Raw genomic sequence first — 72,089 nt, 5'->3', positions numbered from 1 at the left:
TTTTGCCCAGAGTAGGGGAATCGAGAACTAGAGAACATGGGTTCAAGATGAAGGGGAAAAGATTTAATAGGAATCTGAGGGGTAACTTTTTCACACAAAGGGTGGTGGGTGTATGGAATAAGCTGCCAGATGAGGTCGTTGAGGCTGGGACTATCCCAAAATTTAAGAAACAGTTGGACAGGTACATGGGTAGGACAGGTTTGGAGGGATATGGGCCAAGCGCAGGCAGGGTGGACTAGTGTAGCTGGGACATGTTGGCCGGTGTGGGTAAGTTAGGCTGAAGGGCCTGTTTCCACACTGTATCACTCTATGACTCTATAGAACATAGGAGAGTCCAGCAAAAGACATGTGGGTTTATAGGTTAATTGGCCTCTGTAAATTGCCCCTAATGTGTAAGGGAGTGGATGCAAAGGTGGAATAATGCAGAATTAGTGTGAACGGGTGATCGATGGTTGATGTGGACTCACTGGTCCGAAGGTCCTATTTCCATGCTGTATCTTTTAAACAGCCACTCAATCAAACTATTGCAGCATGAGTGTTACCGAATGACTATAACATCTCCTCAAAATAATTGACAGGCGCAAGTGGTGAATTCTAATGTTTAGAACAGAAAGACCTGCATATGAATACAAAAACCCTGTGCTATTTTTCTTCGACTGAATCATAGTTTTAGTCCTGTGTCTATCGAGACCAGCACGTCAGAAACTACTAAGTAATTTATCATAGATGAAGCTGCAATATTTTTGCCTCAGGAACTTCAGCACATGCATGAATTAAACACCGTTGGACTTGCAAAGGAAAATTCATTCATTATTAATCTTGCAATAGCTTCTCAAATGGATCCTTCTATTGATTTACGATGGAGAATATTTGAATCATTCCACCTCAACTCAAAACAGACAGCGACTTCCCGTTCCTTGCATGAGAAACTTTGTCGCTTGTAACATGTGCTTCAGTTCTCAGTAACAGTTTTAAAGTATGGACACACATGCAACTCTTTAATAAAATATTTAGTGCTGTGTTGTGAAGCATCTGGTTAACATGCACAAACTGCCAAATCACAAATGCTTTAAAACACATTACAATGGTACCTGGCCATTCATTAATTTAATTTAGTTCAGAGGTACAGCGCAGAAACAGACCCAGCGGCCCACCATGTCCGCGCCAACCAGCGATCCTCACACATTAACGGTATCCTACACACTAGGGACAATTTACATTTATACCCCGCCAATTACCGTAAAAACCTGTACGTCTTTGGAGTGTGGGAGGAAACCGAAGATCTCGGAGAAAACCCACGCTGGCCACGGGGAGAACGTACAAACTCCGTACAGACAGCAGCCGTAGTCAGGATCGAACCCGGGTCTCAGGCGCTGAAAGGCAGTAAATACCGCTGCGCCACCGTGCCGCCCCATGCACAGAATGGATGCTTTTCGGGAAAAAGCCACGAAAAACTCACTGTCAGCTTCAAGGAATTCCACAAAATGTTCAACAACATCTGATAAGATGCAAACTTATCTTCTCCCCTGGAGATTAAATAATATTTATTTCAGTCATTGACATGGTGAACTCTTTGAAGAAACTGACAGCAGTAAAAATAAAATTAATTTCTCGAATGCATAAGGAAACGCAGAAGTAGAAGATAGGAAAGGTTTGAAGGGATATGGACCAAACACAGGCAGGTGGGACGGGCTTGGATGGCGCATCTTCGTTGGCATGGACAAGTTGGGCTGAAGGGGCGTGTTTCCAGCTGTATGACTCTATGACTCAATAGGGCCAGACGGTGGTGCAGTTGGTAGAGACAGCGCCAGAGACACCGTTTCGATCCTGATCTCGGATGCTGCCTGTGGGGAGTTTTCATGTTCCTCCTATGTCTGCTGGGTTTTCTCTGGGTGATCGGGTTTCCTCCCACACCCCAAAGACTTGTGTTAATTGGCTGCAGTAAATAGCTTTGAGTGCGTGTTGAGTGGATGCGAATGTGGGTTAACTTAGAACTAGTGTGAACGGGTGATCGATGGTCGGCACGGCCTGAGTGGGCCGAAGGGCCTGTTTCCACGCTATATCTCCAAGTAATTAAGAGTCCATCTGTACCTATCTGCAGTCTGAAGTAGGGTTCTGACCCAAAACATCCAGTGATGCTGCCTGACTTGCTGAGTTACTCCAGCACTGTGTGCCTATCTTAAGAATCTATCAAGATCCCTTTGTGACTGGAAAAAATCACATGCACAATGGTGATGAAGTATTGCATGTTTCTTTATGCTGAACCAACTATCAGTATGGCACAAAACATATTAATCCTGGGAATTCCTCTGGAGACCACTCACATCTGGAGGGGGTGTGTAAATCTCCTTTCAGCTGTAATTGGGTATGTCGTTTATTTCCCACAGAGTGAACAGTGTTTGTGGAAGGCCACGGGTGTAATCGTTAGATCATCTATGCATGTGTGATCGTGGTACTGTCTTCTGAAACTGACTGAGCAACTGTGAGACGTCGTACTTTGGGAGGGGGAGGTATATGGTTGATGGCAAAATACTTAACAGGCCCAAGGGCTGGATAGAGTGGATGTGGAGAGGATGTTTCCAGTAGTCGGAGAGTCCAGACGGCACAGCCTCAGAATAAAAAGACGTACCCTTATGCCCCTGTCCCACTTAGGAAACCTGAATGGAAACCTCTGGAGACTTTGCGCCCCACCCAAGGTTTCCGTGCAGTTCCCGGAGGTTTTTGTCAGTCTCCCTAATGGTCGAAAGTGGTTTCCACTTCTTCTATGTTCCGGCGATTATTGTAAAAAATTCAGAACCAGCCGCGACTAAAAATAGGTTGCCGTTTTAAAAATCCGTAATTTTTCAGTCAAAGCCGGTTGTGATGCTAGTTGAAGGTGGTTGCCGGAGGTTGCAGGTAGTGGAAGGTCTCCAGACGTTTCCGTTCAGGTTTCCGAAGTGGGACAGGGGCATAGAATGGAGATGAAGAGGACTTTCTTGAACAAGACGGTAGTGAATCAGTGGAATTCATCGCCATAGAGAGTGGTAGTGGCCAAGTCATTGGGTATTATTAATATGGAGATGGATAGGTTCTTGATTAATAAGGGTATCAAAGGTTACAGGGAGAAGGCAGGAGAATGAGGTTGAGGTCATGATCGAATGATGGAGCAGGCTCGATGGGCCGAATGGTCTAATTCTGCTCATATGTCTTGTGAACTAATGAACACCATTAATGTACAGCGAGATCTTGAAGTCCATGCTCATACACAAGTAGATAGAGTTTACCAGATCTATTCCTCTCTTGACTTTTTACATCACTATAAGATCAGCCCTCACCCCCTTGCTCTCTAAATAATAGAGTCCTAGCTTGCTCAACCTCTCCCTATAGCTCAGGCCCTTTACGCCTGACAACATCCTCATGAATGCTCTCTGCACCTTTTCCAGCTTGACAACATCTTTCCTATCTCAAAGAGTAGTGGAAGGCAGAGCCTCCCGAACCACCCATCAAACATCACCTGTCCCACCTTAGCTAGTCCATATGTCCCACCACAGTGGTCTCATTCATCGCATCCAAACCCATTGAACCAGAGTCCAAGCACATCAACGTCAACCCTGAAGGGGAGAAGATAAGGCATGGTGGCATAACGATGGAGTACCAGAAATCCGGGTTCGAACCTGACTATGGGTGTTTGTCTGTAGGGAGTTTGTACGTTCTCCCCGTGACCTGCAAGGGTTTTCTCCGTTTTTCTGTAGTTTTCTCCCACACTCCCAATACATACAGGTTTGGAGGTTGGTTGCCTTAGTACAAAAATGTAAAAATTGTCCATAGTGTGTGTAGAATAGTGTTAACCTCCAATTAACCTCCAGACCTGCACGTCTTTGGATTGGGGGAGGAAACTGAAGATCTCGGAGAAGACCTATGCGGTCGCAGGGAGAACCTACAAACTCTGTACAGACAGTACCCAGAGTCGAGTTCGAAGCCGGGCCCCCGGCGCTACAAGTGCTGTAAGGCAGCAACTCTACCGCTGCTCCACTTAGCCGCTCACCATCGTGGGATCGTGCAATGCCTACACATAGCAGCTGAGGTTAAAACTCAGGGTCAAACCCGGGTCTCTGGTGCTGTGAGGGGAGGCAGCAGTTCTACCAGCTGCGCCACTGTGCTGCCCAATAACGCAGAAGGATTGAACACATTTCAAGTGCAACTTGCAGATAGAGTGAAGCAACATGGATGCCAACCAAGATGCCCTATCTAAGCTGGTATACACTTCCCACATTGGCCAATATCCACCTAAACCTCTCCTATCCATCGTCTCAAGGCCGACTCTTTAAATGGAGTAGGGAGATGGATTCAGAAGGTAGACTGGACAATTTGTGACCTCTCAATAACAATAAACTTCAGCTAACGGCACGATATGATCATTGCCTGAGGAGCAGCTTGGCTTTTCTTTTGCCAAAGAAAACAAGAAGTGAGTTCTGTGAATTCCTGTTCTGTTTTACAACTTAGCTTCAATGTGTGAAATGGAAATGGAAACCATTTAACGCACGTAATTTAATGAATGAAGTACTGGTGTCATGTAGACCATGGGCTGCTAGTACAGAAACCTCCCCGTGGTGTAGCCTGGGAAACACTGAATGGTATAATCTGATATTATTACCACCAGTAGGCCAATATCTGTATACTTACCCATGCAATCTACTAGATGCCGATGCCGAAGCGCCACAGACACTCGCCCTCCTCGGGGCCTGCACTGTCAATCGCCTCAATCAATATTGAAGGCTTCTCCAGATGCAAGGCAGACATACTAGCGACAGCGGCCAAACGCTTCGACATAGTGTGCATGCAGGAAACCCACACCGGCCCTACACAACACCGACCAGCCATCCCTGGAATGAAGCTGGTGGCCGAGATCCGACACAGACAGTATGGGTCAGCTGTATTCAGCAGACCAAACCTCGCGATCGAAGAGGTCTGCACCCACACCACCGAAGGGCAAATGGAAACCATCACAGTTGCCCTCCCAAACATCTCTGTCACATCAGTGTATAAACCCCCCCAAAGTCTGTTCCTCCACTCTGAACTGCCAGACAGATGCAAGAGGAAATACCACATTAGCATTGGGGACTTCAATGCCCACAGCTCATTGTGGGGCTATGAAGTGAACAATCAAGATGGAGATGAAGTCGAAACCTGGCTCGAGTCGAAACACCTGACCCTGATCCATGACGCCAAACTGCCAAAATCTTTCCACAGTGCCAGATGGAAACGAGGATATAACCCAGACCTTGTTTGTGTGAGCAGCGAACTATCATCCAGAGCTGTGAAAGAGGTCCTGGACCCTATCCCCCATACGCAACACCGGCCAATCACCATAACCATCCGATCCGCTCTCCAAGCAACAACCGTCCCCTTCCGCAGAAGGTTCAATCTGCGGAAGGCCGACTGGCTGTCATTCCAACAGGAGATCGAAGACTCCATCCCCAGCATTCCATCACACCCCAACAACTATACCATGTTCACAGAACTGCTGAAAAGGTCAGCCAGGCCACATATACCAAGAGGATGCCAGACCGAGTACATCCCCGGGCTGTCGGAAACATCCAGCGATCTACTGAAAGCCTACCACAGGGCATACCACGAGGACCCTTTCTCCTCCACCACCATGGAACTCGGAGAGATCCTGTTGAACACAGTCGGGGAGGACCGAAGGCAAGTCTGGAAGGAGTTGATAGAAAACGCCAACATGACCAATAACAGCAGGAAGGCATGGGCCACAATCCGCCGCCTCGGTGAAGACCATACCACACCGCCCACGCTCACAACAGTCACAGCAAACTCAGTTGCAGCACAGCTGGTGGCAAACGGTCGTAGCCAAAACCGGCGCAGACCCACAGGAGAATACCGCCGGACAGCGGTAACAGACCGCCTACAACCAGCCAGCGCTCTCACCAAGCCCTTCGACCTAGAAGAACTCGAAGCTGCAATGAGCATGCTGAAACCTGGGAAAGCAGCAGGAATCGATGATGTACTGACGGAAATGATACAGCACCTTGGACCTAAAGCAAAGACCTGGCTCCTAGCAATGCTGAACTCATGCATGGCACAGAAAACAACCCCACCTGTATGGAGAAAGGCCAAGACTGTCGCAATTCCCAAACCTGGAAAGGACCCATCATCCCCAAAGAGCAACAGACCCATTTCCCTCCTCTGCATCACCTACAAGCTCTACGAGAGGCTACTACTCCAACGCCTCATGCCACTTATAGACTCCAAGCTTACTAAAGATCAAGCTGGCTTCCGTCCTGGCCGCTCCTGTGCCGGGCAGCTACTGAACCTCACCCAACACATTGAGGACGGTTTTGAGTGCAAACTCATCACCGGAGCAGCTTTCATAGACCTCACCGCTGCCTACGACACTGTCCAGCACCGCACCATGATCAGGAAACTTTTTGACATGACTGGTGACCTCGACCTGTGCCAAGTCATCAAAAGCCTTCTCAACAACAGGCGCTTCTTCGTTCAACTAAACGACAAGAAGAGCAAATGGAAAGCCCAAAAGAATGGCCTACCACAAGGCAGCGTACTGGCCCCCCTCCTCTTCAACATCTACACCAACGACCAACCACTTCCCCCACAATGCCGCCGCTTCATCTATGCTGAAGACCTCTGCATCACCACCCAACAGGAGAACTTCCAGAAGATCGAGTCTGTCCTGGAAAGCGCCCTCCAAGAGATGACAACCTACTACAATAACAACCACCTGAAACCCAACCCATCAAAAACCCAACTATGCAGCTTCCATCTTAAAAATCGAGATGCAGGAAAACAACTGAGCGTCTCATGGGATGGCCACAAACTCTCCAACCACTTCCACCCCGTGTACCTCGGAGTCACACTCGACAGGACACTCTCTTTCAAAACCCACCTTCAGAACACCAAAGCCAAGGTCAACACTCGCAACAACATCCTGCGCAAACTGGTAAACTCAAAGTGGGGCGCTGATCCACCAACCATCCGTGGAACTGCCCTAGCCCTGTGCTTCTCCACAGTTGAATACGCGTGCTCAAGCTGGAGGCTCCCACCACACCAAACTGGTTGACACAGCCCTCAACGACACCTGCCGCATTATCACGGGATGCATAAAGACAACGCCAGTCCCGCGCCTCTACGCCCTAGCTGGTATTGCCCCCCCCATATCAGATGATCCATCGTCGCCCAAGACGAGCGGAGAGCACAGGAGATCGATACCAGGCACCCCCTGCACGGACACACAGCACCTCCACCCCGACTGAAATCCAGAGCCAGTTTCTTGCAGACAGTCCCACCTCTCCAGACAACCAAAGAAACAGCAAGGACCAACATCTGGAAAGATGAATGGAACCAGCTCAACACACGAGCCCACGACTGGATGGAGAGAGGAATCACTCCGACTGAATGCCTCGCCAGCGGGCACGACCTCCCATGGCCAACCTGGAAGACCCTCAACAGATTACGAGTGGAGCAGGGGAGGTGCAAAGCACTTGTGAAAGCATGGAACTACCAGGCAGAAGACACATGCAGCTGTGGAGCAGTACAGACAATGTCCCACCTACTGGAGTGTGACCCCCAGTGCAGCCCCCAAGACCTGGCTGAACCGACCCGACCAGCTGTGACCTGCGCCAGATACTGGCAGAACGACATCTGAGATTGCAACGGACTCGAAGAAGAAGATGTAGACCATTTAGATCAGGTTTTCATCACAGTAGCTCTGTTGTTATTGTTTTTGGACAGTGGCAAATATTTCAATAATAGTCAGAGACCCAATTGATTTCCCTCTACTAACACTCTCCCCCACCTGGCCTAAATACTCCTCACCCTCAACAAGTTTCTTTTTACAATACAATACAATACAATACAATACAATACAATACAATACAATACAATACAATACAATACAATACAATACAATACAATACAATACAATACCATTTATTTGTCATTTGAACCTCACATGAGGTTCAAACGAAATTTGGTTTCTGCAGCCATACAAGAAACAAACCAAGACACACACCAACACAATTTACACAAACATCCATCACAGTGAATCTCCTCCTCACTGTGATGGAAGGCAAAGTCTTGTCTCTCCCCTGCTCTCCATTCTTCTCCCGAAGTCAAAGTCAAAGTCTTTTTACTCCTCTGACTATGTCCGGTGATCGCTGGTCGGTGCGAACTCGATGGGCCGAAGGGCCGGTTTCCGCGCTGTATCTCTAAACTAAACAAAAGTTGTTTTTTTTTGGTTTTTTTAAAATTTTATTAGAAGTACGGTAAATTACAATAACACACAACACATATATCTTAATACATTTTTTGTACCGCTTCATTTTTTTTTTTTAAAGCTTTAAGAAAAAGATAGAAGTAAGGAAAGTAAAGAAGGTGCGCAAGCGTTGTGAAGTGCAGGAGAGTGTTGGGAAAAGAAAGCCCCTTAGAAAAGAAGTTAGAGAAGGAAGTAAAGTAAGAAGGTAGACCCTAGAAAAGAAAGGAAAAGAAAGTAAGGACAATCGCTCTATTATAACATTAAACTCCGCAGAAAGACTACCAACCAAGTCTGTTTTTGTTGTTTTATCTCCCAATGCCAGGTCCTGATACCATTTATTTATTTATTTATTTTTAAAATTACTATTGCACCTCATGCTTGTAATAGGTCCATAAACGTAGATCACGTCTTTTGGAATTGGTTTGCTTTATCTGCTAAGAGGAATCTCATCTCTTCCAGATGTAATGTTTCAAACATATTTGATATCCACATTTTTATTGTTGGTGTGGGCGCATTTTTCCAGAATTTAAGTATGAGCTTTTTTCCCATTATTAGCCCGTAATTGAGTAAATTCTTCTGATACACGTTTAATTCAGGGATACCTTCCGATATCCCAAAAATGATCCATTCTGGTTTTGGTACCAGTTTTATTTTAATTAATTTTGAAAAAATATCAAATATTCCATGCCAGAATTTTTGGATTTTTGTACAAAAAACAAAAGAGTGCGCTATGGTAGCTTCTTGACACAGACATTTATCACAGATTGGTGAAACATTGGGAAAGATTTTATTTAATTTAGTTTTTGAATAGTATAGTCTATGTAATGTTTTGAATTGGATAAGCGTATGTCGTACATTGATCGAGCATTTATGCACCTGTAGTAAATGTTTATCCCAGCTCTCTTTTGAAATTTTTATAGCTAATTCTTGTTCCCAGTCTCTTCTAATTCCATCTGTTGTGGGTATTTCTATGTTTAAAATGATATTATATAAGTACGATATTAAGTTAGCTGATTCCGCCTTTGTCTTCATTGCTTCATCCAGTAAGTCGGAAGGCATATTATGATAGTCTAACTAAACAAAAGTTAAAGGTGTAGCCAACCATGCCGACCTTTTGTTGGTGACGTCGAACAGCTCTTGTTCCAAACATACACTGGCACCATCCGCCAACTCTTTCTCTGATACATTAATGACTGCATTGGGGTTTACCCCAAAGATAGACACAAAATGCTGGAGTAACTCAGCAGGCCAGACAGCATCTCCGGAGAAGAGGAATAGGTGATAGGTACAGAACTCGTTGATTTTCATCAACTTTATCAGTAACTTACACCTTGCCCTCAAATTCATTTGATTGTCTCTGACACCTCCCTCCCCTTTCTTGATCTCTCTGTCCCCATCGCAGGGGACAGACCATCGACTGACATCTACTACAAACCCACCGACTCCCACTGTTATGTGGACTAGACCTCCTCCCACTCTGCCTCTTGCAATGATACTATCTCCTCTCGAAACTGGTTCTTTCTGCACAAAGTATGGGTTGAACCGGAGCCTAATTTTTATTCTGGGCCTCAGAGCTGAGACCCACCAGAAGTCAACGTTTAATAATAATAATAATACATTTTATTTGTATAGCGCTTTTCAAGGACTCAAAGTCGCTTTACATGGTGAGTCAAGAACAAAACAAAATAGAGCAGTAAGACAGAGATGCAAAGGGGAGGGGGACATGGGACTAAGGGTATGCAGAGGTGAAGAGATTGGTCTTGAGGCGGGACTGGAAGATGGTGAGGGATTCAGAAGTTCGGATCAATTGTGGGAGGGAGTTCCAGAACCTGGGAGCTGCCATGGAGAAGGCTTTGTCTCCAAAAGTGCAGAGGTTGGATTTCAGAATGGAGAGGAGACCGGCTGAAATGGATCTGAGGGACCGTGAGGGTTGGTAGGGGGAGAGGAGGTCAGTGAGATAAAGGGGGGCCAAGTGGTTGAGGGCTTTGTAGGTGAGGACCAGGATTTTGTAGATGATCCGGTGGGAAATGGGAAGCCAGTGAAGTTCTTTGAGGACTGGGGTGATGTGGTGCCAGGATTTGGTGTGGGTAATGAGTCGGGCGGCTGCATTCTGGACCAGTTGGAGTTGGTTGATGTTGCTGGAATTAATGCCAAAGAGAAGAGAGTTACAGTAGTCCAGTCGGGAGGAGATGAAGGCATGGATGAGTCTTTCAGCAGCGGGTGGTGTGAGAGAGGGTCTGATTTTGGCAATGTTGCGGAGGTGAAAAAATGATGTTTTGACAACATGGCGGATGTGAGGCTCAAGGGAGAGGGTTGAGTCAAAGATCATGCCAAGGTTGCGGGCCTGAGGAGATGGGGAGACAGTGGTGCCGTCAATAGTGAGAGTGGGGTTGTTAATTTTGGTAAGTGTTGATTTGGAGCCAATGAGGAGAAATTCTGTTTTGTTACTGTTTAATTTAAGGAAGTTGAGTTGCATCCAAGATTTGATGGCTGACAGGCAGGAGTTGATATGGGAGAGAGGGGGGCGGTGGGGGGACTTGGTGCTGAGATAGATCTGGGTGTCATCAGCATAGCAATGGAAGTCCAGTTTGAAGTGACGGAGTATATGACCAAGGGGGAGGATGTAGATGATGAAGAGGAGGGGACCGAGAACGCCTTGAGTGACAGTGGCTGTAGCAGAGGTGTGGTTATGGAGAGAGATGAAGTTTGATTGGGGCCATCTTGGGAAGCAAGTCATCAGACTCCTGGACTTTTCCAAAGGCAAAGAGCAGGAATGACAAATGCCCTCCATCACACTTTTGAATCTTTGGAGACCGCATTTTCTCCAGGTGATGCCTTTCCATAATTCATAGCCAGGTGCATTATACATTTCTGTTTACAAGTATGTGTATCTGCCTGTGTGCATGTGTATTTGTGCGCATCTGTGTGTATGTGTTAGGGGATCTTAAACTGTCTCAGAGAGTGGTTGGATTGGAGGCGATCATAGAGGTAGGCTTGGCTGATATCATGGAAGGATGTGAACTAAGGATACAAAGTTTGAAATGGAGGCATTATTATTAATCAGACGTTGGTGCAGAAACTTCTCAACGCCTTTTATCATTTTTTTTGATTTTCACTTTTTGGTCTTTTTGATCTTTGAACCTTCTGAAGAATTACGTTATTCTTTCTCCATTTATGCATCATTGAGAGGCATTCTATGATTCATGACCATTGTGCTGGGAATGCACATATCTGTTGAAGCTTGAGTATTCTTCACTTCAAAATCATCTCCACCTCCTCCAGCAGGATATAAATCTGCATTTCCCAACCTGAGGTGAATGATTGATTGTCAGGTATCATTCCAACAAAATAAAATTATATCACCCCCCCCCCCCCCCCCCCCCCCCCCGTTCATTAACAGGAGGATCCATTGTGCATTCCATTCCAAACCCAAAACTAAACATGAGACTCCACAGACTCACAAACGTCTAGGACAACTTTGACAAAACATCCCATATCTATATATTGATTTTTAGTTTAGTTTAGTTTAGTTTAGAAATATAGCACGGCCATTCCGGCCCACCGGGTCCACGCCGATCAGCGATCCCCACACATTAACACTATCCTATACCCACTAGGGACATTTTTTTTACATTTACCAAGCAAATTAACCTACATAACTGTATGCCTTTGGAGTGCGGGAGGAAACCGAAGATCTCGGAGAAAACCCATGCAGGTCACGGGGAGAACGTACAAACTACGTACAGACAGCACCTGTAGTCAGGATCGAACCAGGGTCTCCGGCGCTGTATTCGCTGCAAGGCTGCAACTCTACCGCTGCGCCACCATGCGGGCCAGTGTGCCCAATGTCTTCTTCATCACTATATCTACCTGTGGCATCTCCTATGTGTATGTGACGAATAAACTTGACTTGACTTGACTTGGCATCACTTTCAGGGAACTTTGTACTCCTGTATCCCTCTGCTCAGCAACATTTTGCAAGGTCCTTCCGTTCACCGTGAAGGGTTGACCTTCCATATTGCAGCACCTCATGCTTATCTGAATTAAACTCAATTTGACATTCCTTGACCCATGTGGCCAGCTGATCAAAGTCCTGCTGTAATTCTTCATCACCAACTTCAGCATCTACAATACCACCTATTTTAATGTCACCTGCAATCCTATTAATCATGAGTTGAACATTCTCAGCCAAATTTTTGCTATCAACAACAAACAGCAATAGGGCCAGCACTGAACCCTGAGGAACACCACTAGTTGTAGGCCTGTAGTCCGAAAGACAGCCTTCCACCATCTGGAGTAACTTAGCGGGTCAGGCAGCATCTCTGGAGAGAAGGAATGGGTGACATTTCATGATGGGACTGTAGAAGCTTTTGTGTCTATCTTCAGTTTAAACCAGCAACCGCACATAAGAAAGAAAGGGTCACTAGGGACAACAATATCTTTGAGTCATACACGCAGAAACAGGCCATTCAGCCCAACCCGCCTGTGCTGCCCCATCTAAGCTACTTCCATTTGCCTGTGTTTTGCCTTTATCCCTCTTAATCCATGTACCTGTCCAAATATATTTAAATGATGTATAGTAACTGCTTTAACTGCCTTTGCTTGTAGCTCGTATCATATACTCACCATGCTCCGAGTAAAAAGTTACCCCTCAGGTTCCTTTTAAATCTTTCCCCTCTCCCCTTAAACATGTGTCATTCGGGTCAGTCTGAAGAAGGGTTTCAACCCAAAACGTCACCCGTTCCTTCTCTCCAGTGATGCTGTCTGTACCACTGAGTTACTCCAGCTTTTTATATCAATCTTCGGTTTCAACCAGCATCTGCAGTTCCTTCACACACCTTCCACCATCACCCTCTGCTTCCTTCTATGAAGCCAATTCTGTATCCAGTTCGCTAGCTGTGCCTGGTTCTCTTGTAATCAAAATATTAAGTATACAAGCCTGAAGGCTTTCTATCTCAACACATTCACAATATGATGGGCAACCTAGCTGCACAGATGGATGTACACGGACATGATAAAGCTCTGATTGAGGAGAGAAGGCTGCAGGGTGTCTTGGAATGGGAACTGAATTTGAATGATCAACAATGACCATACTGAATAATGGAGCAAGCTCAAAGGTCTACTCCTGCTCCAGTTTCTCTGAGCTTCTATGAGCCTTGTACCTTAGACAGGCACTCGTCTCTGCCTATCTCAATGATGTATACCCCTGTCAATCGCAGCCCAGAATGCCTTCTCCTACACCCCCCCCCCCCCCCCCCACCCCCATCTGCTCACCCCCTCCTGCCCATGACACACAACCACCATTGGGTAGGGCAGGTTCAGAGGGATTTGGGCCAAATGCAGGCAGGTGGGACTACTGTAGGGGACATATTAGTCAGCATGGGCTAGTTGGGCTGGTGGACCTGTTTCCATGCTGTATGGCTCGATGACTCTATGATAGGGGAAGCCATATCCAATACATATATATAATTTATTTTTACTTCTTTTTTTGTTTGGTTGCATATCTCAGAAATAGAATGCTGTGTGTTCCTGCAATGGAGGATGAAGCACTCTTTCACCGGAGATTGGGCACTGACTGTGGATGGGGTAGAGAGAGGGAAGATCAGTTCCTCTGTTCCCTAATGACAATGGGCGTTCTGTGTCCAGTATTGCTCAGAAGCCTCCGGTTGAAAACTTCAGCAGAACAAATCAGTATGGGATGCTGATAGCTTCTGAACTTCATGCACTATTCAAAGAATATAGAACATAGAACAGTGTGGCACAGGATCAGACACTTTGGCCCACAATGTCTGTACTGAAACATCATGGCAAGACCAACTTATCTGCCTGCACATGATCCATACCCTTCCATTCCCTGCATATCCATGTGTCTATCCAAAAGTCTCTTAAACACCATTAATATATCTGCCTCAACCACCACTTTGGTAGCTCATTCTGGACACACACCAGGCTCTGTGTAAAAAAAAACTTGGTCCACACACCTCGTTTAAGCTTTGCCCCTCTCACCTTTATCATGTAAAACCCCAGATCTGGAGTGCTGGAGGAACTCAACAGGTCAGGGAGCATCCGTGAAGAGAATGGACCGATGAGGATTCTCATCATCACATTTTTTAATATGAAAGGCCCACATCAATAACCCAGAGTTTGGTTTCGGGTCTATTTTATATTCATTAAATCATTAAAGCTTTAACCATTCTCTATACAAGTTGTAGCAGACAAAATTGCTAAAATACATATTAAAGTATTTGAGTTGAGTATTTAGAGATATTTCTCACATTCTCCACATCAGCATCCCATTTAGTTTGCGATTCTATAAAATTCTTGTCTGGCAAAGGGTATTATTCTCAATGATTTCCAGCAAGTGTCGACTCCTTTCACAGCCCAATGTTCGTTGTTGCCAGGACTTGAGGGTCAGAGCTATAGGTGGGGGTTGGCTAGGTTACTCCTTGGAGTCCAGAGGACATAAGTTTAAGATGAGTTGGGAAAGATTTAATATGAATCTGAGGGGCAACTTTTTCAAGTTCAAGTTCAAGTTCAAGTTAGTTTATTGTCATGTGTCCCTGTATAGGACAATGAAATTCTTGCTTTGCTTAAGCACACAGAAAAATAGTAGGCATTTACTACAAAACAGATAAATGTGTCCATATACCATGATATAAATATATACACACATGAATAAATAAACTGATAGTGCTCAAGCAGTTTGTCCGAAACGGCACCGATATCTGCCGTTTTTCTGATCCAGGTAAGTTGTTGGAAGTTGTAGTTGAGCCTTTTATTTTCCGGAGCTCCGCAAAAGTCGCCGCAGGTAGGCGCCATCTTGCATCACACAGAGGATGGTGGGTGTATGGAGTGAGCTGCCTGAGGAGGTATTTGAGGCAGGTTCTATGAGAACATTTAAAAGATATTTGGACAGGTACATAGTCAGGAAAGGTTTAGAGGGATATGGGTCAAGAGTCAAGAGTGTTTTATTGTCATATGTCCCAGGAACATGGGCAGATGGGACTAACGTAGATGAGGCATCTTGGTCGGCATGGATAAGTTGGGCAGAAGGGCCTGTTTCTGTGATGTATGACTCAATGACTATGACTCTAACTTGATATCTTCCACAATCCTGAAAGCACCGGTGAACAAATAAATACTCAGGATTAAACCAATTCCACCTAGTGTGTAAAATTGGATGTTCACTCTCTCCGAGGTAGAGTCATTCATTCATCAACTCCTAGTAACAAATAATTTCAGATGTAACGTAACGGGAAAATTAACTTTCCTGTTGGATTTACATGGTGTTAAATTAATCAATTTTGAATTTGCACAAGATTACTTTTCAAATGAAGTAAATGCCAGATTTCCATCATTTGATAGAGGGGATTTAGGCACATGTGGTCAGTCACACAGCATATCACTGCTGCGTTTGTCTAAAATACGTCACGACTGTTAATACCACAACCAAAATAATGGATCTAAGAATTCAGACAATTTGATTAAATGATCGATTATGCCAGGAATCTAATTTTAAAACCTTAAAGTGAAGTGTTCTGAGTACTTTTCAGAAGTACTTTTCAGAGGTACAGTGAAAAGCTTTTGTTGCGTGCCAACCAGTCAGCGGAAAGACAATACAAGACAAATCTGAAGGACTACTTGGAATTAGTGCTCCATTGAAAAGTACAGACACCTTAGAATTAGTGCTCCATTGAAACTCGAATCTTTCAGTTTAATTAGTTTGGTTTATTTATTGCCGTGTGTCCAGAGATGCAGTGAAAAGCTTGTTCTCCTCGCTATCCAGTCACATCGTGACATTAAGGAGCACAATAGATGCTTTTCTGGAACAGCACGCCATCTTGCAACTTCCAAGTCTGATCTTGGCCCAAGGGGATCTGCAGTTTCTTATTTCCTCGCTTTAAGGCCCGGTGTCCTGGATTGGTGAAGTCGGGGTCAGCCTGGCCCAGCGCGATGCCGTCAGCTCCTTCCACCGCCGCTCCGTGCAGCAATTGTTGAGATGATCTCCCAACGTGGTTTAATGCAGCGAGACCACTGGATAAACAATCAGATGGCTGAGTGTGCTTTATGGGCTGCATTGTGTTCAGTTTGTTGCAGGTTGGAGAGAGAAGCCGTCAAGTATTCCGCCATATCACACGCTGCAAAATCCAATCCCTCTATGCAGAGTGCCTCCGATCAGGACCTTTAAATGATTCTGAAATGTCTGGCCCGTCTGAGTATCTGTGTGTACGGAATGCCCGCGCTGCCCTTTCCCTGTTGCCAAAACCAGCGTATGTATAACCCAGCCTTCCGTACTATCTAGGGAACAGATAATAGCTTGTACTCTTTGGAAATGTGTGAAGCAAATTAACAAAGACAACAGTGGCAGGTGGCTAAGTTTATTATTTAGCGGCTGGGGAAAATGATGCTTCTGGCGAGAAGTGCAACAATTGACGGCAAAATAACCAGGTGAAGGTGAGCAGTAAGGACAGCCAATAGACTCTGGATCTATCTCGTTAACCCTTGCTGTACCTGCAACATGCTAACGCACCATTATTTGTTTTACATACTGGGGTTTATATTGTCGAAGACGCAAGACTTTGAAATGGCAAACCAAAGCCAATGCACGGTGGATGCTCAATGTTGTAATATGAAATGAAATAAATATTCCCACACAATGTTTTTAAAGTGCACAGTGTGTGGGTGGTAAACATTTCTGTAAAGAACTCCCGCACTGCAAGCACCGACCATGCTGGAGACCACAGGGGAGGGAACTAATCATTCAAAGAACTAAAGGGCACAGCTTTAAGGTGAGAGGGGGAAAGTTAGAAGAAGTTGGTGGGGCAAGTTATATACACAGAGAGTGGTGGGTGCCTGGAACGCGCTGCCATGACTGGTGGTGGAGGCAGATATGACAATTTAAGAGGCTTTTAGATAGGCACATTGATCTGCAGAGATTAGAGGGATATGGAGCACCTTAAAGGGATTATGGATCATGGCAAAAACAATTAGTTTAACTTAGCGTCATGTTTGGCATGAACATTGTAGGTCAAAGAGCTTGTTCCTGTGCTGCACTGCACTATGTAATAAAAATGAACTGCAGATGCTGGTTTATACCAATGATAGTCACAACTTGCTGGAGTAACACAGTGGGTCAGGCAGCATCTCTGGAGATCATGGCTAGGCAACTTTTCGGGTTGTGACCCTACTCTAGACTGAATACACAAAATGATGAAATGTTTAAGAAGGAACTGCAGATGCTGGAAAATCGTAGGTAGACAAAAATGCTGGAGAAACTCAGCAGGTGAGGCAGCATCTATGAAGCGAAGGAAATAGGCAACGTTTCGGGACGAGACCCTTCTTCAGACTGATGTGAGGGTGGGGTGGGAAGAAGTAAGGAAGAGGTGGAGACAGTGGGCTGAGGGAGAGCTGGGAAGGGGAGGAGAAAGTAGAGACTACCTGAAATTAGAGAAGTCAATGTTCATACCGCTGGGGTGCAGACTGCCCCCCCACCCTCACATCAGTCTGAAGAAGGGTCTTGATGCGAAACATTGCCTATTTCATTCGCTCCATAGATGCTGCCTCACCCGCATTTTTGTCTACCCACACAAAATGATGAAGTTACTCCGGGTCAGTCTGAGTTGAGTTACTCCAGCATTTTGTGTCTCTATTGCAGATGCTACAATATTGAGTAAATGCAAAATAACTCGGAAGGTCAGGCAGCATCAGTGTAGGATGGATAGGCAATTTATTGGATTGGGACCCTTCTTGAGTGATTGTAGTAGGGGGGACAAAAGCTGGAAACTAAGAGAAGGCTGGACAAAGCCTGGACAAACACAGGTGAGGAGGGGGTGTGTGAATGGCAGATGGGTGGAGTAAGTGACAAAGGCTGGAAGTTAAAAGGAGGCAAAAGGATGTCATAAGAAGAGGAGTGAAATGTTATGTCAGAGGGCAGATATGGGGGGCAGGTGATGGTGCGGGGAAAATTGGGGTGCCAGATAGTGGGAGGGTGGTATGGTGGCGCAGCGGTAGAGTTGCTGCCTTACAGTGCTTACAGCACTAGAGACCCGGGTTTGATCCTGACTATGGGTGCTGTCTGTATGGAGTTTGAAGGTTCTCCCCGTGACCGTGTGGGCTTTATCCGAGATCTTCGGTTTCCTCCCATACATATAGGTTTGTAGATTAATTGGCTTGATATAAATGTAACTTGGCCCTTGTGTGTGTAGGAATTCAGCGTTAATGTGCGGGGATCGCTGGTCAGTGTGAACCCGGTGGGCCGAAGGGCACCGTATCTGTAAACTAAACTAAACTAAACTAAACAAAACAAAACAAACGGGTGCACACCAGGCTGGAGATGGGGTGCAGGAAAGAGAGGGGTTGGGGGAAAAAAGGGGGGAGAGGTGTTACCCTCTCTGTTGGGACGACAGATGGCACAATGGGCTAAGTGTTCGGCTGGCAACCGGAAGGTAGCCGGTTCGAATCCCGCTTGGAGTGCATACTGTCGTTGTGTCCTTGGGCAAGACACTTCACCCACCTTTGCCTGTGTGTGAATGTGTGTGAGTGATTGGTGGTGGTCGGAGGGGCCGTAGGCGCAGATTGGCAGCCACGCTTCCGTCAGTCTGCCCCAGGGCAGCTGTGGCTACAGAAGTAGCTTACCACCACCGAGTGTGACTGAGGAGTGAATGAATAATGCGATGCAAAGCGCCTTGAGTATTAGAAAGGCGCTATATAAATCCCATCCATTATTATTATTATTACCTAAAATGAGAGAATTCGTGGTTGGCTGTTTTGAAAGGAATGCACGCCGCCCTGCAGAAGGCAAGTTTCTCTTGATGGATTAGCTGGGAAAACAGCAAGCCCTGAATGTGCATGTAGTCTCGTTGAGGCAGCAGACGTGACCCAGGGGATTGTGGAGTAGGCGAACCCAAACACTAGTGGCAGGTGCTGAAGGTTGTCACATGCGTGGGTTTAATTGGAGGTTGCTGCTGCTCTTTCTCTCTCGAGCCTGGATGTCAGGCAAGTGGACAGGGGGGGCAGAGCCAGTGGCAGCTTGTGAGGGACAGCGAGAGTTTAGACAACACCATGTTTAAAGTAAAAAGGCTCAATGATGTAGGCAGTAAATTGCAGCAGAGAGGTTTGACGGGTTCACAAAGCTCTTGTGCGGTTGCTTTTGCCTCTACCTTCAATGGAATCTCGATAACATTTACTAAATTAACGCTCTAACACAAGTTAGATTTCTGAAACGCAGTGAAAACAACCGTACTAATTAAAAGCTGCGATCCAGCGAAACAAGCATATATTATTCAATTAATTAGTTCCACAGTAATAACCGGAGTTTCACTCGACTCGTTTCAAAATGGCCTTTGTGTTACCTCAAAGTCTCTATTTGCTATAGTAACTTTAAAATGAAATTTCAATACCTTTTGATGACTGGGAGAGAATTAAATAAAAACTTTCCAATTAGATATTTTTAAATATTTGAAATGGCCAAAATTTATCAGGTTCCCTATTTAATAGGAATGTTTTTTTTGTTAATGATTTCAACGAGCCCTTGTGTGTAACATTTGGATATAATTGAAACCCATCTGTAATAAGTCTCCAATCAGTTGGATGCAAATTCCCAGCCTCCGAGTGTGTTTTGAGCACTCATATAATTTGGCGTAGCTTGGTTCGTGAAGATCCACCTTCAACATACAAACACCTCTGAGCTTGTAATTTGTAGTTGGAATTATTTTAAGGGACAAAGAGCTAATTAAGTGTCTCTGTTACCCATTCTGCCAAGCAAGGATGGGGTGGTTGTAACATTAAAATCACGAAGGGTTGGAGAATATTTCCTGTCATTTTGAATGTCAAAGACAGGACTTTCTGTTGGTTAACAATGACTCGCCGTCATTTCCCTCTTCACCATGTTCTTAAATATATTCTGTCACCGTGCATGGAGTCACGGGCAAGGCAGCACAGTGGTGCAGCGGGCAGAGCCGCTTCCTCACAGCGCAAGAGGCCCGGGTTCAATCCTGGCCATGGTTGCTGTCTGTGTGGAGTTTGCACGTTCTTACTGTGACCGTGTGGGTTTCCTCCTGGTGTTCCTGTGTGTGTGCGGCTTGCGTGTGTGTGTGTTAGAACATAAAACATGATGCCTAGCTGAACTGATCTTGTCTGCCTGCACATGATCCATATCCCTCTATTCCCTGCAATTCCGTGTCAAAAAGCCTCCTAAACTCCACTATTGTATCTGCCTCCACCTCCACCATTGCCAATGCACACCAGGCCCCATCACTCTCATGAGGTCATAAGGAATAGGAGTAGAATTAAGCCATTCAGCCCATCAAGTCCACTCCACCCTTCAATCATGGGTAATCTATCTCTTCCTCCTAACCCCATTCTCCTGCCTTCTCCCCATAACCTCTGACATCTGTACTAATCAAGAATCTATCCATCTCTGTGTTAAAAAAAAACTTTCCCCGCACATCCCCATTCAACCTTCCCGCTTTCATCTTGTAGAGATGCCCTTTAGTGTTGAACATTTCCACCCTGGGTGAAAGGTTGGAAGGTTAACTCTGAGAAATTGTGTATTGTTGTACCCGTATTGTAGGAGGGGATTTATGGCCTGTTTCATCCACTTGGTTCAGACAGAATGCCAAGATCTGACGAAGTTAATTTCATGCTTGTGTCACAGGGCAATATTTATGCCCAGCTCTTCAAGCTATCAACTCCAAAATTATCTGGAGACAAAAAAAATTATTAATCCTGTGGGCTGGAAATGACTCTTGTTGCGTAAACGAACGTCAGAACCAAGGATGTCCTGGCTGGGTAGCTTCTGGACCTGGCCAAGCTGGCCACCCGCGAGTCACGGCTCCAGGCGGAAGAGGGCTCTGCCCAAGCCGACTGCCTGCCCCTTTTCCGGGGTACTTGAGAGGGAATATGTGCTGTCCATGGGCACCCAGGGGAATTTCGGGACTGTGGGGCACCGCAGGGGGTGGAATCATAATCATAATAATATTTTATTAGCCAAGTATGTTTTGCAACATATACGAGGAATATTTAACAAAAGCCATTTGAAGATTTAGTGATAATTTGGTGATGTTTGTGTTATGGTGGTGGGCGTGCTAGCACTGTTTTGGTTTGAAAATATTTTTTATAATAATTGAATAAATTATTTTTGATTTAAAAAAAAAAATGAACACAGAGCAATGTAGTGTTGAATAGTCCAGTGTAGGACAGTAGAGCTCATGAACAAAGCCTTTCATGACCATGCCGAACATGATGCCAAATTAAACCAATGCCTTCCGCCATTCATAAATATGTCCATTTTGTTGAGCAAACTTTCGGGGTGGGAGATTGCAACCTACACGTGGTCCATCCTGGTTCGACGAATGCAATCAACCTGGCATGCACAAACAGAAGATCAAACAGAACAAGTTGTCTTGCAACTTTAGGCTGTGCACGCCATACGCAAGAAGTAGAAGTTAACTTTCAAGGGGTAAGACAAACACCATGTGTGGCAAGGAGCTAGGCACCAGGGAAATAGTAAACAAAAGCCATTCCCTTCCAATCAGGAAAGAAGATACCCTTCAATAAAAAAGAAATCATTAAAGTTTATTTGAATCCCTTTGGCCCTATATTAACACCAAGTATATCAGATTTTAAACTTTGATGGCTAATTAATAAAATGGGTCATTTGATAATCGTTATCATGAAAGCAGAAGTCTTGGAGTTCTATATAAACAAATCTCATAAAACCCAGATTATTTTGTTTTGTTTTTTATTTTTAGAGATACAGCGCGGAAACCACCGACTCACCGAGCCCGCTCCGACCAGCGATCCCCGCACATTAACACTATCCTACACACACTAGGGACAGTTTTACATTTAGACCAAGCCAATTAACCTATAAACCTGTACGTCTTTGGAGTGTGGGAGGAAAGTGAAGATCTCTGATAAAAACCCTTGTGGTCACTGGGGGAACGTACAAGCTGTATGCAGACAGCACCCGTAGTCGGAATCGAACCCGGGTCTCTGGTGCTGTAAGCGCTGCAAGGCAGCAACCCTACCACCACGCCACCGTGCCGCACTGTAGGAAGGTACATGGGCAAGTACACTGAAGAACATGGAAAGGTGACGTTTTGGTTTGAGACTGGATGCAGGGTGAGGTGACCACCACACTCATCGCTTTCTTTCCTCCCTGACCAAATGATTGGTAAAGAGTTGGGTTTTAGGAGAATCGAGGGGGGGGGGAATGACAGGAAGGATCAGGTAGAGGTTTCCAAGGATTTGTACCTCAGAAGCTGAAGGATTGTGGACTGATTAAATGCAGGGATGTTCAGCAAGACCAACGTCAGTGGGATACAGATGGAGCTGGAAACAATTATAGAGATGGGAAGGGATGAGAACATTGAGGGGATTGAACACAACGATAGGATTATTATATTCTATAACGGTTCGTCGTGATTTAGCATTAATTCAGTACATTTTCTTCTGTTTTCGGGTCAAATATTTCCAAAATCGAAGAACGCTGTAAGATTACCTTGCTCCCAGGAGGCACAATACATGCTGACTGCAGACACAGATTCTCTCGACATGAAACAAGGTGAAGCTGAATTCTATGGGGGGTGGAGGCAGAGATTCTCAGAAAGGTTAAGAAGTAATTGGATAAACAATTGAATAGCCCAGTCCCAGAAGACCAGTGGTGAATGGGACTAGTGCCCATGAGTGCTTGATGGTTGGCATGGGTTTGATGGGCCGAAGGGCCTGTTTCTTGGATGCATCGCACTAATTATGATGATTATTCATGAAAGGCCATTGATTCATTCTATCCACAGTCTGGCCTGCTGAATATTGCTATTTTTTATAAATGTCACCGCACTAATTCTTGGAATTGTGACCCTCTGTTGTCTCATTTTCACCTCTCGCCTTTGTCACTTATCCCACCATCTGACAATCATTCCCTAACTTGAACCTACCTAACACTTGCCAGTCTCTGCCTCAACCCCACCTCTTTTTTCCAGCTTTCTTCCCCACCCTCCCCACTCCATCTCCCTACCCTCGGTACAAGAACTGTTCCAGAGCCGCTGTCTGAAAAAAGCTCTGAGAATAACTAAGGACAAACTGCACTCCCTCCACACACACCTGGATCTCCTGCCATCATAATAATAATAATGGATGGGATTTATATAGCGCCTTTCTAATACTCAAGGCGCTTTACATCGCATTATTCATTCACTCCTCAGTCACACTCGGTGGTGGTAAGCTACTTCTGTAGCCACAGCTGCCCTGGGGCAGACTGACGGAAGCGTGGCTGCCAATCTGCGCCTACGGCCCCTCCGACCACCACCAATCACTCACACACATTCACACACATTCACACACAGGCAAAGGTGGGTGAAGTGTCTTGCCCAAGGACACAACGACAGTATGCACTCCAAGCGGGATTCGAACCGGCTACCTTCCGGTTGCCAGTCGAACACTTAGCCCATTGTGCCATCTGTCGTCCCAACGTTGGTGGGATCAGGCAAGAGATAACGTAGCATCAAAGCCCGGACTACAAGACTGCTAAACAGCTTCCTGCCACAGGCTGTGAGGCTGCTAAACAGTCACTCTGTACTCACAGTCACCTGATTCTGCGGCTTTGCACTGACATTTCAATAACTCTGGCACTGGCCACTCAAATCAGCTGCCCTGGACATTTTAATGATTGGTTTTACTGTATTTTAATGTTGCTGTTTTACCTGCTTTTAACTATTTATACTGTTTCATCAGGGACTGGATTGTTTTTACTGTTATTATGTGTGAAATGTTTTAAGTTTCATGTGCGATGCTCCGGTATTCCCTGGGAAACGTCTTCTCATTTTCCACTGTGTAACTGTTGCTTTGCAAGATGACAATAAAGGTTGATTTGATTTGATTTGATTTGAAGAAGGGCCCCGACCAGGAATGTTGTCTGCCCATTCCCTCCACAGATGCTGCCTGACCCGCTGAGTTCCTCCAGGACCTTGTGGTTTGTGCAAGATTTTAACATCTGCAGCTCCTTGTGCTTCCATTGATGTTGGGGTCAACATGTTGGCATAAGAGGTGAGCAATAACAAGCTGGATATCGTGAGAAGAAATGTCTTCACTCAAAAGGGTGTGAAACTTTGTATCACTCCTCTGAGAGAGTAGTGTTGCTCGGTCATTGAGAACATTCAAGACAGGTTTTTTTTGGATACCAAGTGCACCAGGAGATACAGTGAACATGAATGGAGTGTTGAGCCAGAAAATCACCCATGGTAGAATAGACTCGAGGGGCTGAATGGTTCATTCTTACTCCCTCGTGTTTGTATAATTCCTTATATTATACTGGAAAAAACAAACTCAAACTATTTCAGTAGAGCAATGTATATGGAGGCCCATCAACCAGATCTGAACATAGCAATTGAATACCCTACGAGGTGTAATGGACATTGATATGCCAATTACAGTGATCGCAAGTCTAATTCACCATGTTTCTGCTTTGTTTAACTATTAACCATTTTAGGATGTCTTGTTGGAGTCAATATTGTTCTGTATTTTGAAGGATATTGTGCAGAAGGTTTGACAAATTATTCATGACTGTTAAATTAATCAGCCATAAAATGCCAAGAAAAGTGAAAGATTGCTTTGTAGTAGTAAAGCTGAATAGCTATCAAATGACATAGTGGGTAGGAGCTACGGAACTCAACTGCTGTGAGACGCGTGGCTCTAACGGAGCTGGATTGAGCGCCACTGGTCACATCCCTGCCCTTTACAGAACAGGTCACACGAGGAGCAACATGCATTGCAGGTCACTGGGATGAACTGAAGCAAGGTCGAGTAAAAGTAAAGGTAACCTGGGACTCGAAGACACAACATGGTGTACAAAATTATGAGGAACCTATCTGTGGTGGAAGATTGCAAACTTCACGTGGTCCGCCGTGTTTCGACTAATGCAATCAACTCGACGTGGACAAATGGATGATCAAATAGAACAAGTTGTCCTACAACTTTAGGCTGTGCACGCCACACGAAAGAAGAAGAAGGAACCTATCTGAACCCATCTTTGCTGTTTACAAATACTTATCTGTTGACAGGATATCTCAAATATTCTTTTCATAGACTCATGGAGTCATCCAGCACGGAAACAGGTCCCATGGCCCAGCTTGCCCACACTAACCAAGATGTACCAGCTACACTAGTTTCACCTGCCTGCATTTCGCCCATATCCCTCTAAATCTTTCCTCCCCATGTATATTAGGTGTTGTGATAGTACCTGCCTCAACTACCTCCTCCGGCAGCTCATTCCACATACCCACCACTCTTTGTGTGAAAAAGTTGTCCCTCAGGTTACTATTAATTTTTTTCCCTCTCACATTGAATCCATGTCCTCTGGTTTTTGATTCCACTACTCTGGGTAAACCACTCTGTGCATTTACCCTGGTTATTCCCATCATGATGGTACACACCTCTACATTTCCTATTGCTTTATAGAAAGTGTGAATTCTTACATTTCCTGGGTTCTTTTAAAAGAACAATAATTAAGCCAAGGTACACAAAATTGCTGGAGAAACTCAGCGGGTGCAGCAGCATCTATGGAGCGAAGGAAATAGGCGACGTTTCGGGCCGAAACCCTTCTTCAGACTGGAAATAATTAAGCCAATATTTAATCAAAGGGATCTACTGAAGGGACGGCCTCATAGAGGCCAATAACATCAAAGACCCACACCACCCTGGCCACGCTCTCATCTCAATGCTACAATCGGGGAGAAGGTACAGGAGCCTGAAAACCTCCAGGTTCAAGAACAGCTTCTTCCCAGCAACCACCAGGCTCTTGAACACTGCACAACATTAACCTCAGCAACTATGATCAATGGACTGTCTTTGATTGCACTACACTATGAACTTCGGTTTTGTGCTGTGATAGTTACCTAGTATTGTGGTTATTAATGTACATACCGTATTGATTATTGTATATTTATCTGTATGTCATTGCATTTACAGGTCTGTTAAACTTCAGCAAGTAAGAATTTAATTGTTTTGTTTTTGGTACATTTGACAATTGAACACTCTTGATTATTGACCCTCAACCAGTATATTCTTGCCTTGGAACCACTGCTCTTTGTCAACGGAAGGGAAGAATACATTCCTATCTGTTACATTATTGTCTAATTTCTACAGGGATTTATCCCCTGAGGACAAGTAAAAGAGATGAAAAACAAACAGCAAAGTCATTAGCTTTTGATTACTCCAAGCAGCATAGCAAATATGGTCAAATTAGCACTAAAGTGTGGAGTTACCAATAATGGAAATGCAATATGACTTGAGAGGCAATGCCCCTTTCTTGAATTGATCCATCCTTTGTGTATGGCAACCATCTTTGGTTTTAGTTTAGTACATACAACATCGAAGAGTACAACACAGGATCAGGCCCTACAACCCACTATTTCTGTGCCAAACTTGATGCCAAGATAAACTAACCTCATCTACCTACACAAGATCTATATCCCTCCATTCCAAGCATGTCCATGTGGCTATCTGAAAGCTTCTTAAGTGCCACTATCGTATCTGCCTCCACCACCACCCCTGGCAGTGCGTTCCTGGCGGCCATCTTTGTGTACAAAAAAACTTGCCCCTCATAACTCCTTTAAACTTTGTCTCTCTCACGTTCAAGCTGTACCCTCTCTTTGACATTTCCATCCTGCGAAAAAGGTTCTCATTGCCTATCTTAACTAAGCCTCTCATAATGTTATATACTTCTATCAGGTCTCCCCTCTGCCTCGTTCTAGAGAAAAGAGTCCGCGTCTGTCCAACCTCTCCCTTTAGCCTCTTCTTCTTATCGAGTCCACACACAAGATTAGAAGTTGTTCAGCCAGAGCTGAATTCAGATTCAGATTCAGATTCAAATGTTATTGTCATTGTGCAGTGTACTACAGAGACAACGAAATGCAGTTAGCATCTCCCTAGAAGAGCAACATAGAATATGAGCAATAAATAAATATATTTACGTGCATACAGTCGTAGTAGTGCAATTATTATTTTTTCCTGGTGGAAGGAGTGTCCGGGGGGGGGGGGGGTGATTGGCAATCACCGAGGTAAATACACTTCTCGACATCTGCATACAATGGTGTCTGTCTTGTCGCTTCTTGTGCGTGGCGGTGGAAACAGGGCCGCGACGTGAACGCTCTTTCCTTGACCCTTCCTTTTACCGAACACTCTCTAATCCAGGCAGCATCATGCTATACCCCTTCTGCACATTCTCAGTAGCCTCCACATCCTTCCTGTGTAGGGATGGCCAGAACTACAAGCATTACTCTAAATTCAGCCGAAACAAAGTCTTAGAAAGCTGCAATGTGATTTCCTGACACAATGCCCCGACCTTTAAAGGCAAGAGTACAGTATGTCTTCCTAACCACTCCATGGACTTGTGTTGACATTTTCATGGAGTTATGGACCTGACCCAACGATCCCACTGCACATTGATGCTGTGAAAGGTCTTGCCATCAACCATATACTTTCTATTTAGAACTGCCGGATTCAAGACGACAGTTTCACTAAATAAAATTCCGCTCCCTCCCAACTGATAGAGTTGCTGCTTCTCAGCATCAGAGACCCAAGTTTAACCCTGATCTCGGGTGCAGTTTGTCAATCATTGGTCAGTTATCTCACTTCTGCAGCCACTCCCAACACACTGGGGACAATTTACAGAGGGCCTATTAACCTACAGACCCCGCACATCTTTGGGATGTGGGAGGAAACCGGAGCACGCGGAGGAACCTAACACAGTCACATGGAGAACTTGCAAACTCCACACAGACAGCGCCCGAGGTCAGGATTGAACCCGAGCCTCTGGAGAAATGAGGCAGTGGGTCTAACAGATGCACCACTGCTCATATGTTTATCCTGTGAGGAGATTATGGAAGCTCTTGGGAAGTGCTTGGGTGGGAGGTGAAGGGAGTTTGAAGATGATAAATTAAACAATGAAGGATGTGGATTTTGATTGGAGTGATGTCCGTTACAGAGCAGCTTTGTTTCATTAAAGGCCGGCTGTCTAGTTAATGTCTTCATGCAGCACTGAAGATGTCAAACACTATCATGTTATTCCAGACATCCAATACTTGTTGAATTATTAAATAGGACTGTTTCGTAGTATAGTTCATTAGTTTCATTTGATCCAAAATCATTTACATCATGCCATGAATACAATCACTGCCAACAAATGCCAATTAATAATATGGTTTATAGGACAACACTCAGTATTGTTTGAGTAGCATTAGAGCCATAGAGGGAGATAGCAGGCAACAGGCCCTTCAGCCCACCATATGATGAGTGTTTGAAGGCACTGGGCCTGTACTCAGGATGGGGTGGGGGGGGGGGGGGGGGGGGGGACGACAGATGGCACAATGGGCTAAGTGTTCGGCTGGCAACCGGAAGGTAGCTGGTTCGAATCCCGCTTGGAGTGCATACTGTCGTTGTGTCCTTGGGCAAGACACTTCACCCACCTTTGCCTGTGTGTGTCCTTGGGCAAGACACTTCACCCACCTTTGCCTGTGTGTGTGGATGTAATTATGTGAAGCACTTTGGGGTCAATGCAAGTTGACTAAAAATGTGCTATATAAATAAAGAAATTTAAAGAAAAAATTTAATTGAAATTTGCTGAATAGTGAAAAGTCCTGGATAGTGGATGTGGAGAGGATGTTTCCACTAGTGGGAGAGTCTAGGACCAGAGGCCATAGCCTCAGAATAAAGGACATACCTTTAGAAAGGAGATCATGAGAAGGAATTTCTTTAGTCAGAGGGTGGTGAATCTGTGGAATACATTGCCACAGACGGCTGTGGAGGCCAAGTTGATGGATATCTTTAAGGCGGAGATTGACTAGTAGGATTGATTAGTACAGGTGTCAGGGGTTATGGGGAGAAGGCAGAAGAATGGGGATGAGAGGGAAAGATCGATCAGCCATGATTAAATAGCGGAGTAGATTTAATGGGCCAAATGGCCTAATTCTGCTCCAAGAACTTATGAATTTATGAACTTATGAAGTCCACAATGAGTGTCGAGCACCCATATGTATCGGCTTTTACTCGAATCCCATTTTCTATTTTTCTGACGTTCTTCATGAACGCCCCTCAGATTCTGCTGCTCACCTGCACTATGAGACAGTAATTTACAGTGGCCAATTAGCCGAACAAACTCCGTTAATCAGCACTGCCCAGTGGTCTACCATTAACTGTATATGTCCCATCCGACTTGACCTCTCAAAACGCAACACCTCGCACTTTGAAACACCCATTATGAAGAAATGTCCTGACCCGAAATGCCTCTCCATTCCTTTCACTGATGCTACCTGATCTGCTGAGTTCCTCCAGCACTTTGTGTAATGCTTAAGACTGCAGCATCCCATCAGGACCTGGCAATGGGAGGTAAAACAACAAAAACAGACTTGGTTGGTAGTCCCCTTTCTGCAGAGTTTAATGTTATAATAGAGCGAATGTTCCTACTTTCTTTTTCTTTCTTTTCTAGGGTCTACTTTCTTACTTTACTTCCTTCTCTAACTTCTTTTCTAAGGGGCTTTCTTTTCCCAACACTCTCTTGCACTTCACGACTCTTGCGCACTTTCTTTACTTTCCTTATTTCTATCTTTTTCTTAAAGCTCAAAAAAATGAAGCGGTACAAAAAATGTATTAAGATATATGTGTTGTGTATTATTGTAATTTACCGTACTTCTAATAAAAATAATTTAAAAAAAAAAAAAAAAGAACCTCAATGAGGTTCACAAAAAAACTAAAAGAAAAAGAAAAAAAAAAGACTGCAGCATCCCCATTTTTTTCTGCGTCACCTCACACTTTTATCTACCAGTACTCTGCTTAATTTTCCATCTGATCTACAGGTTTTGTTTGGTTCAGAGATACAGCATGGAACCAGACCCTTCAGCCCACCAAGTCCGTGCCGACCATCGATCACCCGTTCACACTAGTTCTATGCTATCCCACTGATACAATCACCCTCACACACTAGGGGGCAATTTTCACAGGGCCAATTAACCTACAAATCTGTATGCCTATGGGATGCCACAGGGAGAACGTGCAGACTCCACATCGACAGCACCCGAGGACAGAATCGAACCTGAATCACCGGTGCTGTGAGGCAGCAGCTCTACCACTGTGCTGCCCTATAAATAGTGCTGTGGTGCTGGACACTTTCCACAACACCACTAGCTTTTGTGACCTTTATAAACTTACAAACCACACACTCACATCATAGTCACACACACATAATAAAACAGATCCAGCCTGTCGTTGCCTTTGTCCTTCGCTCCATAGATGCTGCTGCACCCGCTGAGTTTCTCCAGCTTTTTTGTGTACCAGCCTGTTCATAACACAGTTTTACCCCGCCTGTTTCCACAGTTTAAAGTTTGCATTTGCTAATGTCAGTCAATTTGTAACCTAACCTACAGCGTTATTTCTAACTACATTGATTTAGGGAGGGTGTTAATGACTGTAGATGCATTCATAAACAATGACGTGCCTCGCGGTAGAATCTTTCTGGATAAGTGAATTATCGTAGGTTAAAATGTTTTCCTTGTCAATAAGCATCTTGTGAAATTCAGTCCACTGAAGCAAAATTCCAACCAAACCACTTGTCTAACAGATGCACGATTTCAAACACGCTGTGGAGAAACGATGTTCGTGGGCGAAGGACCAAGGGGGTGATTAAACCAAACTCTAACCTGATGCGTGGCTGATTACACCGGGTGCTCCGGTTTCCTCCCACATTCCAAATACGTACAGATTTGCAGATTGTAAATTGTCCCTAGTGTGGATGATATTGCCAGTGTATGATGTCATTGCTGGTCAGCGTGGGCCAAATGGCCTGTTTCCATGTAGTATCTCCACAGTCTGACGTATAAAGTCTTACTTGGCTTCTGCAAATTGTCCCTAGTTTGGGGGGGGGCAGTGAATGAGAAAGTGGGATAACATGGAACTTGTGCGAATGTGTGAATGATGGTTGGTGTGGACTCAGTGGGCCAAAGGGGCCTGTTTCCATGCTGTATCTCTAAACACTTTGAAAAAGCACGAGGATTTGTGGTATAATAGGAATCAGGATAGAGAGTCGCAACGCAGAAACAGGCCCTTCGGCCCAACCTGTCCGTGCCGACCGAGATCCTCCATCGAAGCCAGTCTCATTTACCAGTCCCTGGGCTATATCCCTCTAAACCTTTCCTATCCATATGACTATCCAAATATATGTTAAATATTGTCTTTAAATCTTCCTCAACTACTTCCTCTACAGATAGTTCCACATACACCTCACCCTCTGTGTGAAAAGGCTTCCCCCTCAGGCTTCTATTAAACCTTTGCCAACTCTCCTTAAACCTATGCCCTCTGGTTCTTGATTCCGCTACCCGAGGAATAATTCTCCGTATAATTCTGTACACCCGCTATAAAATCACCTGTCATCCTCCTGGCAGTCCTAGCCTGTCCTGCCTCTCCCTGTAGCTCAGGCCCTCGAGTCCTGGCAACATCCTCACAAATGTGGGATTAGTGAAGAGAGATGGGGCAGAAATGACTGGTCTGCCGTGATCTTCTCGAATGACACAGCAGCCACAAGGGCCCCGATTCTTTTGAGTTCTTTTATTTCTGCATTTGAGGATGTGGTTTTAGTGAGTGCTACCTTCAACAACTTGTAAAATTGGGATGGAAAGGATTGACAATATATTTACTTCAACCCAGGAGAATGTGACATTACGAAGATTATTACTCTGTCTCCCTGATGCTCTGTGACATTTCATGTGTGGGCTGTATGTAATAAAGAGGATTACACTCCTGGTTGTTAGATTCATACCGACACAGACCTTAAAACCAGCCCAGAAAAATTGCTGAATTCTTGCATTACCCGCAGCTGTAATTACATCACCAAGTTCACCCGATAGATAACGATCAATATATCAAGGATATTACATAATGATGTATCAAAGTATTGAGGGGACCCAACATGTCAAAGTGGCCACAGAAGTAGGTAATCATTTTATTAAATAAATTACAAGTTTTTCGCTGCTGCAGCGGTAAAACCTGTTCCTTAACACAAGTAAGAAATCCTTCTGTTTGCAAATCCTCTGATCACCTGGGATTAAGTCCGATGCCAAATCCAAATACTGCAGATGCAGTATTTATACACTGCAGTGTGGATGTATAGGAAGTTGGTGAGGCCACATTTAGAGCATTGTGTTCATTTGGAGCTATAGAGTCGTACAGCAGGGAAACAGGCAGGGCGGATTTAGATGAAGAGACGCCCTAAGCTATTTCACTTGTGAACCCCCCCCTCCCCCTCCCAATCCCCCACCCCCACGACTAGAAGACCATGACTACCCGACAGTGACAGTATGACACTTTTAGATCCTACTGTATGTTGTCATTAAATAGTTGGTTTTAAAATACATATTGGATTCACCGCGGAGTGGGCGGTGCCTTACCTGGGTCGCCGTTTGAAGGTCTGGAGTGTTGGGTCTGTGGCAGGGATGGGGGTTGGGGCCGGAGGAAGGCAGGTGAGTGGACTGAGGCCGAGGCGATGTCTGGTGGAGGGGTGGTGGGTGGTCAGGGGGTAGGGGGGTATGAGGACTGTAGGGCAGAGGGTGGGGAAGAGCTGGGGTCACATGGTTTGAGAGGAATGGGGAAGACCCAGTGGAACAGCCACTGAGATTACCAGGGTTAGGGGGCCTAGCACTAGGACCCAGCGCAGTCAAACCCAGGGGGAGTGGGAATCTGCCGCGTGGAAACTTCAGGCCCGGTGCTGAGTCCAGGCTGCAGGTAAGACGATGGCTGCGGGCTGCCGAAGGGCGGTGGAGTGGCCAGGGTCAGTAGGGCAAAGAGTAGGAGGTCCCGGTGGGCGGATGGTCGGTGAGGCAGTGAGGTGAGTAGGCCCCTCTAGATCTCGAGGCCCTAAGCTTAAGCTTGTCTAGTTTATACGTAAATCTGGCCCTGGAAACAGGCTGCCTGTTCCGACAGTGACTAGCAGTGTTCCACAGGGTACTGGCCACTGTTCTTCACGTGGTCTATCAATGATTTGGATGGGGAAATTGAAGGCATTGTGACCAAGATTACAGATGATACGAAGATAGGCGGAGGGGCAGGTAGTCTAGAGAAAACAGGGACTCTGCAGAAGGACTTGGACAGGTTGGGAGAGGGGGCATAGAAGTGGCAGGTGGAATACAGTGTAGCAAAGTGTGGAGACATCCATTTTGGTAGTTGGAATAAAGGTGTAGACTGTTTTCTAAATGGGGAGAGAATTCAGAAATCTGAAGTGCAAAGAGACTTTGGAGTGCTGGTACAGGATTCCCAAAAATTCCCAAAATGTTAATTTGCAAGTTGCATCAGTAATAAGGAAGGCAAATGCAATGCAAACAAAAAAATGTACCTGCTGTGCCAGTGTGCCTTCCCAAATGTTAGCAGGACAAGTGGTGAAACTAAAGCTGGATTAGGAAAAGGTGTAAATGTAGGGAAGTAGAATGGGAAGTAGGGTGGCATGCTGGCACAGCGGTAGAGTTGTTGCCTTACAGTGCCAGCGACCCGGGTTCGATCCTGACCATGGGTGCTTGTCTGTACGGCGATTGTAAATTTCCCCTGAGACCTGCGTGGGTTTCCTCCAGGATCCCCGGTTTCACCCTACACTCCATAGACGTACAGGTTTGTCGGTTAATAGGCTCGGTATAATTGTAAATTGTCCTTAGTCTGTGTAGGATAGTGTAAGTAAGTAGTAAACTTTAGTAAACTTTATTTATATAGCACATTTTAAGTCAACTTGCATTGACCCCAAAGTGCTTCACATAAATTAAATAATAAGTTCCATTGCAAACCATAGAAAAAAGGTTTTTAAAAAAAGTGAATAAAAAATGGACACAACATATTATAGAGTTTAGAAGTGTAGATTTATAAGTGTGCGTGGATCGCTGGTCAGCGCGGACTCGGTGGGCCGACAGGGCCTGTTTCTGCGCTGTATCTCCTTATCTAAATTTAGAATCATTACCTGGAATTGTTGAACTCAGCATTCTGCCTATAATTTGCTACGAGCTGCTGTTGCAGCTCGGTGTTGAAGGCCGAGGATGAGTGAAGATGAGATTAAACACCAGATTAAACTGGCGGATGGCTGGAAATTCGGGCTTGCTTGTTGGTTAAATGGAGATGTTCTTCAAAATGGTGGCCAGCAACATTGGTCACCACTCCACCACGTAGAGAGTATGCGCTCAGCACTAAGCAGATTGGTGTCTGATCGTTTTTCAACCTTATGTTCATATTTGTCAGTAAGATATTTCAATCAACAAAGGAGCTCCCACAAATACAGATCAGCCATAACATTGGCAGAGTATCAATTTAAGCATTAGCAGCATGAGTTGCACTTGGGTAAATAAAACCAAAGTATTAAATTAAATAACCTGAATGGCATTCTCAATTTGGACAATGAATTACATTAATCTGGACTGAAACCTAGCAACATAATTGGAAGACCTCTGCACTGCAATATCCCCCATCTGTTTCAAAGGGACACAAAGTGTGGAGTAACTCAGCATCTCTGGAGGACATGGATAAGTGACGTTTCAAGTCGGGACCCTTCAGATATCGGGAACTGAGTTTTATGAGACCATCTTTCCGTGCTCCCCCTCTGCGGAGTCTGAAGAATGGTCTCGACCTGATATTTACCTTCAAAATGGAGATGAGGAGGAATTCATTCTTCCAGAGGGCGGCAAATCAATGGAACTCATTGCCACAACACGGCAATGGAGGTCAGGTCATTGGGTCATTCCACCTGGAGTTATCGGAGTTATCTACCGATGACTGGGTCTCTACTTCCGGACACGAAAGATGCTCCTGATGGTCAGGGGGGTCCACAGTCTGCGGGGCACAAGGAGGAACATTTAGGAATGAAATGAGGAATGATCTCTACACCTACAGAGTGTCACAGATCTGTGCCGTTCCCTGCCACGGAAAATAATCGAGAGCCAACTCATGAACAGTAATCTGGTGGGAGAGTGGCCAGGCTCCTATTCTACTCCTGCTCCCTGTTTATTTGTTTCTATGCTACTATAAGGCCTTGCTTATACATTTTCTCTCAAGCAGCAATGACAGACACTTAGAGAATGGAACTGAGGCTTGGTAGTCATTGAGTCATACAACACGGAATCAGGCCCTTTGGCCCATCTCGTCCATGCCAACCGAGATGCCCCGTCTAAGCTAATTCCATTTGCTAACATTTGGCCCATATCCCTCTCAACCTTTCCATTCCATAAAGTGGAACACAGCATCACAAGTAGGATCAAATGTGTAGGAAGGAACTGCAGATGGTTGTTTAAACCAAAGATAGACACAAAAAGCTGGAGTAACTCAGCAGAACAGGCAGCATCACTGGAGAGAAGGAACGGGCGACGTTTCGGGTCGAGACCCTTCTTCAGTCTGAAGGCGCAAGTCTGCTGCTGTGTGTGGGGCAGGAAGGCGTGGTCCTCTGCACCATGTGTGCGTGTGCCAAGAAGGCGTGTGCTCCTCTGTACCGCGTGTGCATGTGACAGCCATGTTTAGTGAACCAGAACAGCCTTCCAAGTAAAAAGTTACTGACCGTTACATGACTAGCTAAATCTAAACCATCTTAGATTTTGGAGACTACTTGTGCTACATTTGTGCTCCTTATTTTAATAGATATTTCAAGTGAGCAAGAATTTATGAGCATGCACAAGTATTACAGCAGGAATTCAAGTGGTGTTCTGATTGATTTAATCTGTATCTTGGAATATAAATTGACATTGGAAGTCTCTTCATTATCTTTACCATCTGAAATGGTGTTTTCTGAATTTATTGCGACTTAAAGCTATTTGTGAATGCCAACCACCTTACCACTTTGACCTTCAGAAAGCTGCAAAAAAATAATAATTTGTGCTTCATCATCAGGGCCTCCTGGTCTCATTTGCTGCTAATTCCCAGTCATTTTTAACTTTTTGAGAGGACTTTGTCAGTGCAGGGTGGCCTATATTAAAATGCCCAAATGATTGCTGTTTAGAGACATGTCTCAGGCATTTACTTCCAGTTGTTCACTCATTTAAGATGCCATAGATACCATTACACAAAATCAATAACGCTCAAAGAAAGCTTTAAAATGATGGCTTCTCAAATAATTTATCATATTTAATAACCGCTAGTTGGTATTTACTCACCAGTTGGTAAAGATGAATATTTTATATTGCACAAGAAAACAGAGTGAAGATTTCTATTAGGCTACAGTACATATCCCAACAATGAATTATTTAGAAGGATTTTAAAATTCTGAAAAGCAAATTTCCTTATTAGAATAATAACACTCAGGTTTTTAAATCCTATATATACACACAGAATGCTATCTTCTGATATTTAGGTCAGACCTACTGATCTTCGAATAGTGTTCTATTGACTTGTAGCCATGATTAGTTTGTGATCTCCTCAACTCTTTGCCTTGCCATTCAAAGAAATACCTCTGGGAATAATACTGTCATCATTTGACAATAAAATTCAACAACCTTGAAATTACCAAGCGGGACGTTGCAATGTGAGTGTCTGCCTGAAATTCATTTATCTTCTAGATTATCTGAGGTTTTAACTCACTGCAGAATAAATTGGGCCACTTTTCCATTGAAAAGGCAGGGAGATAAGTGCCTCTTGTGACTTCGGAACAATCCAAAATGTTTGGAGCGCCAATGAAGTATTCAGGAACCAAAAACAGAAATACAACGCTGAAAATACTCAATGGATCAGTCAGCAGCTGTGAGGAATGGGAAGGTTCAGCTCCAGGCTTTGCCTTTCCACACATCTGATGGTATCAGCTCCGCACTGCACTGTGCAATTCCTTCATGCCTTTCATATCTCCTTCAGTACATCCCAAAGCTCCTTCCCCCCAGCAGACAGCTCTTTGAATTGTAGACACTGCTGTGGGAAACACAGCAACTAGTTTGCCGATGCGCAGGTTCAGATTTAGATTTATTGTTGAATATTTACTGAGGTCCAGTAAAAAGCTTTGTCTTGCATGCTATCCTATCAGATCAGATTATACAATACATAAATACAATCGTCAAACTCAAGTATAATAGATAGAGCAAAGGGGAACGTACAGAGTTCAGAATATAGTTCTCAGCCTTGTGGCACATCAGTTTAGTTTAGTTTAGAAATACAGCGCAGAAACAGGCCCTTCGGCCCATCGAGTCCATGCCGACCCGCATTCGCCACACTCTAAAGGGCCTGTCCCACTTGCATGGCCTTTACAGTTGACTGCCGGCACCCGTGATAGGTCACCAACATTTTCAACATGTCGAAAATTCAGCGGTGACCAGAAAGACGCAACAGCTCTTTGGAGACCTCTCACGACCATAGGAGACCTCTCACGACGTATGGTCTGTATGGCCGTGAGAGGTCCACTATGGCCGTGAGAGGTCACCCGCAACATGTCACCAGGGGTCGCATGTATGGTCGTGAGAAGTCTCCAAAGAGTCGTAGCGTCTTTCTGGTCGCTGCTGAATTTTCAACGTTGAAAATTCTGGCGACCTATCACGGGTGCCGGCAGTCGCCTGTAAAGGTCGCGCCAGTGGGACAGGCCCTTGACAATATCCTACACACACACTAGAGGCAATTGACAATTTTACCAAGCCAATTAGCATCCAAACCTGTACGTCTTTAGAGTGTGGGAGGAAACTGGAACTCTGTTCATTTACCCGATCTATCCTTCTCATGATCTTGTACACCTCTATAAGATCACCCCTCATCCTCCTGCGCGCCAAGGAATAGTCCTGAAATCTCCTCAAGTTATGCCTGTGAAGAAGTTGGATATCTACTTGTAAAGTGGAAGGTAGGAATCATAGCAACTTTTAGAATGAGAACCTATTTGATTTGGAAATTAGAATGGAGGAACCGCTTTGGGGTAACTCATCCACAATTAATGATATCTATTTGGGTTAAGTATTTCTATGACAAAACAGAATATATAGATAAATGAAAGCCAGTAAATTGTTTCTTTCCAGCCAACTCCATACATTTTATTAAAGATGCAGCTCATCTAATTTAGACTGGATTGAATCAATCAAGATTAGAGATTAAAGGAAAGAATAAAACACTTTTGTTACAGCGATCTCCTCTGAGGGAAACGAAATCCGAAAGAATCATTGATTTAGACTCAATCAGACCTTCTTTAGCGAATATACCTGTCAGTATAGCAAAGCGGTACCTCTAAAAAAGTTTAAAAACTAGATTTTCAAAGGTTTGCATTTTTTTGTGTATAATTGTATATTTTACTAATATGTTTAATTTTTAACATATGCTGATTTTATACTTTTATACAGGGGGGTACATTAGACTTTAGGCTTTGAAGATACAGCGCAGAAACAGGTCCTTCGACTCACCAAACCCACGCTGACCAGTGATCATCCCATATACCAGCACTATCTCACACACCGGGGACAATTTACAATTTACAGAAGCCAATTAACCTTCAAACCTGTACGTCTTTGGAGTGTGGGAAGAAACTGGAGCAGCCATAGAAAACCCACGTGGTCACAGGGAGAACGTATAACCTCGGACAGACAGCATCCGTGGTCAGGATCGAACCTGGGCCTCTGGCGTTGTAAGACAGCAACGCAACAAGACACAAAGTGCTTGGGTAACTCAGCGGGTCAGGCCGCATCTCTGGAGAACATGGATAGGTGACGTTTCGGGTCAGGACCCTTCTTCAGACTGACTGATTGTGGTGGAGGGGTGAGGGGGGGGGGGTGGTGGGGGTGGGGGTGAGGTGAAAGAAAGTTGGAAAAGGTCAGACGCACACTGCTTCAGCAAGGCCACCAGCATAATCAAGGGCCAGTCTCACCCCGCTCACTACCTCTTCTCTCCTCACCCATCAGGCAAGAGGTACAGAAGTTTGGAACCGCATACCTCCAGATTCAGGGACAGTTTCTTCCCAGCTGTTATTAGGCAACAGAATCGTACTCTCTAGAGGCCAACTAGAGAGTGATCCTGACCCACCATCTACCTCTTTGGAGACCCTCGGTCTATCTTTAAACTGACTTTATAGACTCTATCTTGCACTAATCGTTATTCCCTTAACACTGTGGACGACTTGATTGTAATAACATATCGTCTTTCCGCTGACTGGATAGCATGCAACAAAAATGCTTTTCACTGTACCCTGGTACCTGTGACAATAATATACTAAACTAAGCCGGCCAAAGCGCGGCAGGTGATGCAGGTGATGCAGCTGATGCAGGTGAGGGGTTTTGGATAGGCAGATGCTTTGAACAAAGGTCAGAGCTAAAAGTAGACGGCGTGAGACAGGATCGAAGAGTTGTGAATTGCAAAGCTGTCATTTTTTACTCTGGAGTCCAGCATCCACATTCTCTAAATCTCCGTCCCACTTGCTTTCCCACATATTTTAGTGCCAGCAAGGCATCTTTTTCTGTATAGCTGCTCCATGGCTGTGATCCCCAGCAAGTAAGTTATCACCCAGATGATCGGGGACCCAGCACAAAGCGGGAACTTTCTAAACATGCAGCAATTTCTGACTCGAATCAAAACTTTGCTGGCTGTCAAATTATTAAAGAGATTTGCATTTAAAAATACTTAAAATTAATTTAATTTTAATTACATTAGTAAAAAGTGCATGAACCACCAGAAAACACTTTAAAAAGCAATTATACACATTTAGATGAACACAACAAAATCAATTACCTAACAAGGAGCTGGTGAAGACACAAGAAACTGCAGATGCTGGAATCTTGAGCAAAACACAAAGTGTTCGAGGAACTCAGCAGGGTCAGGAAGCATCTGCAAGGGAATGGACAGACAACCTCGCAGCTCGGGTCTGAAGAAGGGTGCTGACCTGAAACATTATCTGTGCATTTCCCTCCACAGATGCTGCTTGACCCGCTGAGTTTTTCCGGCACTTTGTATTTTGCTCAATGTATCAATGACCAACTGATCAGTCCTGCTGCTCAGTTTAATTTCAAGATACATCGTGGAAACAGGCCCTTCTGCCCTCCGAGTCCACACCAACCAGAGATCTCTGCACACTAACACTATCCTACACACACACACACGGGACAATTTTACCAAGCCAATTAGCCAACAAACCTGTATGTCTTTGGAGTGTGGGAGGAAACTGAAGCACCCGGAGAAAACCCACGTGGTCATGGGGAGAATGCGCAAACTCCATACAGAGAGCACTCATAGTCAGGATCGAACCCCGGTCTCTGGCGCTGTAAGGCAGCAACTCTACCACTGCACCACCTTGCCGCTGTAACAATGGGAATAAGTACAAGAAGTTTGCTGAACTTTGTACTGCTGACAACACTCTGCCCTTACGCTGAATGCTAACCCTCAAAGGGGTTTTAAATCTCCAAAGCCTCAAAAATTCATCACCTTACTGAAAATTAAAAAGTCAAATGTGGCATCATGTACCAGTATCTAGACTTAATGAACAGATTTCAGTGCCAAAAATTAAGTGTGTATAAAAGATCTGTCAGGAAATTAATTTTTTGATTAGTTTGAATGTTCAGAGGATTTTATTTTAATTAGAGAGATTAAGACTTAGCTTTTAGTTATAAAGCAGGGGAGGGGCGTACTTTATCAAAACTCGCTGTATTTAAAGTTGAACATGCTGAGCAGTTTAATAAAATCTATAATATTCTGGGTGAAAATGGAATTAATGTTATATAAAGTGATGTGAGGATCACGTTATTGTTGCTATACATTGCCTCATTCGGGTGCACCGCAAGTCTCTTCTCAGCAGTGTCTTAGCAATTTACTTCAAAATGTGACCTCCTCCTGTAATTGAAGGACCTTCCTATTCCTTAAATACTCTATGTCCCCATTGTCTCACAGTAGGCTCACTGAATTAGGACCAATTAGTGCTGGATCCAGGTCAGTGTGCTATTGTGAACTCATCTCCTGCTAGAAATGTGCCTAATTATATCAACACCTTACCTGTGAAAGGATGGTAGCGAAGAAGTGGTTTGAATTTTGCTTGTTCTTTTGATATCTTTCGACAAAAGAGACCATTTCTTTTCATTGATGTGCTTTTTGTATTAGACATTTAGATCAGTTTAGTTTACAGATTCAGTGCGGAAGCAGGCTCGTCGGCCCCACCGAGTCCGCGTCGACCAACGATCCCCGCACACTAGCACTACCCTATACACACTAAGGACAATTTACAAATATGCCAAGCCGACTAACCTACAAATCTACACGTCTTTGGAGTGTGGGTAAAAACCGGAGCTCCCGGAGAAAACCTCACACAGCTCATGTGGAGAATGTAGCAACTCCGTACAGACAGCACCCATAATCAGGATCGAACCCATGTCTCTGGCGCTGTAAGGCAGCAACTCTACCAGCAACTCTATGTCCACCTTGCTGCTCATATAAACATTTGTTTATACAAACAGTTTAGATGAGAATGTACAAGGCATGATTAATAAATTTGGAGATAACACTGGAGTGGGTGTTATCATAGATAGAAAGGATGGCTATCAAAAATTACAGCAGATCCTGTTTAGTTAGGCAAGTGAGTCTTGGAATGGTTAAAGGAGTTTAATGCAGAAACATTTTTTTTTGGAAGTCAAACCAGGGCAGGACCTTCAGGATGAATGGCAGGGCACTGGGGAATGTTGTAGAGCAGAGGGATCTAGGAGTGCAGGTACATAGTTCCTTGAAAGTGGTGTCACAGGTAGATAGGGCAGTCAAAATGCCTTTGGTTTCATTTTGTTTCGTTTCGTTTAGAGATGCAGCGTGGAAACAGGCCCTTTGGCCAACCAAGTCCGCACCGACCAATGATCCCCGCACATTAACATTATCCGACACACACTAGGGCCAATTTTTCACATTTACCAAGCCAATTAAACTACAAACCTGTACATCTTTGGAGTGTGGGAGGAAACCGAAGATCTCGGAGAAAACCCAACCGGTCACGGGGAGAACATACAAACTCCATACAGAGAGCACCCGTAGTCGGGATTGAACCCGGGTCTCCGGCGCTGCAAGCGCTGTAAAAGCCTGCCCCACTTGGGCGTTATTTGCGCAGGTGGAGCGCGAAGATTTTGTGAATCCCAAAATCCTGGGGTGCCGTGCCCGACTGCGCGTCACTACCTACGTCACCATGCACCATGCGCGCATCGTGCGTCGTGACGTGTAAATGATGTCACATAAATGACGTACGAATGATGCCCAAGTGGGCCAGGCCCTTAAGGCAGCGACTCAACCACTGCACCACCATAGCCGCCTCGGAGGTAATAAGAAACTGCACATATCCTTTGGCCAAGACTTGTTATATAATGGAGCCAGAACATGGCGACTGCATGCTGTTCCAGAAAAGGATCCATTGTACTCATGGCTATATTTAAGAGGGAGTTGGATGTGGCCCTTGTGGCTAAAGGGATCAGGTGGTATGGAGAGAAGGCAGGTACAGGATACTGAGTTGGATAATCAGCCATCATCATATTGAATGGCGGTGCAGGCTCGAAGGGCCGAATGGCCTACTCCTGCACCTATCTTCTATGTTTCTATGTTTCTAATATGATTTGACCAGATAACTTGCCAAACAAGCATATCACTTGGACGCCAGAAACTATCGATGCTGGAATCTTGAGCAAAAAACAAAGTGCTGAAGGATCTCAATGGGTTCGGCAGCATCTGAAGAGGGAATGGACAGTCTGAAGAAGGGTCCCAACCTGAAACAACATTTGTGCACTCCCTCCGCAGATGCTGCATGACCCGTTGTCCCTCCACCACTTTGTGTTTCACTCCATTCTTCACTGTATTTCTGTACATATAACAATATTAAATCAAACTAAACTAAAAACACAAGAATTTTGTTTGAAAGAAATATCTAGTAAGATTTTCTAAAATTTTGTTTTCTGTTCTAACATTATTTTTTTGAAAGTTCTTTAGAAGTCTATAAAATTATGAGAAGCAGTGATAGGGTGGACACCCAGAGCATTTTTCCCCCAAGGTAGAAATGTCAACGTGTAGCGAGAATAGTTTTAAGGTGTGAGGAGCAAACTTTAAATTAAATGTGTGGGGCACGGTTTTTTTCACAGTGGGTGGAGTGTGCCTGGAACGAGGCAGATGAGATTTGATTAACCTAGCATTGTGTTTGGCATGGACATTGTGGGCAGAAGGGCCTGTACTGTTTATAAAAAAAGGCAAAGTGCTGGAATAACTCGGTGGATCAAACCACATTTCAGCAGAACATGAATAGGTGATTTTCGAATCAGGATCCTATAGTGTTCTGTAACTACTATAGATGAGTGGTTGATGGCTGGCATGGACTCAGTGGGCAGAAGGGCCTGTTCCTGCGTTGTGCTGTTCTGTAATATGTTTGTACTATGTATAATTGAAACAATTAGGGGTGGCACGATGGCACAGCAGTAGAGTTGCAGCCTTACAGCGCCAGAGACCCGGGTTTGATCCTGTCTACGGGTGCTGTCTGTATGGAGTTTGTACCTTCTCCCCGTGACCCGCATCGGTTTTCTCCGAGATCATCGGTTTCGTCCCACGGAGGTGCGGACTCGGTGGGGCCGAAGGCCCTGTTTTCGTGCTGTATTTCCAAAACTTACTGAACTACAATGTGCTGGTGAACCACGGGATTTGAAGCAGCTGTGGACAGTGCTGTTAGTTGGGAGCAGGGCAGGGAGTGGGGTGGACTGGAGACAGCTGTGGGAAGGAATTAATGAAGGAAGGAGAGGTGGAAGCTGGAGGCAGGATCAGCAAACTCTGGATCGGGTGTGACCAGAATTCTGATCATTCATCTGCGCTCTCGGCAGCCTGCCCAGAGCACAGGTAAACATCTGTAAAGAATGAAAGTGTTGTATCTCAACATGCAGAGTTTGGACCCACTGAGTAATGTCATCTTAATAAGTAATAGGAGCAGAATTAGGCCATTAGGCCTGACAACTCTTGGGCCAATCACCCCCCCCCCCCCCAGACACTCCTCCCACAGGAAAAACACTATGACTATATGCATGTAAATAGTTTTATTTATTGAAATCATATTCTATGTCGATCTTCCAGGGAGATGCTAACTGCATTTCGTTGTCTCTGTACTGTACACTGACAATGACAATTAAAGTTGAATCTGAATCTGAATCTGAATCTGAAATTCCTCCTCATCTCCTTCCTAAAGGAGCATACTTTTATTCTGGGGCTATGGCCTCTGGTCCTGGACTCTCCCACCAGTGAAAATATCCTCTCACATCCATTCTATCCAGGCCTTTCACTATTCGACTGTCGGCATCAGCTGTAGACAGCCTATCGGTCCCATTACAAAATGGAAATCGTGCAAACTCCACACACACAGACAGCAGCCGAGGCCAGGGATCGAACCTGGGTCTCTGGCGTTGTGAGGCAGCAGCTCTATCTGCTGCAGCATAGTGATTTTGGGGACTTTCAAAACAAGGAGCTCTTTCAAACCGATGAGAAAAATCGAGAGCAGCTCAGTCCCCTGTTCAGCTTCTTGGGAGTGAAGGTACATCATTTGAAGAGAAGTCCCATGACATGGGACTTAATTAATATCCATTTTCCAACAGCTGGTACCCAATTGACTCAAACTTTGCTATCCCACACCTATAATTTAACTTCCAGTTCCAGTGCTTCAGATTACAAAATATATTTTTATGTGGAGTCCCTTGTGCGTACTGAACGCGTGCTGTGGTTGTGATTTAGAATGCTATATAATTTCACTTGAGCTCATCTGTCAATTCCGTGTTTACAGTGAGATAAACAGGAATCCCCAGATGTAAGAAAGCAGTGCCAAAGTACGGAGTGCCTAATTACCATATGCTCAAATTTAGATCGATTCCATAGTTGCAAATTACAGGAAGTGTGGCTCTGTGATTCAGTGCCTGCCTGAATCTTTCTTATTTAGATCATCTTTGAAAATGGTCCCGCTCTCCCTGCCTCCCCTCCCTGTGGAGTTTTATTAACACCTCGTTTGTGAAATGAGGCTGAACATACTGGCAAGTCTTGAGACAGCGTGAGGTTCATCCATGAAACCCAATTAGCATGGAGGCCTAGACTAACTTACCTGGGCCACAGTGAGACATGTGGCAGCCACGATTTCTGAGGGAAACGTTTTACCCTGGGGTGATTGCGGCATTGATTTAGCTGACCGACGCCAGGGCATCAGTTCGGTTCCCAAATCACTGCAGCAAGGTTCGGGAACAGCTCCGTCCAAGAGCGGAACTCGCTATCAAAACATGGAGGGGACGGGGTACACAATTTTTTGGCGGCCACGCGCGCATGCGCACACTCACACACACACGCGCGAGGCTTCGGAGGCTCAATCCAGCGCTAAAAGCGGAGATTTTAAAATCGGGATCACAAAAACTTGGGGGGGATGTCCCCCACCTCTCAAAACATGGGTGGGACATGTCCTCTCTGGACCCCCCGGGTTTTCCGCCCCTGGCTCCGTCCACGACCGCAAGAAGATTACAGCGAATTGTAGTCGCAGTCCAGACCATCACGTAAACCAAACTCCCTTCTCCCTTCAGACCAGTCTGAAGAAGGGTCTCGACCCGAAACATCACCCATTCCTTTTCTACAGAGATGCTGCCCGTCCCGCCGAGTTACTCCAGCATTTTGTGGCTATCTTCGGTTTAAACCAGCATCTGCAGTTCCTTCCGAAACACTCCCTTCTATTGACTCCATTTAAACCTCACACTGCTACGGCAAGGCCTGCAGCATAATCAAGGACGTGTCCAACCCTGGCCACTCCCTCTTCTCCCCTGTCCCATCGGGCACAAGATATAGATGTGTGAAAACGCACACCTCCAGATTCAGGGACTGTTTCTTCTCAGCAGTTGTTAGGCAACTGAATCATCCTACCATAACTAGAGAGCAGTCCGAAGCTACTATCAACCTCATTGGTGACTCTTTGACTATCTTTGATCGAACTTTGCTGGCTTTACCTTGAACTAAACATCATGTATCTATACGCTGTAAATGGCTTGATTGTAATCATGCATTGTCTCTCCACTGACTGGTTCACAAGCAACAACACCTTTTCACTGTACCTCGGTACACCTGACAATAAACTAAACTGAACTGAACTGAAAAGTGGCTAAATTACCAGGAACATTTAAAAAAGAATTAGAATAAGTGGGACCCGTTGGGTTAGCGTTTTTTTTTCTAAAATCAATATAGAGCGCAGACAGGAAGTGGTCAAGATGAGATTTTTAGTTATATAGATGTGTGGTTTTGGACAGTAGACAAAAATGTTGGAGAAACCCAGCGGGTGAGGCAGCATCTATGGAGAAAAGTAGGCGCCGTTTCGGGTCGAGACCCTTCTTCAGACTTTGTCTTTGTGTGGCTTTGGACAGGTACATGGATAGGAAAGGTTTAGTTGGGACAAGTGTAGATGGGGAAATTTGGTTGCCATGAGCAAGCTGGGCCAAGTTCATAAGCTGTTGGGGCAGAATTAAAAATATCCATCGACTTGGCTCCACAGCCTTCTGTAACAATTAATTCCTCGGACTAAAGAAACTCTTCCTCATCGCCTATCTAAAGGTACGTCCAGTTATTCTGAGGCTATGGCCTCTGGTCCTAGACTCCCCCAATAGTGGAAACATCCTCTCCACATCCACTCTATCCAGGCCTTTCACTCTATGGTAAGTTTCAATGAGGTCCCCTCCCCCTCCCCTCAGCTGAGGACCTGTTTCCACGTTGTATGACTTTATGACTCAATGCCTCTGGAGGGTTAAGAGATAATTTAACGCAAGTTTTTAAGATATAATTAGCACTGCTCTTCTGGAACTGCAGTGACCTGGTTTGATCCTGATCCCCGGAGCTTTCTATGTGGTTTTCAAACTGCATTATGGTGAGAGTTGCCATAGCATGAATAATTTTTTTAATGGAGTATAGGATGGCAAGACGTGACCTTATTGACGTGTACAGGATCACGAGGTGTAGGAAGTTTGTTCCCCAAGGGTGGAGAATTCAAATCTAGTGGACATAGACTTATGGTGAAGGATTCAAGGATCTCAGGGGCAACTTTGTCATTCAGATGGTAGTCTGTATCTGGAATAAGCAGCCAGAGGAAGTGGGTACAATCTGGACTTCAAAGACACATTTCAACAGATATATGGATCAGGAGGATTTAGAGGGATAAGGGCCAAATTCAGGCAAATTGGACAAGCCAAATATGTCAACTTGGTTGGCATGGACTAGGTGGGCCGAAGGGCCTGTTTCATAGAAACATAGAAACATAGAAATTAGGTGCAGGAGTAGGCCATTCGGCCCTTCGAGCCTGCACCGCCATTCAATATGATCATGGCTGATCATCCAACTCAGTATCCTGTACCTGCCTTCTCTCCATACCCTCTGACCCCCTTAGCCACAAGGGCCACATCTAACTCCCTCTTAAATATAGCCAATGAACTGGCCTCGACTACCCTCTGTGGCAGAGAGTTCCAGAGATTCACCACTCTCTGTGTGAAAAAAGTTCTTCTCATCTCAGTTTTAAAGGATTTCCCCCTTATCCTTAAGCTGTGACCCCTTGTCCTGGACTTCCCCAACATCGGGAGCAATCTTCCTGCATCTAGCCTGTCCAACCCCTTAAGAATGTTATAAGTTTCTATAAGATCCCCTCTCAATTTCCTAAATTCTAGAGAGTATAAACCAAGTCTATCCAGTCTTTCTTCATAAGACAGTCCTGACATCCCAGGAATCAGTCTGGTGAACCTTCTCTGCACTCCCTCTATGGCAATAATGTCCTTCCTCAGATTTGGAGACCAAAACTGTACGCAATACTCCAGGTGTGGTCTCACCAAGACCCTGTACAACTGCAGTAGAACCTCCCTGCTCCTATACTCAAATCCTTTTGCTATGAAAGCTAACATACCATTCGCTTTCTTCACTGCCTGCTGCACCTGCATGCCCACTTTCAATGACTGGTGTACCATGACACCCAGGTCTCGCTGCATCTCCCCTTTTCCTAGTCGGCCACCATTTAGATAATAGTCTGCTTTCCTGTTTTTGCCACCAAAATGGATAACCTCACATTTATCCACATTATACTGCATCTGCCTATCCAAGTCACCTTGCAGTCTCCTAGCATCCTCCTCACAGCTAACACTGCCCCCCAGCTTAGTGTCATCCGCAAACTTGGAGATATTGCCTTCAATTCCCTCATCCAGATCATTAATATGTTTCCATGTTGTACAGCTCAATGACTATGAAGGGTGTTTCCAAAGATGGGTTCTGACTAGAAACGTCACCGCTTCCTTTTCTCTGGAAATGATGCCTGACCCGCTGAGTTACTCCAGCATTTTGGGTCTATGATGATGGCATTGTGCTGTGTGACTGTAGGGAATTAAGGAGCTGCTGGGGTTGACATGACTCCATATGTCAAATGGCCTCTTCTGCACCCTGGTAAGAAAGGAATTCAGATGCCAAGGGGTAGTTTGAGATGAACAGAGGAAAATATGTTCCATTCTTCGTTCCAGAGTCCAACCACGGTGGAAGTCGTGTGGGAAGGAACTGCAGATGCTGGTTTACACCAAAGAGAGACAAAAAATGCTGGGGTAACTCAGCAGATCTGGCAGCAACTCTGGAGAAAAGGAAGAGGTGGCGTTTGGGGTTGAGACCCTTCTTCAGACCTCAAAACGTTGCCTATTCCATTTTCTCCAGAAATGCTGCCTGACCCGCTGAGTTACTCCAGCATTCTGTGTCTATTCTCAGGTGGACGTTGTTTGACAATCAGATGCAGGCATGTCAGGGACATTACCAGAGCAGAGCGTGAGGTGTCAGATGGAAATCGACATATGCTGCCATTGAATATTTTTATATCCAACCTTCCTAGTGTAGAATTAGATAACAGATAACAAGATTACAAGAATGATTCCAGGAATGAGTGGGTTAGCATATGACGAGCGTTTGACAGCACTGGGCCTCTGCTCGCTGGAGTTTAGAAGGTTGAGGGGCAAACTCATTGAAACTTACAGAGTATTGAAAGGCATAGATAGAGTGGATGTGGAAAGGATGTTACCACTGGTGGGAGAGTCGAGGACCAGAGGTCATAGCCTCAGAATTAAATGGCGCTCTTTTAGAAAAGAGATGAATAGGAACTTCTTTGGTCAGAGGTTGGTTAATCTGTGGAATTTATTGCCACAGAGGGTTGTGGAGGCCAAGTCAGTGGATATTTTTACGGCAGAGATGGACAAATTATTGATTAGAACGGGTGTCAAGGGTTATGGGGGAAGGCAGGAAAATGGGATATGGAGACAGATCAGCCACGATCGAATGGCGGTGTGAACTCGATGGGCTGAATGGCCTAATCCTACTATAACTTGTGAACTTGAACTTGTGATTAGCCCCAGTCGGCACAGTGGCACAGTTGGCAGAGATGACGCCTCACAATGCCAAAAACCCAGGATCAATCCTGACCTCAGGTACTATCTGCGTGGAGTTTGCATGTTCTCCCTGTAACTGTGAGGCTTTCCTCTGGATGCTCCAGTTTCCTCCCACATACCAAAGCCTCCGTAAATTGCCCCTGGTGTGCAGGGAATGAATGCGAAAGTGGGATAAGGTAGAACTAGTGATTGGCGTGGACACGGAGGGTGAACCGACCTGTTTCTGCACTGTATCTTTAAACAAAATTAAATGGGATAGCATCACAGGTGTGAGGGGCTGGAAGGCATTCACCTGTTCCGAAAGTTTACAACAGAGTACAGTAATACCTATTCCCCTCAGTGCTTTTTTTGTCGAAAAGGGGTGTTAGTACACAGATGTAGTTTTATTGATACATATTGACATGCTGTACAGGTGCAACACTCACAAAACTCTGCTTCTCTGTACCTTAGTAACAAGATGCAGGCTGGTATGCACAAGATTAATACGAGTTTCATGATTTGCAATATGTGGTTGTGCGTCAATGTGTTATATAACATGTTCTTTGTTTAACCATTCGTCGGGGGAAGGATCCCGAACCAAAACGTCACCTATCCACATTCTCCACAGATGCTTTCTGGCCCACTGAGTTACTCCAGTACTTTGTGTCTTATTTTGTAAACCAGCATTTGCAGTTCCTTGTGACTAGATTTTCCCCGCTTTTTAATGACCAGCTTCAGTCAGACTGAGTTAATCTGGTCATGCAACCTTGCATCATCCAGGATTATTTGAAAGCTTCATATAAACAGATCCCACAAGGCTGACCTCGTTCCTGCCTAACCTACATTTTACACTGCCCTCTGTTTATGGATGTGCTGCTCTGTTTTCCAAACTGGATCTCATTCAACTCGATAAAAGCCTCATTTGTTTTTCTTCCCCACAAAGTTAAAACGCATGCAGGGATTAACTCTGCTGAGAGTTGGAATGGCATCAACCAGAAATAGATTTTTAAAAAGTGTTAATTGCATAATGGTGAATTGGAGATAAATCACTGGACTGAATCTCTGATTATTTTTTTTCCCACAACCGTCAACTGTTACAGAAGAAACACTTGCATCACATTCATTTCAGAGTTAGTGGAGTCTGTGTGCAGATAAATGGGAGTGAACTAAGGTATTCAATGGGGCAACAGTGTCAGATCATTTATTTCACTCCTTTTACAGTTACATCTCATTTGTCCCTATAGTATTTTTGTCTCGTGGATTAGCTCTGAACTACCCGCGCTGGACTTCCAAGTGAAAACGGTGGTGCTCCTAACATGACTAAATAGTTAATTACACACAGCTGTGAGCTGGAAGTTTCGCTCTTCACAGACTGTAAAGAACAGCTAACTGTGAATAAAGTGATAGTTCTCCCTTCGTGATGTATCTTCTGGTGAAAATGAGTTAAGAGAGTGATTGGACATCCTTTCTGTTTAACGAGGGTGTTCATGGAGGTGAAGCCAAGGGGCTGGGGTAGCTGATATAGATGGCAGCACTGCAATCAGATAACGGGGATCTAGAGTGCAAGCATCAGGAGGGAAACACCTTCAATCCTGGACCTGCGAACAGAGAAGAGTACAGTGCAGGAACAGGCTCTTCAGCCCACTAAGTCCATGCCGCACATGGTGCCCAGTTAAACTCATTTCCCTTACATGCATGTGATCTATTTCTCACCTTTCCCTGAATGTCCATGTGCTTATCCAAAAGGCTCTTTAATACCACGATTGTATCTCTCCATCACCACCCGTGGCAGCGCATTCCAGGCACCCACCACACTGTGTTAAAACAAATATTTGCCCCAAGTAACTCCTTCAAACTATGCCCCTCTCACCTCAAAGCTATATCCTCTGGTCTTTGACATTTCCAACCTTGGAAAAGGTTCTGACTATCTACCCTATCTATGCCGCTCTTAATTTTATGTACTTCAATCAGGTCTCTTCTCAGTCTCTGATTTTCTAGAGAAACCATTCCAAGTTTACACAATCTCTCCTGATATCCTCTGATCCATGCAGTACCCTCTGATCCATGCAGTAACCTCTCCAATGTATTATAGAGAATGCTGCCTTCCACGGGGACAATGAGTGGGAGGTGGGAGCAGTAAAAGTATGGTGGGAGTAATGGGAACAGTGAGAGGGAGATGGGAATTGGTCATCATAGAAAACATAGAAAATATAGAAAATAGGTGCAGGACGAGGCCATTCGGCCCTTCGAGCCAGCACCGCCATTCATTGTGATCATGTCATAAGGAATAGTAGGCCATTCGGCCCATGAAGTCTATTCCGCCATTCAATCATGGTTGACCTATCTCTCCCTCCTAACCCCATTCTCCAGCTTTCTCCCCATAACCTCTAACACCTGTACTAATCAAGAATCTATCTATCTCTGCCTTAAAAATATCCACTGACAGCCTCCACAGCCTTCTTGTGGCAAAGAATTCCACAGAATCACCACCCTCTGACTAAAGACATTTCTCAACCCCTTCCTAAAAGAACATCCTTTAATTCTGAGGCGATTAACTCTAGTGCTAGACTCTCCCACTAGTGGATACATCCTCTCCACATCCACTCTGGTCTCAGAGATTGGGAATGGTGAGAGAGACATCAGGTCAGCAGTGTGAAACTGGAACAGGAACAGTGAACAGTGAATAATTAGAAAAGTGAGAGGAAAATGAAGGTGGGAACTGCGAGAGGGAGATGGGGATGTTGTGATGCACATGAAGTGAATCACAATGTATTGGGATTGAGACTGCAAGGAAACTACAACAGACAGAAGAATCTTGCAGATCTTATAGAGATGATCGTATCTCTATATTTATAAAACTCTGATCTTGGATGTGTGTATATTTGCGTGTGTGTGTGTGATGTTCGTGTGCGTTTCACATCTCCTCGAAAACGCGACGCGCTAATGGTGAACTTTTTACATATTCCGGTAGAGATTTACGCCATATGTCAAAAATCGCCTTGTCTGAAAATTTCAAGCATTATTTCTCGAGTTATTTATGAAAATGGTCATAAATCTCAAATAACTTGGAAAATAAACGCGATGGTCTCACTGGTGACGTCACAATGGATCTGACTGCCAGCCTCTGCTCGCACTGTGAGTGACGTCACCCCTGTTTTGTCTTCTGTACTTCTTGGCTTCTTAACCCCCCCTCCCGCAACCATCAACTAGACGGGACCCGACGGGTTCCACGGTCTAGTTGATGTATGAAATCATGAGAGGAATAGGTATGGTAAATGCAGAGAGCCTTATCCATGGTAGGAGAATCAAGAACGAGAAGACACATGTTTAAGGTGAGAGGGGAAAAATGTAATAGGAACATGAGGGGCAACTTTTTACACAGAGCATGGTGAGTATATGATACGAGCTACCAGCAAAGGTAGTTAAGGCAGGTACTATACAACATTTAAATATATTTGGACAGGTACATGGATTTAGAGGGATATGGGCCAAAGATGGGCCAAATGGAAGTAGCTTAGATGGGGCAGCACAGGCAGGTTAGGCTGAATGGCCTGTTTCTGCGTGAATGACTAAGATATTGTTGTCCATAGTGACCCTTGCTTTCTTATGTGCAGATGCTGGTTTAAACCGAAGATAGACACAAAAAGCTTCTTCAGACCCTACCTCAGTCTCGACCTGAAACATCACCCATTCCTTCTCTCCAGAGATACTGCCGTGTCCCACTGAGTTACTCCAGCTTTTTGTGTCTATCTTGCTTTCTTATGGTTGGTAATGGAAAAAATAAAACTGATTAAGGTGAGATGCATTCATTGCTGAATTCAGTCCGAATGCTGTTTCATTATTTCATAGAACTCCAGACCTGATTTAGATTTTACAGGTGGGGACTGGTTGGAGTTGTTGGTAGCTGGGCAGAGGTTGATATAAGGACATCCAGGAAGAGGTTGATCTGAAACCCAAAATGATTCAATTGAAATAAAGTAAAAGAAAAACAATTCTGAATGTATCTCGAACATTGTAATTAGTTCAATGTCTGAAGCTGCCCTAAAGCTTCTTTCTGTGGTACTGCAATTTGATGTGTTTCAAATGAAATATCTGCAGAAAGGCTGATGAATTTTGACAGATTAAATCTGGAACAAATGATGCGATGTGAAGCAATTAAAAAAAAACTTCTCTTGCTGGGATGTGCGTGCCACAGGCGATGTGGCGTCTGATCCTTGTCCCCAGGACAACGATGGTGTAGGTGGCTGGAGGAACAGTAGAGGTGGTGGTGCTCCCACCTAAACGTTATTCCCTCAACACGTATCTGTTTTTTCAACTTTTTTTGTTTTTTTAGTATGTTTTAAAGTATGTTTTTTTGTGTTTCTTTGTGTGTTTTGTGTGGGGGGTGGTGTGGGTGGGGGGGGGGGGTGAGGGGGAAACTGCTTCGGTTGCCTCCTCCACGGAGAGGCAACTTTTTCCAGGTCGCCTCCCCCGTGGCCTAACAACGAGGATCGGGCGGCCTTTCCCGGAGACGCGCCCGGGGCTTCAGCGGCGGGCGCAGCGTGGACTCTCGGCGTGGAGCGGGCGAGCCCTCGCTGGGGCTCGCTGGAGGGGAGCGCTCCGTTTGCTGGCCAGCGGCAGCCGGCAGCCTGAAGCCGCGGTCTGCAGAGTTCCAGCTGGCACGGCGTCCGCAGCCCGGGATCCTTCGTGGGGGACCCGGGAGAAGAAGGAGCTTCCACTGCCGGCCCGTGGCCAACTTCTACCGCGGACCCGGCGTGGACTTACCATCACCCCTGGAGGGGGAGCTTCGACCGCCGGCCCTGCGGTCTGCGGTGCTTCTGGCTGCGGCGGGGACTTTAAATCTACGACCGCAGGCCTGCGGCCTACACCAACCTAAAGCCGCGGTCTCCTGTGGGGAAGAGCCGACTATGGACTGGCTCTGGACTCTGGTCCCGACCACGGGGGGAAATGGAGGAGGACTGGCCAATTTTTGTGCCTTCCACCACAGTGATGAATGCTGTGGTGGATGTTTGTGTTCAATTTTTATTGTGTATTGTGTGTTCTTTCTCATTGTATCGCTGCTGACATATTCATTTCACTTGCACTTTATGTGCAATGTGACGAATAAACCCGTATTGTATTGTATTGTATTGTATTGTATCTGTGCACTGTAAATGGATCGACTGTAATCATGTGTCGTCTTTCTGCTGACTGGTTTTCGCACGCAGCAAAAAAGCTATTCACTGTACCTTGGTGCATGTGACAATAAACTAAACTGAACAAGGACTCCGGCTCTTGAAGGGGGGATGGACTTCAACAGGTGCACGGTGTAGTGGACACACTGCCTGGGTCAGCAAACACGAACCAAGCCAGGATCAAAGAAGGTGGCAGAGAGTGGTAGACCCTGCCCGATCCATCACAGGTATCATTGGCCACAGAAGATCGTGGAGGCCCTTAAAGATATGGTCTCCTTTCATCGATTTATTACAAGTATAATATGGTGCAACATAACTCTGGTAATTAACCGTTTCAGAACTAGGTGTGGGGTGTGGAAAAACATGAAGTAGGTATATCCCTTTTCTTTTCTGTTATGTTTTCTCTCTTCCCTTCTTTTCTCTCCTTTTTAAATTTTTTTTTAATATAATTCTTTTTTTTTTGCTCTTCCTTTCTGGGCTCTTTTTTTCTACATCTCTATGGGCTCTCTCTTTCTATCTATCCACAAATTACAAATTGTTAACTTTTCGGGCCTACACATCAATACTTTCCTTAATTTCTTTCTTCTTTTCTTGCGTCTATTATTTTTATATTGTTAAATTTAAAACAAGAAGTTGTACACGAAATGTATTATGTTACATACCATGGTTTATACGACTGTACATTGCTTCTAATAAAAATAAAATTAAAAAAAAAAAAAAAAAAAAGAAGGTCGTGGAGGCCAAGTCTATGGATATTTTTTAAGGCAGAGAGAGATAGGTTCTTGATTAGTATGGGTGGCAGGGGTGTCAGGGGCAGAGGGCAAGAGAATGGGGTTTGGAGGGAAAGATAGATCAGCCATGATTGAATGGCGGAGTAGACCTGATGGGCCAAACGGCTGAATTCTGCTCCGATCACTCATGAGCTTATGAACTTATGAACTAGGAACAACGTGCTTGTGTAACAGCAGAGAACAGTGGTGAAAAAAGAAGGATGACGTTTTGGGTTGGGACCCTTTTTCCCACTGAAAGTAGAGGGGAGGGAACTGGAGGTAAGAGCAATCCGAAGCATTCCCCCATCCTTTTCCTCCAGAGGTGCTGCCTGACCGCTGAGTTACTCCAGCACTTGTGTCAATCTTCGATATAAGCCAACACCTGCAGTTCCTTTCTCCACAGGTATCGGCCTTCCCAGGGATGGATGGTAGGCGCTGCCTCAGAAAGAGAGCCAATTTCATCAAAGGCCCACATCACCATCTCCTCACGGCCATTAAATCCTGGTCTCTCTGTGACACCCGCATCTTGATAAATTATTAAATTAAAAATTAAACCAGAGGCCTAAACTCCTGATCGGGAGACATTAGTTCAAATCCCAATTATGGTACTGAGGGAATTTAACATTCAATTAATTAATTATAGACAGTTAAAAGCTAGTATTAGTGAGAGAATGAACTGAGATATGAGAGAATGAGAAAATGAACAGTTTTTCTCTGATTGTGCCGATATATGTATAGGATGGGTTTAGAGGGATATGGGCCAGAAGCAGACAAATGTATCCTGCAATGTTAATCAACATGGACAAGGTAGGCAGAATTTGTGCATATGACAATGAATTCAACTTGGCTTAATACAATAGTGTTTGTCTTGTAACAAAATATCTCCTGACTTACTGGCACAAAACAGCCAATAGTACCGGAGCAATTTCCACTTTGCAAACACATTTCTAATTTAGTTTACTTTTGTTTTGAGATACAGCACGGAAACAGGCCCTTCGGCCCACCGAGTCGATGCCAACCAGCGATCCCAGTCCACTAGCACACGAGTTACAATTTACAATTTTTAACAAAGCCCATTTACCTGCAAACCTACACATCTTTTGGAGTTTAGTTTAGTTTAGAGATACAGCAGAAACAGGCCCTTCGGCCCACTGAGTCTGCATCGACCAGTGATCCCCGCACATTAACACAATCTTACCTATACACACCAGAGACAATTTACATTTATACCAAGCCAATTAACCGACAAATCTGTACGTCTTTGGAGTGTGGGAGGAAACCGGTGCACCCGGGGAAAACCCACGCGGTCACGGGTAGACGGTACAAACTATTGACAGATAGCACCCTTAGTCAGGACCTGGTGCGGTGGTAAGGCAGCAACTCTACCACTGCATCGCCGCACAGCAATGATTACAGTGGTGCTACATTTCAGATGCAGGAGACAACAGGGAGTCTGGATTTCCCCTGCTTGTTCAATACAACCAGCTGAGGGAACATTTTTTGATGCAGCCCTACAAAGAAGTTAACAAAATAGTTCAATAAATGTGAAAGCTGGTATCCTAGACAACGTGGCCCACCCCGTGTTGAAATGTCGACTGCAATTATCTGCTCAACTTCATTGTTTAATCCACAGTTCCGGCTCAGAGATGATGGTGTTACCGTTTGAGTCAAAACAGATTGGAAAGCATCAAAATTAAACAGCCAGTGGAGACCAGCTCTGCTTCTGTCAACCATGAAGTTAAAACACTGGAAATAGACTGTTTCTATGGCTGGAGGGAATCATCCGAACTTCACCACTCATTGAATTCGGGATTCGCCAGCAGATATTTGAGCCACATTGACAGACAACAATTAGACAAATACAAATTTCAGTTCCATTCTCATTGAAAGTTCAATGGATCAGGGTGATAAATAATGGCAAGGACAATTCTTTGTGGGGTATCGTACTGCCTAGGAGGTATCTTAATCGTTAACAGGCTTTTTTAGCTACATTTCCTACAGGATACAAAACCATGTGCCTGAAGACAAGCTCGGAGCATCTTCTCTGCAACATGCCATCTCTACTTTCAGGGAAATAGCCTAATTACAGCCAATTAAAGTCAGATTTTTTGCAACCAAAGTCACCTCCCATTATACCCCTTCTATCTATGTGTTTTTTTTAGACCTAAGCCAAACCCACAGCGACTCAGGGATTTAATGCACCTCTCAGGGATTTAAGTCACCAATGATGTACAAAGGAAACTCATCTTGATGGGATATTATTTTAGCAACTTTCATTTCCATTGGGAAAGCCTGCAACAGATAAATGAAGTAAAAATCATTCCAATAATTACCAAACTGCCTGGGAGTCAGCATAAATTTAACGATCCATCCCAGTATTATTTATCTGAATTACTGTGTAATTTTAAGACTTTTTATGACTGCTTGAAATCCCCTCTGACACATTCGCTCAGTTGCAAACTTGTTCTTATTCTACCTGACTTTAAATTTTATTCCTTAATTGAATGGGATACTTAGCAAACTTTAAAGATCTACTGCAATCATCTTCTGTTGATGGACCAGGAAAGCTCATTTAGGCAGGAGGTTGATGAAGTAGTTCAGGTTCCATAGGGAGCATCTCTGTAGCTAAGTGGAAAATTTACAATTACCATAATGATTAACAAACTGCTTTCGGTAGAGGTCTACTTGTCAGTGGTCCATGACTCTGATCGACATTTGAGCAGCAGGTTCTGGCGGAGAAACAGCTGGTCAGATTTTACCAAGATTTTAATAATTCATATCATAGAGTCAGTATTTGGTACAGCACAGAAACAGTCTCACAAAGCTGGAGTATCTCAGCGGGTCAGGCAGCATCTCTGGAGAAAATGAATAGATGACATTTTGGCTCACGATTTTTCTGAACTGAATTTAGAATGGCAACTTAACCGACCTGCACACTTTGGGCGACTTCTCCCGACCATACAGGCGACATGTCGCGCACGGGGTGATGCCAGTTTGGCCGTGAGTGGTCGCCCAAAGAGTCGTACGTTTTTCTGGTCGCCGCTGGATTTTCAACATGTTGAAAATTTCGGCGACCTGCTGTGATCGGCGTGCCGGCAAGTCGCCGAAAAAAACGCGTAAGTGGGACAGGCCCTTTAGGCTATGGCCTCTAGTCCTAGACTCTCCCACTAGTGGAAACATCCTCTCCACATCCACTCTATCCAAGCCTTTCACTATTCTGTATGTTTCAATGAGGTCCCCCCTCATTCTTCCCTTATGGAGAGAAGGAATGGGTGACGTTTCGGGTCAAGATCCTTCTTCAGACGCTCAGTGCATCTACTCAATGTCTCCACTAAAATTGGGGAAAACCTCAGCGTTCATAAGCTTCTACATTTAAAAATTATTCTTTTGAACAAACAGTTTCACCTCATTAAGCCACAACTTGTGCTCTTTGAATAGCGTGAATCTATTACTTTCAGAGTTGTTTTCCAATTCACCCCCCCCCCCCCATGTTGTGCTCTGCACCATCATCACCATGAGATTACAAACCGCGCTGCACTTTTAACTCCTAATCAGTATTTTCTTAAGAGCCAGTTCAAAAAGTAAGACAAAACTTTATCTGCATTAATCACAGTAGCACAGCAGGCTGTGAAAACATTTCAGATGCATTTAGAATATTTTATTTTCTTTGTCGCAGAACCTCCAGCTGACTTGGATATGAAGAGATTAAAGTACACGCACTGATTGTCACATGCAGAAATTAATAGACATTGACTGCAGTATCGGTTAAAAAGTTGTCCTAGCTGTGGCGTGACATTCTACAGCATTGTTTAAGCTGTAAAAATATGATGAATTTTGAGTATCACGGAGAGATCTAGGAATGTTTTGCAGAATATACATGATCACTGATCTCACTTGGAAAGCTACTTAAAACAAGCACAGTGTCATGGAGTCGTACAGTGTGGAAACAGCCTCCTTCAACCCAACATGCACCACGCCGATCAACATGCCGCATCTACACTAGTCCCACCAGCTGGCTTTTAGCCCACATCCCTTCATACCTACAATGTATAAAAATTTGAAAACACACACCACTAGATTCAGGGACAGTTTCTTCCTGGCTATTATCAGGCAACTAAACCATCCTATTACAACTCGAGAATGGTCCTGAAATACTATCTACCATTTTGGAGACCCTCGGTCTATCTTTGATTGGATTTTAATCTTACACTAAATGTTACACACATTATTCTCTTTATCATGTATCTGTGCACTGTGGATGGCTTGATAGTAATCATCTATTGTCTTTCTGCTGACTGGTTAGCATGCAGATAAAGCTTTTCACTGTACCTCGGTACACGTGACAATAAACTAACTTCAAACCCACCCCATCATGTACCGGTCTAAATGTTTCTTACATTTTGTGATAGTACCTGCCTCAACTACCTCCTCCGGCAGCTTGTTTTATACACCTACCACCCTTTGTGTAATAAAGTTATAGGTGACGTTTTGGGTCGGGATCCTTCTTCAGTGATTGTAGTAGGGGGGAGAGAGGTGACAGGTGCACAGATGCACAGAATCTCTTGCCCAGAGTAGGGGAATAGAGGAACAGAGGACATAGGTTCAAGGTGAAGGGGAAAAGATTTAATGGGAATCTGAGGGGTAACTTTTTCACACAAAGGGTGGTGGGTGTATGGAACAAGCTGCCAGAGGAGGTAGATGAGGCTGGGACAAATCCAATATTTATGAAACAGTTAAACAGATACATGGATTGGACAAGTTTAGAGGGATATGGACCAAGCACAGGCAGTGGGATTAATGTAGCTGGGACATGTTGGGCAAGTTGGGCCGGAGGGCCTGTTTCCACACAATTTCACCCTATGACTATGACTCTAGGTAGCTACAGGTGAGAGGGCTTTGATTGGCAGATGGGTGGACAGAGGCCAGAGATGTGAAGTGGACAAAAGGCTTTGAGATATGAAGCCAGCAGAAGCGGCGTAGGTGGGAGGGAGCAGGGGGAAGAGATATAGGTGGGAGCAGGGGGAAGGGACAGGTGGGAGGGAGCAAGGGGAAGGGGAAAAGGGAGGGGGGAGGGTGGTTGCAACAGTGGGAGTTAATTTCCTTTCTGACACTACTTGTTCTGTTGTAATGTTTGCTGTAGGAACATCTTTATATGGACTCAGTGGGTCAAGAAGGTGGCTCAAGGCATATCTCACAATAGATGTAATTCCTTGCCAATAACCCCATCATCTAGGACATGAGCATAGGGTCTGTCAGGCTAGGCGATCATATAGAGGAGTTTAAGACCATGAGAGGAATAGATTTGGTGAATGCACAGTCTTTTCCTATGATCTTCACAAAGCCATCAAGAATGCCATGGGACAATACCAGGACCAACTTGATTCCCAGTCTAATCATTTGGATATCAGCAGACAGTGGCAAGGTTTGAATAGGATAACTGGCTGCAAGGTGACTGCTCTTAAAGACCCTTGAAACCCTGCTATCATGTTTGCCGCCATTATCACTCCTAGCTCTCCGATGATTTCTAAATTTCTGAAAACTGCAACTGCAAGGAATTGCAGGTAGTGGTAAATGTAGCCCAGTCCATCACACAAAGTAGACCTCCTACCATTGACTCCATCTAAACTTCACGCTGCCTCGGAAAATCAGCCAACATAATCAAACTCGGCGTATCCCAGTCACTCCTCCTTCTCCCTGCTCTTGTTCGGCAAATGTACAGAATCTGAAAAGCACGCACCAATGTACACGCACCATCAGATGCAGTAAGAGCTTCTTCTCCTGTTATCAGGCTTCTGAACTCCATCACTAAGCAAAGGTTACTGTCTGGCTCATGTAAGTTATGTGGACTTACTGTGGACATTGGACTTTGTGTATGGAACTGATGCGCTACAATGCTGAGAACTATATTTCTGCACTCTGTATTTTGCCTTTTGCTCTGTAATACTTGAACTGTTTGTATCTATCTGAATGGTGGCCGATTAGGAAAATATCATATCTGAATGGTGGCCGATTAGGAAAAGGGGAGATGCAACGAGACCTGGTACACCAGTCATTGAAAGTGGGCATGCAGGTGCAGCAGGCAGTGAAGAAAGTGAATGGTATGTTAGCATTTATAACAAAAGGATTTGAGTATAGGAGCAGGGAGGTTCGACTGCAGTTGTACAGGGTCTTGGTGAGACCACACCTGGAGTATTGCGTACAGTTTTGGTCTCCTAATCTGAGGAAAGACATTCTTGCCATAGAGGGAGTACAGAGAAGGTTCACCAGACTGATTTCTGGGATGTCAGGACTTTCATATGAAGAAAGACTGGATAGACTCGGCTTGTACTCGCTAGAATTTAGAAGATTGAGGGGGGGTCTTATAGAAACGTACAAAATTCTTAAGGGGTTGGACAGGCTAGATGCAGGAAGATTGTTCCCGATGTTGGGGAAGTTCAGAACAAGGGGTCACAGTTTAAGGATAAGGGGGAAATCTTTTAGGACCGAGATGAGAAAAACATTTTTCACACAGATAGTGGTGAATCTCTGGAATTCTCTGCCACAGAAGGTAGTTGAGGCCAGTTCATTGGCTATATTTAAGAGGGAGTTAGATGTGGCCCTTGTGGCTAAAGGGATCAGGGGGTATGGAGAGAAGGTTTAGGTACAGGATACTGAGTTGGATGATCAGCCACGATCATATTGAATGGCGGTGCAGGCTCGAAGGGCCAAATGGCCTACTCCTGCACCTATTTTCTATGTTTCTATGTATGATATATCTGATCTGTTTTGGACAGCATGCAACACAAAGCCTTTTACTGTACCTCTGTACACGCGACAACATTAAACCTAAACAGAAAACTAAACAGATTAGACAGCCTCCACGGCAAGAGAAACAGGGTTAGAGTTCCAGATTGATCACCTTTTAAACACTGAAGTAACAGCGGGGTTGTTAGCCTTTGCATTATCTCACATGCAGCACCTGTGTTTTCATGTTGGCTACATCTGTGAAGCCCAGATCCATCTTCCTGGGAAGACTAATGGCCTCTGGATACAGAGATCGAAACAGCAACAGGCCAGTAAAACCGAGCCATATCTCTTTCTCCCTGCAGCCAATTAATGAAATACTAAAGACTGAAAATTAGAGTCTTGGCAGAGATACTATCATTTGTTTCGGGAGAAAGAGAGAAATTTTGTTTTTTGTTTGGCTCAAGGCAAAGGAAAACCGCTGACCTGTACTTTGAGAGAAAGTCTCTCTCTCCAACTTAATAAATGATGAAATAACCCCTCACCTAATGTTATCTGGTCAATGGAAGCAGATGTTCCATTACGTCTGATTTCATACTCCCTGTATAGTTAGATTGACTCCTTGGGCTGATGACATCTATTGTTTTTATAGAACACAGCAGCACAGATCCAATCCACTCATTTACCAAATGCTGGATTATCTCAGCAAGTGAGGCAGCATCACTGGAGAAAAGGATGTATATTTGCGAAGGAGATGAGGAGGAATTTCTTTAGTCAGAGGGTGGTGAATCTGTGGAATTCAATGCCACAGAAGGCTGTGGACATCAAGTCAGTGGATATTTTTAAGGCAGAGATTGACAGATTCTTGATTAGTACGGGTGTCAGGGGTTATGGGAAGGAGGCAGGAGAATGGGGTTCAGAGGGAAAGATACATCAGCCTTGATTGAATGGTGGAGTAGACTTGATGGGCCGAATGGCCCAATTCTGCTCCTAGAACTTCATCAGACTGAAGAAGGGTTAGTCTTAGCCAGTCTTAGAAAGGTTCCAACCCAAAACGTCACCCATCCTTTTTCTCCAGAGATGCTGCATGACCCGCTGTGTTACGAGAACACTTTGTGTCTATCTTCCTTTCTACACACCTCTCATTTACAACCCTTTGCTCAGCCTGATCTGAGAGTCTGATCCATGTTTCCATCACATCTGGAAGTTATCATAACTTACATGAGTCCCCATGCTCCAAATAGTTATGGCATTTGTTAGCTCACATGCAATCCGTCTTGGAAAGGCAAACCAGACCCATGCATCTGTCAAAGGACCAAGATTAAGACAAAACTTTTTTTCTTTTTGCAGCATCATCCCTCTTGAAAGCCTCAGATCTAGACTTTAGCAGAGAGCGATTCTTCCTGTTCATCTGAGGTTTCAGGCTAGGATAGATCCTAAAGGAGAGAAGTTACTACAGTTTCCCGAATAAGAAATAGGGCAGACATTTTAGAAGGGGGTAAGAGTCTAACATCAGACAACGTGGAGAACAGTTTGAGAAGAGGGGTGGTGAATGCGGAACTGAAGGTAGTTACAAGTATATTTGAGTGCGTGTAGTATATGAAACAAGGTGGATGAGCTTAGAGTGCGGATATGTCGGCAGATACCATGTTGTGGGTATCACACAGTCGTAGCTGCAAGAGGATCAGAGATGGAGCTAAACATACAAGGATACATATCCTTTCACAAAGGCTGGCAGGTGAGCAGAGGGGTGGGGTGGCTCTGCTGGTAAGAAATTAAATCCAATCTGTAGCAAGAATCGACGAAGGATCAGATGATGTAAAATCCTTGTGGGTAGAGTTAAGAAACTGTCAGGGTAAAAATATCCTGATGGGAGTTATAGACAGTCTATGGAGCCCATCCTTCCTGAGGTCATCTGTTACTGGCCCTGTTTTGTTCTGGCCTTCTCTATCCTTCAGTCTGAAGAAGGGTTCCGACCCAAAGCGTCACCTGTCCCTTTCCTCCAGAGATGCTGCCTGACCCGTTGAGTTACTCCAACACTTTGCGTCAATTTCAGTATAAACCAGCATCTGCAGTTCCTTCGTACACCCAGATGGGAGTTATATACAGGTGGTGGAATAGTAACCCGGATGTAGGAGATAGAAAAGGCATGTAAGAAAGACAGTGTTGCAATGGCCATGGGGATGTCAATGTGCAGATAGACTGGGGATATCAGATTGGTACCGGATCCCAAAAAGAAGGAATTTGTGGAATGGCTCTGAGTTGGGTTTATAGAGCAACTCATGGTTGAGCCCATTAGGGAAAAGGCTGTTCTGGATTTGTAAGCTCCTGGTGAGAGGATGGTTCAGTTGCCTGACAAGAGCTGGGAAGAAACTGTCCCTGAATCTGGAGGTTTGCGTTTTCAAATTTCTGTAGCTCTTGCCTGAGAAGAGGGAGTGACCGGGTTGAAACTGGTCTTCTCTCTGTTGTTTTTTGTGTGTGCGCAGTTCATAAGTTATGTCTCAATCTGTCTGCAGATTGTATATCAGTCACTTTGCAAGATAGCAGCATGAAGACAGTGCTTCTCCAAGCAGATTCTGTGACATTTTTAAGATGAATGAGTTTCATTTGGAATATTTAATGAAACATTTTTTTCCAGATTGGAATATAACAATTTAGAAGCTGTGCTATTCCATTAGACCGTAGATCTTCTGCATCATCCACTGTTGAACCAGTCACTTTGTTCCTTGTCATTATGACCAAAAGCATATCCGATCCATCCCTGTAACCAGCAACATCCCTCATGGATCCCTTGGGCAAAGAATTTTAATGCTTAACAACACAATGAGTGGTGACATTTCTCCTCACTCCCATTCTGAATGTCCAGCCCTCTTATCTCAAGGCAACATCACTTGGTTTGAACTCTCCAGCCTGAGAAACACCACTAAAATATCCCTCTCATGGTTCTCTCTCTCTCAATCTTCTGAGCTTTGGTGAGTTTACAACAATCTTACTCTCTTCATTGTTCAACCGCCACATTCCATTACCATAAGACATAGTAGAATTAAATCATTCAGCCCATCAAAATCTGCTCCACGATTTGATCGTGACTGATCTATCTATCTCCCATTCCCCTGCCTTCTCCCTGTAAACTTTCACGCTCTTCCTAATCAAAAACCTATCAATTTCCACTTTAAAAATACCCAATGTCTTGGCCTCCAGTGTCCTCCCACATACCAAAGACACATGTTTGTAGGTTACTTGGCTTCAGTAGGTTGTAAATTGTTCACAGTATGTAGGATGGTGCTAGTAAACTGCGTGATTGCTGGTCCACGTGGACTCGGTGGGCTGAAGGGCCTGTTTGCGTGTGGTACCTCTAAAGTCTAAAGTCGCAGCCGCCTGTGGCAATAAATGCATTATGCATTCTGGTGTATCTGCACCATAAATATATAGACGAGGCTAAAACTGTATGTGCTGCTTCAAATAACGTTTCATCAGACACCAGGATAATTGTAGTACGGCTAAATGTAAATACACCTCCTATTTCGCTTGGGTTGTTTGCACCCCAGCGGTATGAACATTGACTTCTCCAATTTCAGGTAGTCCTTGCTTTCTCCATCCTTCCCCTCCCCTTCCCAGCTCTCCCGCAGCCTACTGTTTCCGCCTCTTCCTTTCTTTTTCCCGCCCCCCCATGACATCAGTCTGAAGAAGGGTCTCAACCCGAAACATCTCCTATTCCTTTGCTCCATAGATGCTGCCTCACCCGCTGAGTTTCTCCAGCTTTCTTGTCTACCAATGGTTCTTTATTGTCTATCACTTATGCACAGCAAAGTGAAATTCTTTAGCACAACCACAAAGTCATTCCAATTTTGGCACCATTAAAAAAAAAGAAAATAAAGAAAACAGGAAACACAGTGCAAATATTGTGAGAATTGGACTGTCAGATGCTTGCAATGGGGGACACTGTGCAGTAGCTGAGACGATACATCTTTGTGAAAAGTTAATGAGAACATTATCCGCTATCCAATTCGGACTTTCTCTGCCCGAAAAAGTTCAAAAGTGAAATCTTGAATTGCAAAATGCAAATTCTGCTTCTCTCCCATGTAACAATATCCCCGGCTAAAATAAAGGAATGCAAAATCAAACGTTCAATTCTCAATATGTAAGACAACTGGGATTAATTTAAATTAATGACGGAAAGTGAATGATGATTAAATTGTGCAGTGATTGGATCAAGAACAGGTTATTTGTAATTGTCCCAGTGAACAAAGTGACTCTATTCACTGACGGGATAGATGGTCATCTATCTTACTTACCCCTGACTGGAGGATTTGGGAAGGATATCTCATGTGCTTAGACCCATAGGCAACCTGTTAAATCCTACCACACTACACAACATCGAACATTTAATGGACACCAAGTGCCGGAGTAACTCAGCGGGTCAGGCAGCATCTCTGGAGAAAAGGAATAGATGACCCGTTTCGGGTCGAGGCCCTTCTTCTGAAGATGAGTCTATCTTCCGTGTAAACTAGCAACTGCAGTTCCTTCCTACACATTAAACATTTCATTCCAACTGCTAATTTTATATAACTTTCTACAATGCTGAATATATGAGAAACATCAATAGGTGTTGCATCCAGAGCTAGCTTTTTTGAAAGTGAGCCTGCTGATCTCTAGAGACCGTGCTCAGGAGCTATCTATAGAGTGTAGTTTTCTACTCTCTAATGGTCGGCCTGTGTGGGAAGCGGTTCATGCATCATTTGATAACTCAATTACATTTTGCATTCGAAAGCTAAAGTACCGCTCAAGTTACCAAAACCCCTATTTTGCCAATGAACGTACACCCATTCTTTCCAATAGAACAGAGTTTGTATGTTCTCCCCGTGACCTGCATGGGTTTTCTCTGGGAGATCCAGTTTCTGCCCACAATTCAAAGACGTACAGGTTTGTAGGTCTGAAGAAGGGTTTCGGCCCGAAACGTTGCCTATTTCCATCGCTCCATAGATACTGCTGCACCCGCTGAGTTTCTCCTGCATTTTTGTGTACATTCGATTTTCCAGCATCTGCAGTTCCTTCTTAAACAAAGGTTTGTAGGTTAATTGGCTTGGTAAATTGTCCCAAGTGTGTGTGGGATAGTGTTAGTGTGTGGGGATCATTGGTCGGCATGGACTTGGTCGGCTGAAGGGCCTGCTTCCGCGCTGTATCTCTAAACTAAACTAAACCAAACTAAACTAAACTAAACTAAACTAAAGCAGTCGCTGCCTCAAAAAGGCTGGCAGTATCATCAAAGACCCACACCATCCTGGCCACACACTCATCTCCCTGCTACCTTCAGGTAGAAGGTACAGGAGCCTGAAGACTGCAACAACCAGGTTCAGGAATAGCTACTTCCCCAAAGCCATCAGGCTATTAAACCTGGCTCGGACAAAACTCTGATTATTAATAACCACTTTCTGCTATTTGCACTTTATCAGTTTATTTATTCACGTGTGTATATATTTATATCATGGTATATGGACACATTTATCTGTTTTGTAGTAAATGCCTACTATTTTCTGTGTGCTTAAGCAAAGCAAGAATTTCATTGTCCTATACAGGGACACCTGACAATAAACTCACTTGAACTTGAACTAAACTAAACTAACCTAAAACAAACTAAAGCAGAGGTTGCTGGAGAGGATGGTAACCATTACCAGAACTGAAAGACGGAGACACAAAACACGAAAGTTGTTGGAATCTTGAGCAACGCATAAAGTGCTGGAGGAACTCAGTGGGTCAGGCAGCATCCGCGGAGGGAAGTGGGCGGATGACATTATGGGTCTGTCCCGATCTGAAACAACATGTGTCCATTCCCTCCACGGAATTAGCAGGTATTCGGTTGACTGTGGGTTTTTATTTGTTTATAGGGTGTCGCTATCTTCGCAAGACCAGCATTCAAGGCCCATTCCGTATTGGCTTGCAAGCCCAATGGGTCAAAAACTTTAAGCGAGTCATAGAAATGTACAGCATGAAAACAGGCCCTTCAGCCCACCTTGTCCATGCCAACCAAGTCGGCATTGAATCACTTCCGTCTGGAATGCCACTCCGGACTGTCAAAGCTGCCACAGCCAGACATAAAAACATTTTTCCACGAGTAGTAGCTCTACTCAATAACCAAAAATCTGTAGCCTCCGTTTGCTCTGGTATTTTATTTAATTCACATGTTTAATCAAAAAATGTTTTATTATTCATGTTTAATGTTTTATGTGTCATTCCTAACTGTCGCTGTATGTCATATTGTCACTTGCGGGCGGAGCACCAAGGCAAATTCCTTGCGTGTGGATACTTGGCCAATAAACTTATTCATTCATTCATTCTGCACTGGTCTCAGTTGCCTACATTTGGCCTGTAGTCCTCTAAACCCTTCCTATCTACATATCTGTCCATATATCTTCCGGAAGTCTAAAATGTCCCTGGGCCTGGGTTGAGCCCGACAACAGACCAGGCAACAATGATGGATTTTATTTCCTGAATGTAACAATCTAGAGGTTTCATGATCAACTTGACTACATTTTATTCCAGGTTTATGTAATTGAAAGTCCACAACTCCTGTGGCAGGGTTTGAGCCATCTCCAAATCCAGACCTTTGGATAATAATCCAACAAACTAACAGCTGCAGTCCCGTAACCCACAACTCATTACAGCATGGAAGAACATATAACACAGAACAGTGAGCACAGCAAAAAGCCTTTAACGTCTATGCCAAACATAATGCCAAGACCAACTCTTATCTGCCTGTACATGATCCATGTACCTCCATTCCCTGCTCATCCATACGACTATTCAAAAACCTTTTAAACATCACTATCGTATCTGCCTCCACCAGCATCCCTGGCAGCACATTCCAGGCCCCTGTCACCCAGTGTGTCAAAAAAACACGGCCTGCACATCTCCTTTACATTTTGCCCCCCACCTCACCTTAAAGCTATGACCTTTAGTATATGATTTTCCATCCTGGGAAAAACTGTCTAGACTATCGACAGTACACCTCTAGATAGGACACACCAGAGAATTACATAGCAGAGCCTGTTACATTGCCTCTTGTTTCCCAGCTGTACAACTGCAGAAACATGGTCACTCTACAAGGCAGCGCAGTGGTAGCATTGCTTCCTTACACCGCCAGAGACCTGGGTTCGATCCTGACCATGGGTGCTGTGTGTAAGGAGATTGTATGTTCTCACTGTGACCTGCGTGGGTCTTCCCCCCGGGAGCTCCAGTTTCCTCCCACGCTACAAAGATGTACAGGTTTGTAGGTTGCTTGGCTTCGGTAAAACTTGTAAATTGTCCCCAGTGTGTGGGATGGTGCTAGTGTACGGGGGAGATCACTAGACTGTGCAGACTCAGTGGGCCAAATGTCCGCTTTCCATGCTATCTCTCAAAAGTCTAAAGTCTAGAGTCGTTAGATCTGAGCTCATGTCATCTTGGCCCTTCCCACATACAGTACCAGCCCAAAATAGCGGTGGCTACAAGTTGGTGCCTTTTTCTCCTGCCTAGGAGGTGATGCATGGCTTCAAAAGGTTCAACATCTCCCATTCACAAGGGGCAATGACAAGCAAGGGCAAGAGGGCCAGTTAATTCCCCACATGAGTTGTGGGATTGAGTCTATGACCAGAGGTACTGCTCAGATCAGCCAACACTGCATTTGGTCTTGCAGGATTGATTGTTTACTGGACTGCTGCCCTTCCCTGGTCCTGCTGATTGGTTTACAGGGACAGAATGAGTCAAGGTTTGCTTTTACCGCGCGGAATGTCAGCATTTCTCTGGCCGCTACTGTTGCTTTGCATCATACCTGCAGGTAATTGCATTTTTTTCTGTTAATAAAAGTGTCAAAACAGTGGAATTGCTCATTAAACCATATAACACATACACAGAGTGCATGTGTCTGCTTTGGCTCAGTTAGTGCTTTTCTCACATCTAAATCAGGAGGTCGTGGGTTCAACTCCCACTCAAGGATATGAAGAACTAAAACCTGTAGGAGAACGTGCAAAATCCACACAGAGAGCACCCAATGTCAGGATCGAACCCAGGTCCCCTGGCGCTGTGAGGCAGCGGGTCCACAAACTGCGTCATTGTGCCGATGTTGCTATTCTGGGCGGTGCTGCAATTTGCTACACGGCGCCAGGCTGCTCTGTTCCAGCCTCACATTACCATTTAAAATGAACAAGTACTGACAACATGTTAATGCCTGTCAAAGATATTGAGGCTCCAGACCAGCACTCTGAGAACTCACGGAACATTTGTTTGTTTTACACCGTACATCCTGCATCTTAATAAATAATCTGTCACTTGGGTATTTTGCTAACTGTTGCCTTTCATTAAAATACATCTTGGTAGAATTCAGCAGCACATCACGCCGTGTCTTAGTGCACACCAGGTTCTGGATTCACTTTCCATTTCCTGAGGAATTAGCAATTTAGGTTGTGCAGATTTAATTCCATTCCTTGCAACTCAATACCGGAGACCCATGGAATTATACAGTCAGCGCCATCGAGTCAAAGTCATACAACAGAGCCATAGAGCCATGCAAATAATTCCAGTCATAGTCATAATAATACATAGTCATGGAGTCTTTCATTGGAGTCATAGAATAACGCTATAGAGACATATAACAGAGACATCAAGTTATAGACTCATACAATAGTCATAAATAGAGTCTTTGGGTCACAAAGTCTTACTTAGACTCATGGGGTGGAAGATTGCAACCTTCACGTGGTCTGCCCTGTTTCGACTAATGCAATCAACTCGACGTGCACAAACACAAGATCAAATAGAATAAGTTGTCCTACAACTTTAGGCTGTGCATGCCACACGAAAGAAGAAGACTTAGGCTCATAGAGGTCATACAAATAATTTACACCCTAACGGTATGAGCATTGACTTCTCTAACTTCAGATAGCCCTTGCTTTCTCTCTCCATTCCCTTCTCCTTCCCAGTTCTCCCACCAGTCTTACTGTCTCCGACTACATTCTATCTTTGTCCCGCCGTCTCCCCTGACATCAGTCTGAAGAAGGGTCTCGACACGAAACGTCGCCCATTCCTTCTCTCCAGAGATGCTACCACAGCAGGGAATGCGACCACGGATTAAACATTCCTGTCTCCAAGCAGGGCAATGTCAATCCTATACCATCAACTCTAGCATACATGGAAGATGCCAACTAACAAACGAAACTTAAACTTAGTGGATCAGGCAGGATTTGTGGAGGGAAATAGACAGATAAAGTTTCGGGTTGAGACCCTTCTTCAGAAGGAGTCAAAATATTCAGTCTGATGAAAGATCCTGACCTGAAATGTTGCCTGTCCATTCCCTCCACGGAGACTGCCCAACCCACAGAGTTTCTCCAGCACTTTGTGTTTTGCTCAGGGTTACAGCATCTGTGGCATTTTTGTGTTTCTGTTATCATTTCATTATCCCAATTCCAATTTGGGAGCTTTCTGTGTACATTGGTTGCTACTTTCCCACTTTGTAAAGATACTTCACCGAATGCAAAGTATGCTATAGTGTGCCCTGTGGCCTTGAAAGGTGTCGTAGAAGTAAGTACCAGTCTTCTTCCTTTAATGTGATGTTTTATTAATTTTAAGTGCTTTCATCTTCCCGAGGTAATTTTGTTGCAAACCTGTTAGCCACCATTTCAACAACTTTCTCCATCATTGCTTGGAGGATTTCAGACAATCCTCCTATCCATTTTAATCACCTTGCGTTTCTGCATCTCGTGTGTCCTAAAGATTGGTGCATTTATCATTTACTTTTGAGCCAGTTTGATAGGATTTGGAATCTGCCGTTTCATGAAAATCGTCGTGAAAG

The 72,089-nt window shown here is 44.6% G+C and overlaps 1 long non-coding RNA gene across 1 annotated transcript; it reads left to right on the top strand.

The window, feature by feature from the left end:
• The first annotated feature begins 48,013 nt into the window (after window positions 1–48,013).
• Window positions 48,014–69,485, top strand: LOC116991259. The gene is made up of 3 exons (XR_004416722.1): window positions 48,014–48,027; window positions 66,544–66,546; window positions 69,374–69,485. It is a non-coding gene; the product is annotated as an uncharacterized LOC116991259 (long non-coding RNA).
• Window positions 69,486–72,089: the final 2,604 nt, after the last annotated feature.

Source organism: Amblyraja radiata, chromosome 33, assembly GCF_010909765.2.
Source record: "Amblyraja radiata isolate CabotCenter1 chromosome 33, sAmbRad1.1.pri, whole genome shotgun sequence".
NCBI lineage: Eukaryota > Metazoa > Chordata > Chondrichthyes > Rajiformes > Rajidae > Amblyraja > Amblyraja radiata.
Note: the sequence above shows the minus strand (reverse complement) of the source record. Positions and strands in the feature narration are given on the sequence as shown.